This window comes from Tasmannia lanceolata, unplaced genomic scaffold (assembly GCF_043159265.1).
Source record: "Tasmannia lanceolata isolate RefF3 unplaced genomic scaffold, GAP_Taslan_0.1 ptg000002l, whole genome shotgun sequence".
Lineage (NCBI taxonomy): Eukaryota > Viridiplantae > Streptophyta > Magnoliopsida > Canellales > Winteraceae > Tasmannia > Tasmannia lanceolata.
In genome coordinates, this window is record NW_027518679.1 from 33077273 (window position 1) to 33149361 (window position 72089).

General features: G+C 42.4%; 1 protein-coding gene across 5 annotated transcripts; it reads right to left on the reverse strand.

The window, feature by feature from the left end:
• Positions 1–13803: 13803 nt before the first annotated feature.
• On the reverse strand, positions 13804–39763 carry AS1 (myb-like HTH transcriptional regulator family protein). 5 transcript variants are annotated; one of them, XM_077376599.1, is made up of 4 exons: positions 39536–39763; positions 36641–36715; positions 31146–32236; positions 13804–13843 (listed from the first exon to the last, which is right to left on the reverse strand). In XM_077376599.1, the coding sequence occupies exons 2-4, from the start codon at positions 36677–36679 to the stop codon at positions 13819–13821; spliced, it is 1155 nt and encodes a 384-aa protein (XP_077232714.1). In that variant the 5' UTR covers positions 36680–36715; positions 39536–39763; the 3' UTR covers positions 13804–13818. The 5 variants fall into 5 exon arrangements, with proteins under 5 accessions (XP_077232714.1, XP_077232718.1, XP_077232717.1 ...); XM_077376603.1 differs by lacking the exon at positions 36641–36715 and adding an exon at positions 39363–39393; XM_077376602.1 differs by lacking the exon at positions 36641–36715 and adding an exon at positions 39363–39396.
• Between the last annotated feature and the right edge of the window lie 32326 nt (positions 39764–72089).

Sequence of the window (72089 nt, forward strand, 5' to 3'; positions counted from 1 at the left end):
CAACTTGAGAAGAGTGGAGTAGGTCTTGGATTAAGACCGAACCACTATAAAAATTCTTGTGTCTTCCATCTTGTGTCTTCTCTTCTTCTCTTGTGGTAAGCTTTTTACTTTTGCATTTGAATCTTAATTTTAGTTTTCTAAACAAACTAAAACTAGTGCAAACCAAAGTTTTTAAATCCGTAAAATTTGATATGAAACCCAATTCACCCCCCTCTTGGGTTGCTAAGTAGAATTTCACTTGGTATCAAAGCTTAGGCTCTTATATAGGATTTCTCTTGAAAATCTACAAGGAAAAATCCAAATGGCAACTTATTCTCAAAGTAGTGAGGGACAATCCACTACTAGACCTCCCTTCTTCAATGGCTTGAATTATCCCTATTGGAAAGCTAGAATGAAAGTCTTTTTTAAATTCTTAGATTTTGAAGTATGGAGAAGTATTCAAAATGGATATCAGAACCCACCATTGACATGAAACTATGGAATGAAAATGAAAAGAAAGAATCCACCATAAATGCTAAAGCCATGAATGCCTTATCTCCCGAGGAGTTCAACCGAGTTTCGACTCTTGAATCCGCTAAGGAGATTTAGGATATGCTTGAAGTAGCACATGAAAGAACAAATCAAGTCAAGGAGTCTAAGATGAATCTTCTCTTTAGAGAATATGAGCTCTTCATGCTGGACCCAAATGAAACAATAGCCGAAATGCACACTAGGTTTACAAATATAACAAATGGCTTAAAATCTTTAGGTAAACAATTGTCCAACAAGGAATTAGTCACTAAAATTCTTAGATCGTTACCTAAAGAATGGGACTCGAAAGTCACCCCCATTGAAGAAGCAAAAGATGTGTCTAAAATGGGACTAGAAGACTTGCTAGGATCATTAATCACTTTTGAAATGGCTCAAAAAGGAAGAGACACATTAACCAAACATAAAGAAGATATTAAAAAGAAAAGTATAGCTTTCAAAGCAAGAGTTGAAAGTGAAGAGGAAAGTGAAGAAGACATAAAAGATAATGATCTTGCTCTCTTCACTAAGAGGTTCACAAAATTTCTCAAGTTCAAGAGAGGAGGAAGCACAAGCCAAGGTAGAAATCGACCTACAATCAAAGAAGAGATGCGTTGCTACAATTGTAGGAAGATTTGGCATGTTAGGCCAAATTGTTCACTCAACCAAAATGATGACAAAAACAAAAAGAAGAAAAGAGTTGGCAAGAAGGCTCTATGTGCGGCTTGGGATGAAGGGAGTGCCTCATCCGGAAATGAATCTAACGGAAAGGATGAAGATGACCTTTGCTTCATGGGACTAGCCGAAGTGACACAAGACATCTCCATTTTCGAGGTAAATGATCTTGATAATATTTCTTATGAATTTTCTAATGATGAATTATTGATTGCTTGTAAAAAATTTTATGAAAATTTGGATTTCCAACTTGCCAAAAATAAAACCATAAAAAAATATGAAATACAGGTGTGACAATCCAAGAGGGGGGGGGTGAATTGGTCAATTAGAAATTTTAGGCTTAATTAAGGGAGATTAAAAATTAATCTTTTAATTAGGCACTAATTAGTCTAACCATTGTTCAAATATGTATATCAATAAAAGCTAGGATTTAGACTTTCTAATCATGCACATTTACTAACCCTTGTTCAAATAGATATCATAATGCAATTAGGGTTTATAACATTTAACGCAAGTGCATTTACTAACCCTTGTTCAATTAAGGCATAAACACAAGTAAGTTTAGAGATTATCAATCACCACACATGCAAGAGAAGAAAAAGAAGAGAGAGAGAGAGACAATGCACATCACAATGAGGACACCAAGATTTTATAGTGGTTCGGTCACAACTTGACCTACTCCACTCTTCCAAGTTTGGCTCCTTGGGTACTCCACTATGGTGAGATTTCAAGCCTAATCTCAAAGCTCTTACAATAAGCTTTTCCATTCTCAAGGGCCAAAGCGAAGCCCGTCGCACGAAGCCTTGGCAAGTGAATCAAACCCTCACACATGATTCACCTTTCTTCACGGGCCGAATCGGAGACCCTTTTCTTTATGGGCCGAAGAGAAGACCCTCACATGAAGAAAAAATAAAATGTAAAACTCTCAATGCCTCTTAATAGGCGGATTACAACTTTGTAAGCTCACATTCACTCCAAGAAATAAACAAATAAAAGCCCTATGGAGTGCCTCTTGATAACATGTAGAAATGGAAGATTAAAGAGGTTTTTAGCTTTTGAAATAAAAAGGTTGAAGCTCAAAGAGAAATGGAATTTGATCTTTATCTAATGTTCAAAAGCTTGTAGAGATAGGTTTTAATGATATATATATATATATATATATATATAGTATTTGAAAATATGACCGTTTGGGGTAAAACTTTAAATTATTGGCTTGAAAAAGTCAAGTAGAAAACGCTCCAACGGCTAGTTTGCTCGACCGCGGCGGTCGACCGGGCTACGATGGTCATCCGCCCCTATCGGGCGCCCTATTCTATTTTCAAATTTTTTACCATAGCGGTCGACCTACCACATGGTGGTCGCCCAGCGAGGGCTAACTGTTTGCTCAAAAATTTGGCTCATAAAACTTATCCCAGTCGACCGACCCACGGCGATCGCCCGCCCTAGACCCAAATTGGATTGCTTCTGTAGAAAGAGAAGCACATCCGCGGTCGCCCGGCTTGACCAGGTCAACTGGCCCGATAAAATTCGAGATGGCCTGGATTTCCAAGTTCCATCCCGTGGTCGCTCGGCCTAGCCCGGTCGATCGGCCCTGGTAAAAAATCCATTTAACTACATTACTTAAGCCAAATTTGACCAATACTCGTTCGGATTTGAAATCTCGAACGTCAAACCTTTCCTTTCCTACTTCTATACCCCTACCGACAACGTCGTTGAAAACCAACTGACTCAATGTTTCTAAAGAAAACTTCAGCCCCATCTTCTCCTCGTTGGGCTCTCTCCAATCAAAGGGGAATCGCCACCCAGCTATTTGAGGCGGCTTCACGAAGAAAAATTCATTCTTCCACTGCTTGATGGAAGACGGGGATCCACCCAGGATCATCATCGTTCAACGCTGAGCCACATCTACCCAATCCCCTTTCATCTTCATAAAAAAGCACTTCCGAATTACATCCAAGGATAGTGGGGCCCTCACCATCTTACTTTTTACTGTATACGCCAGAAGACCCCTCCACCCATTGGAAAAAATCTGGGATGGTGCCAGGCCCAAGAAATCGAAAAAATCTATCAGAATCGGATGACAGGGGAAAACGAATGCTCGCCTTAATAACCTCCTTGTAAAAGGCCGTCTCCCCCACCACGCTGCTGCCGCATACCCGCTCGTTGGAAGTAGGGAGTCGAACCTCATAATCATCCGGAATGTGATACTTCTCCCGCAATTGCCTAAGATTTGAAGGTTGAAGGATACCTATTGAACTCATAGCAACTTCAGGATGATATGCCCCACCATGAGGCACGTGAGGCCTGTGAAGCTCCACAGACTCCCTAGCAAGACACCTAATCTGAACATCCATCGATGCCGAGCATGAATCACTCCTATCCTCGGTCAACGCAGCAATCACGGGGGCATCACTCGGCACCGACTCTGTCGTGCCTGGGGCTCAAGGGGAAGAATCAGATCCACCTCTTTCCTCAAACGTGGTGCTATCCTTTTTGTGACACTCTGATTTTTTCAACCACCATGCCTTCACCAACTTTCTTGGCCCTAATTTTACGCCTCTTCGCCGACGATTGCTCCGGCAGACTCCCTACCTCTATTTCCGACTGGATTCGAGGAGAGGAGGAAGATTCCTCCGTTACCACAGGTTCGATATTTTGGTTTTGAGAATCCGTGTTTTCCAACATAATTATTCTAAAGAAAATGAAATGCGAGGACGGGTTGAGAAACGCACCGGTGAGATCAAAGGGAGGACGTCGAAAAGCTCACCGGAGAAGACGAACCAGTGTTGGAAATACCGTCGAAAAAGGGAGAAACCCGATCGAAAAATTTGGAGTTTCTACGAAAAGTTGGATAGGACGGAAAGTCCCACCAAGAAAAGGAAGATGATTCACCAACAAAAAAAAAAGGATTTCACGCCGGAAAATCCAAAGGAATCCCATCGGAATAAAAGAAAGAGGCAAAGGGAGAGAAAAAGAAATAAAGGTGAAAATAAAATGTAAATGGGCGGTCTTTTATAAGACCCGAAGGCGGGAAACTCAAAAGTCGCGTCCCTCTGACATAAGGCGCCACGTGGCATCCTGTAATCCACGCATGACTTTTGGAGCGTTAAATACGCCGTTTTATCATCATTACTTGAAGCGCAAAACTAAAAAGTCACAACCGTTACACGTGTCTCTCCAAAGCACCCCTCAAAACACGACAATAGACAATCCCGAAACAAAGTTTCCCCCGGTGCTGAATATCCTTTGGAGAACTCAATCCCACAATACACTCAAGCTATGTGATATCCACATCAAGGTCAGAATACACTCGGAACCGAATATACGCACTTGCGCCATGAGCGTAGTTCCAACTAAACAATGCACTCTCGCATGGTGACGCATGATTCATGACATTTGGCTCCGACTGTTACCAAACAACGTACCTGTCATACATCTACGAGCATCGGCCGCGCATTACCATCGGTATTAAATAAAACTGAAAGTTACAAGAAAAATGATAGAAATGACAAATATTCTTTTATTCACAAGTAAGAGAACCTCTACAAAAGGAGGGCTTCTAGGCCATTTGCAAAAAAGAAATAACATCTAAAACTCCATCAAACTACTAAAGACAAAAGGAGCTTAGTCTAACAGTGCCAAGGTCGCGGCCAAAGGCGTAGGTCATTCAACTGGATCGTCCTCCGGCTCCTCTTCGGGGTCCTCCTCAGGATCCTCCTCTGGCGAATCCTCCTCCAGATGAGGTTCGTGACCGGGTGACATCGATCCAACCCTCTTGTCACCTTCCATTACTCCTTGTAACATCGCTTTCAGGGCCTCGTTCTCCATTCCAACTTCTCGACCCTGGCTCTCAATTGAAGAACCTCTGAGCCCTGCTGGAGAAGCTGATCCGCCACCCCGCATCCTCTCTCCATGGTATGCTTCAAGGACCGCTTATAATTGGCAATGAAGTGGGGGATATCACCAGGAGCAAGGCAATCCCCGGAAACGAGGGAACCTGAATGTTCCTTGTGTTCCGCTTTCCGCTTCTTCTTACTCTGGGAGCCGCGATCCACTCTCTCATCCCCAGCCGAGGGGGAAACCACCGCCACCGGAGTCACCATTTCCGGCGATTCAGCCTCCGCCACCGGTGGGTTTTTTGCCCTTTGCGACCTCCTAGTTCTCCGAGATACCGGTTCTTCGACAAAAACTTGAGGCTCCTCATCCCCATCTGAGGGCGAATTCACCTCCACAACCGGAATTATCGTTCCCGGTTGATCATCATCGACTAGCTCCTGAGACATTTTCTACAAAGAGAAAGAAAAAAGGAAGAAGAGATGGCAAATAATCATTTTCCTCACTCCTATTTTATAGGCTCTACTGGGCGGGAAAATTGGGCGGGATTTGAGGTCCCGTCGATTTTTGAAACCTCATATGAAGCAGGAAAAATAAAAATCTCTCTCATTTTCAAAAAAAATCATTGGGCGGGATTCAATGCCTCCGCCGCCCATAATGATGAAAACAATCAACACCCAGTGAAAAGACGTGTCCCTTTATGAGCTGTTCCCTCAAGAATCTACGTCTATCAAACAACATGACCCACCGACCCCTGATAGAAACTCTTCAACTCCATCATCTTCAGAGAGTCGGGACCGGTCCACCGCTTAAAAAATTTAGCTACTTCCCTGACCCTTATAAAGGGATAAGAAAGTAGGGGGCAGTATGTTAGGGGTAAAATCGGTATACATGGTACCGACCCTCAAATCCATCCTTCGTCATTCGACTAGATCTCATTGACCTCCACAAGCAGCACTCCTTAACGAACCACACCCATAAGACTACACCTTCATACGGTAACGAACCTCAAAAGAAGTCAAACACAATCACGGGAATCTCGCCATTGTGCGACCAATCCGAACTACCGTTGCACGCTAGGCGCGATATTCAAAATTCAAACATCCCGCCCAGGCCACCATCCAAGATCTCCACCCAGAATCATCGGAAATCATATCCCATGATTTTATTTTACATCCATCACGCTCCACGTGAGCTAAATTAAAGGCCTAATTGATATCTCCAAGATCGTGGATCTCCCTCCCTATAAAAAGGGGTCTACACACTCAAGCGAGGGGATTCAGTCACTTCTCCTTCTCTCCCTTTGGTCTGGTAACTTGATTTGGCTTTCCTCCATTCATCGTCCATTATCTGTGATTGCCTATTTCTGACTTGAATGTCGAAGTGGCCGTTCGGAGCCACAACTCCGGGCCCACTGACGCTTTTTCTGTGAGCGCAGGATTCCAGGTTCCGCCAAGCTAGTTCGCACAGTCAGATTTTGGGCGTCATCAGAAACCATTAGTCATGCAAACGCCGCTGAGAAAACTTTGATGGGATGATCCTAGCCACTTATTCTGTCAAGGCTCGTATAAGGTTGCCTAAGAAAATCTAAACTGTTGATTTTTTCATGCATAGGATGTCAGCTCAGGATAGACCGTGTGGGTCAGATAAGATGTTCTCTAATCACAAATCTTGATTTGCCACCGACGCCTCCAGTGGGACCCACAAATTGCCTTTTACATTTGATTATCAAAGTGAGTTTCTTCGTGTAATCTTTGCTTTAAGGATCAATTAAAGCAGATAATTCCACGTATTGATCTCATTGGATTGTCCATTTTCGTGGAAATACAACTGAATTTATTTACAACTTCTCCCCCATTTTAAACAGCTCCTAAAGTTTCTCTCTATAGTATCCTTTATCAGAAATGGAAGTTAGAAACAATGAAAGAATATGAAGTTAGAAACAGACACTACATGATACATTATAATAGAATGTGTCCAATAAGAGACCCTAAATGTTCTACTTAAAATAGAATTCGATAGCTAATTTAAATCGAGTTTCCTTTTAACAAACACTAGGTCTTCTTTACAGAAATTGCCTCCCAGTAAGGGTGTCAATTTTGGCTCGGGCTCGGAAGCTCGCTCGAGCTCGGCTCGAATCCTTAACGAGCCGAGCCCGAGTTAGGCCAGGCTCGGCTCGCCTCGCCTCGCCTCGTTAAGGCTCGTTAAGAATTTAATATGTTTAAATATATATATATATATATATATACACTAAAAGGGTTGTCTAGGGAGTGACAGGGGGAGGCAAAATATGTCACTTGTTTTTTGGAACCCCATTTGTTACTTGGACCACCCCCTAGTGTAAAAAGAGTAGTAAAAAAACCTAGATAGGGCTGTCCAGGGAAAATGAGGGGTGTAAAATTAATATAATTCGAGCTCGATAAGGCTCTCGAGCCTGACCGAGCCGAGCCGAGCCGAGCCTGGCTTTTGAGCTTAACGAGCCGAGCCGAGCCTGGCCAAGCTCGGCTCGGCTCGTTTACACCCCAACCTCCCAGATAAATTACTTCCCAAAAACTTGAGGTAAACACACAAAAAATTGCAATAACCACACGACTTTTCCCACGCTATAAAGTCTCTAACAAGTTTCTTTAGATACGCATTTAAGACTTTGAATAAAATCAAAGTCTTTTTACGTAGGCTATTAGAAGTCCTAGATATACACAACTTTTACCTAATAGCTATCCGGAGTCTAGTACGGTGGGGATGTTCACAGAAACAAGAAGGGTTATGGAAAGAACAAAGATGGTTGGAGGGAAAAAAAGGAGCTGCACCCAAATCAACGATTTACCGGAAGAAATTCTTGTCCAAATCCTCTCTCTCTTGTCAATGAAGGATGCAACAAGAACTAGTATCATGGGAAGAAGATGGAAATATCTATGGACTTGTATTCCCAAATTGGAATTTGATGACTCATTGTTTCATGAAAGACGGGGCGAATTCACCTCCTTAGTAGAAAAAGTGTTGTCTCGTCGCCAAGAAGCAACTATACAGAGTTTCAGGCTTAATTTATGCGGCACTTTCAGGCTCGGTCTTTATCAACTTAGATGGATAGAATTCGCCATCAAGAGTAAAGTGGAAGAACTGGATCTTTCCTCTACGCGTGGAGATTTGTATTTGCCAGATAGTCTCTATAAGTATGGATCACTTAAAGTTTTAAAGTTAAGGGGTTGTACATTCAAACCCCCTGGTGATATGAATTTTAGCTCTCTGAAAATTCTGTCTCTAGTTAATGTGAGATGTAGATTCAATCCCTCTGGTGATATGAATTTTAGTTCTCTGAAAATTCTGTCTCTAGTGAGTGTGAGAATGCCAGACAAAATATTATTTGATATTCTAATTCCTAAGTGTGTTCTCCTTGAAGAATTGATTATAAAGCAGTGTTCGGGAGGCAGATTTGTCTCGTTTCCTTATTCGATTCAGAAATTGATGAAGAATTTCCTCAATGAATGGGAGATGAAGATGTACGCTCCCAGGTTTGTTAAATTCATTTCTAGCGTTAGGAGACCGAGCTTGACTGGTTGTATACTCAATTGAAAAGGCCTCATGGTGCCAAAGTTGAGGTAATTTTATCCTCTCAAGTTCACTTATTCACTTTTGTTCATACTCCGGATGTTTGATATTGAAAACTACTAAATTTTTAAAATTTCAAATTTTGAATGTTTGAATTAATAAGCTGACCCAACTAGTTTGGGACAAAGGCTTAGTTGAGTTGTAATGTTTGAATTAATAACAGAAAGATTTTGAGATTCGAATTAGAATCTACTAGTTGGAATTAAATGGGTGAGGATCAAAATAACTTGGGTTCTTGCTAATCTTAGCTTAGTTAATGTGAAGGGTTTTGTTAACGAGTGCCCCCGGGGCACTCGTTATGGTGCATTGGGAAGGGAATTTTACACATGTTTTGATAAAAATGACTCAAAACATTTGTAAAATTCTCAAACAATGTGAAAAATGATTGGAAAATTCCTTTCCCAATGCACCTTAATAAGTACCCTTAGGGCACCCGTTAACAAAACCCTAATGTGAATAGGTGGTAATTCTATTTGTGTAGTAAAGCCATCTGATTATCAATGATAAAGTATACAGTATGGGTATGTTTGGTCTAAAATAGCTTCAAGAAATGTCTAAAATTCTGAATGTTTGTTGTAGTTTCAAATTGTAAGGAACTATATTTGCTAAAGCCAATCAGTCAGGTCGAACTTATCAGACACTGATCTGTAATATGCAAACGCATAGTCAGCGGCTATGAATATCTGGTTTTGACAAAGATTAATTCTACTTAAAGACAGTTATGATTATGTGGAATGTCTGTGGGTGAGTGAGAGGCTGATATATAGTTCGTGCTTATAATGGGATTTATTTGGGCTGTTAAATATAAAAGTGTGTGTGAAGAGTTTGATACCTATCAGGCATATGATATGTAATGAGTTATCAAAGCAATGCGTAATATACAACAATTAGAGGGAATTAAATAAGGCAGTTATCAATGGATATAAATAATTAATCAGTTGATATGTATTATAGGACTAGAAATCAGCTATCAACAGGAGGGTGACTCAAGTTTGCAGACAAGTCAAGAGAGTGGACCTCTACTGCTAATAAATAGAGGGAATTAAATGAATAGAGGGAATGAAATAAGGAGTTAGCAATAGATATGAATAATGGATCAGTTGATAGGTATTATAGGACTAGAAATCAACTATCAACAAGAGGGTGACTCAAGTTTGCAGACAAGTCAAGAGAGTGTACCTCTACTGTTAATAAAAATAAAGACAACAAGTTTGACATGGATATTAAATATATCTAAAGGATTTAATCTTAAAGTGAGATGGTGGGTTTCACTTATTAGCATTGAGTTGGAGTTTAGTGGTGTAAAATAACAAAGGATCTGAAATCTGATGAATTTTTACTTGCAAAAATGTATGTAAACAATTAATCAACTGATATGTATTATATGAATTAATATTGAGTATAGTTCAACTTCAATAGCTTTAAAATGGTTATCAATGAGAAGGTAAATCCAAAGATATATTACTTGACTGTAAGTATTTAGTAACAAAATAATTGGGAAAGATACAGTTACACCCCCTCAACTTTTTGACACATTCAACGATAACCCTGGAGAGAAAAAAAGAATAGGGAAAAATACAATTACACCCCCTCAACTTTAAAATGTGTAACTGATATTGTGCTTGAGCTTTGAAACTAGGAAGACTTGAATCTATTGATTATATTCCTTAAACTGCCAGAGATAGTTTGCTTTGTATTGTGTTGTGTATTTCTTTTGCACCCAATTCTAAGAGGAAATGGAAGCAATAACAGTTATTTTCCACCAAGTATTACACATTACTTCTCTTCAGTTTAATCTTATACTTGAGCTTTGAAACTAGGAAGACTTGAATCTATTGATTATATTCCTTAAACTGCCAGAGATAGTTTGCTTTGTATTGTGTTGTGTATTTCTTTTGCACCCAATTCTAAGAGGAAATGGAAGCAATAACAGTTATTTTCCACCAAGTATTACACATTACTTCTCTTCAGTTTTGTCTTATTTTTCATCACATTTTTTAAAGCCTTGGGCCTTTTTGATGATTTCTTGCTTAATAGGTCCCTTCTATGTACTTTTCTATTGAGCCAAAGTGTCCAAATTCAATCCCGATGTTTGTTTCATTTCCCATTTACCATGTGAATCTGTAGTTTGATTTATACAATCTCTTCTTATTTTTTGCATTCTTTCCTATCTTTTTACAATAATGAAATAAATTATTTCCTTTTCAGATTACTCCGTCTTATTTTGAAATGTTTGATGTTTATAATATTTTGTTTCTTCAGGCGAATTGGCATTGGATCAATCTGAAGAATGCCCCACTTGGGACCATAAAGAATAAGATATATCGGTAATTTGAGGTTGAATTTTAGTGAACTTATCTGAAAATTTTGCTGTAATTTTCTGATTTATATTTGGACAAGCCCAAGAACTTGCCTAAAAAATTATGTGTAATTTACTGACATTGCTGAATTTTAAACTGGGATACTGTTATGAAAATGAATATAAACCTAAATAGATTAGGGAAATGATTTCTGTGCTCCAGTGTTTTGATAAACATGCACTCCACTTGTCTGTCGTGTAGTATTTAGAGGGATGTCAGAGGATATTACGGTTCTCAAAAGGCTCTATGCTACAAGACAAACAAGTGAGCGCATGTTTATCAAAACATTGGAGTGCTGAAATCATTTCCCATAGATTACTGTGTAAACTCTTCAATCGGCAAAGGGTGAATTTGGTTCTGAACCAACTTAAATGAATATACATCTAAATAGATTGTTGTATAAACTTTTCAATTGATAAAGGATGAATTTGATTCTGAACCAACTTGATATTTATTCCTTTATGGAAACGGATTTGCTAGCCAATTTCGTGGAAAGCCATTTCACGGCTGGCTGTTCACACATACAAAAGCCATCTGTGGAATGGCTTTCCGCAAACATGATGGTTTTGGTTGAGATGTTGGGGGGATTGCTAGAGATTTCTTTGTAGGATGTCATTAATAAAAACCAATGTGGTTTGTGATCCTGCATATTTGTATAGTGTTAGTCTGTTCATCAAATATTGTTGTAAGCTTCATTTATTTATTGGGATTTGCTAGCGTCCATCGCAAAAGGCATTTCGCAAAGCGTCCTTTGCATGAGAGAGCAGCCACATAGGCTCAGATTTTGTCTCTTTAATTTGATTCATCTGAGGTGTCTGCTCCCTCACGCAACAGACGCTCTGAGAAATGCCTTATGCGATAGACGCTAGCAAATCCCTTATTTACTTGTTATTTCATGTTATTCAAATAGGAAGCATCCTTTGATAGTTTACTGTTTTTATTTTTTGTAATTTTCAGTTTGCATGTACCATTGCTTCCCTATTGTTGCTGGAATCCGGGTATTTTTTTTTCTTGTATCAGTTTTCCTCAGATTTTGTCTCATTCATTTGATTCATCTGAGGTGACTGCTCCCTTTTTTTTTCACTAATCTATTTTCACTATCTACATTTTCACCACTCATTCTCAATATTATAATGAATTTATCTTTAAGATGAATGTATCCTCTTCCTTTTTTCAGAAAAAACTTTTTTTCGTTCCACTTCCTTGTCTTTTAGTATTTTAAGGGCTTGTGAGAGCTTTTTGGGAACTATAATAACCTCTTGACAGCCTTTTAAATACTAAAAGACAAGAAAGTGGAGCGGAAAAATCAAAACATGGGAGCACTGATATCATTTCCCAAATTTTATGCTGGCTTTTCTACTTAAAAATGGGATTAAATTTTGTTTTTGGCCCATTTAACTTTCAATGAAACGAGGCTAAATGGTCCATGTTGATGGAAATATAATTGAATTTAGGCCTTCATTGGCCAGCATAAATTTTAAGATCGGAAAAAGGAAAAACTTTTCCACAATATCATGCTTATTCATTGTTCGATTACACATGAAAATTTGTAATTTGAAGTACGGCGTTTTAAATTTTATTTAGAAGGAACATCAATGTATAATGCTATCCTTTTAAAATAGACCATAGCGATATCATTTCCTTCTGAATCATAGGAACAAAAGAAAATCCAAAGACAAATGTTTTTCCTGCAATCCAAACAATGCCTTAGGCCATGATTGGATTGTAAGAAATTATTTCTTTCCACGATTGATCAAGTGGGAAATGATATAATTGAGGGTGTTTGGATACATGGATTTTATAAACATAGGATTCTAAAATCCTGAATTTTATAAGCTGAAACCTAGATCTTATTAACTAAAATCTGGATTTAACATTAAGTGGATTATAAAATCGAGGTTTTAGCATATAAAATCCAGGATTGTACAATCCTAGATTATAAAATTTATGTATCTAGACCGCTTGCTAAGATGTGAAATTGAACGTGTTTCTCAACAAAAATTGAATAGAGTTGGTTCAAGATTTTTTTTTGGTGCCTAGAAAAAAAGTAGGAAATTTAAGAAATTTTTTTTCCTTTCCAATCTTTTATAGGAAATTCCGGATTTCAGGAGCTTAGTAAAATCGGCAATCAAGTCCGGGCCTTAGTATTTCCGGGCATCCTAAAATCTCTCTAGCAACGTGCCATTTTAGAATACAAGAAAGTTCCCTAATTACAATAGAATTATGTAAGGCCACATTTGAATACTAACAAGATTTAGATTTGGATTTAGTTGATATTTTGAACTGGATCAGATCCTCAGATTTCCAAATCAGCTACAATAGTGCAAAAAAAAAAATCAATTTTCAAATTTGTTCTGCGAGACATTATTTGGAAATCAATATTTGTGGCAACTTACTTCACCATCTCCGCTCCTCGACGTTGCTCCGGCAGCAGCGAGACATCCCTCCATCCTCTCTCTCTCTCTCTCTCTCTCTCTCTAAACATGATCATGAAGATGATTGATGTGTTTTGTATCCAAAGCTCAAATCCAAATCAAAATGCAAATGCATGAGGTATCCAATCGAGTATCCATTTAACAAACACTATGTCTTCAATAAATCAGAAGGGTTTTGTAAAAACAAACATATATGGGTGGAGGAAAAATGTGTAGCTGTCTGCAAATCAGCGTTTTCCCTGACGACATTCTTCTCCACATCCTCTCTTTCTTGTCCAAGAGAGATGCTATAAGAACTAGTATTTTGGGAAGAAGATGGAGATATCTATGGACTTGCATTCCCAAATTGGCCTTTGATTAGTCTCAGTTTCAGGGAAGATGGAGCACATTCATCAATTTCATAGGAACGGCTTTGTCCCATCGCTAAGAAGCAACAATAAAGAGTTTTAGGCATCATGTATCCTTCCCATCCTATTTAGCTATTCACATAGATCGATGGTTAGAATTGGCCATCAAGAGCAAAGTGGAAGAACTCTCTCAATATCGTATTCTTCTAGAAGAAAAACAAAAATTGTGTTTTCATTATGGTCTGACAAGCAACAATTACTTAGATATGTTCGTATTGCTGGGAAAGTCAAAGGGTCAACAGGTCATTAGAACTATATTGATTGTTCCCCAATAACCGAATACTTTTTTCTGTAAAGACTGCATATTTGATTCCGTCCATAAATCCATTTTCTTCCCTATGAGTTCCAGTATCGATAAGAATTATAGTTCTTACTCTTCATATGTTATGGTATGAATATACCATACCAATTCGTTATGTATGGATGATGAGATTCCATTCATACAGAGCCAATTCCAATAGACTTATTGAAGTCTTTCGTATGAGGGTGTACCTTTGTGTTTGCCTCAATCTCCATGAGTATGGATCACTAAAAGTTTTAAAGTTAAGGGGTTGTAGAATCAATCCCTGTGGTGCAATTAATTTTAGCTCTCTCAAAATTCTCTCTCTAGAGAATGTGATTATTGCTGACATCATATATATTTGATATTCTAATTGGTCAATGTGTTCACCTTGAGCATTTGAGTCTAGAGAACTATTCTGGAGGCATATATCTCTGGTGTAAAGGTGAGATCAAGATTTGCACAGCCCAATACTTTAAACACAGTTCTCACCCAAAGAGACCGAGCTTCACTGGTTGTATACGCGATTGAGAAGGCCTCCAGGGAGCTTCATTGTGCCTTAGTAAGGTAATTTCATCCTCTCAAATTCACTCATTCACATCTTTGGTACACCCATATTTGACATAGGGGTACAACTTGGGCCGGGCTCAACCCGAACCGGATCAGTCCAACCCGAATTGGGGTCGGATAGGCTTCAGATTTTCATCAAGTTGCCTTGGCCCTATTTGATTTCGGTTTCAGTTAGGGTTGAGACTAAGACAAGCAAACCCAAACCGAACTCCACCCCAATCCCCGAATTTCAAAATCTTTAGATTACCCCAAGTCAACCCGATCCAAACCGACTCAATTATAAAAACTGAGTTGGGTTGGGGATGAAATATTTAGAGGTGGGTTGGGTTAAGGTCGACCTTCATTGACCTGAGGCTCAGGCCAGGTCGGGTTAGGGTTGATGTAATGCTACCTCGAATTGGGCTAGGGTTAGCCTCCCTACCGGAGCTGCACCCCTAGTTTGACTGTCAAGTTACAAAGTTTGAAGTCGATAATTATTTGAGAAAACTTGCGTATTTGAGAAAACTTATAGGGAAGGATAGATAGTGAAGTGCATGTCTTTGTTATATTAAGGTGCGAGTTCAATTTTCACTAGCTATAATGTCATTTTCAATAAGTTTGAATTGGATGAGCTATTTATTAGATTTGGCACTTTGTTGGAAAGTTGCCTTGTTTCATGCATTGTGTAAGTGCCGTGGGAACAAAATAGGAAAGTAGATGTTTTTTAGGTTTTACAAAAACCTATGTATAAAAAGAGAATCAGTTCTCCTTGGTGGGTTGTGGCGGGAGGTGTGTTGGCTACCTCTTAGGCTAAAGAAAGAGAGAGAAAGAGAAGGAGAGAGGAGGAGGAAGAATGAGATTTGTTGTTGGGTTTTTTCTTAGATTACTCTCTTGTATGATCTTAGGTGAGAGAAGCAATGAAAGAGTTGCGGAATTTTTGGTTTTGAATTTAATCTATTACTTTTTACATAACTTCCCGATTCGTACGACAATCTGGTGACTACGTTATTAATACTGTGAAGATGGAAGATGTCACGACGAGACTAGGAGGTGGCCTAATCAAGATGTTGGTCATGGGTTGATTGTTCATGGTGGGAATCAAAGAGGAAAGCCGTTTTTCCAGGGATTAGGAAAAGGCAAAGTCAAGGTCCAAAGTCAGTGGAAAGGATGTGCAATGTTACAGTTGCAAGAAATATTGCCACATCAAGCAGGATTATTCAAAGCGAGTTGACTACATGGACAATGGTGCTACGAATGCGGTGCTGGTGGTAACAGATGAATAGAGCGAAGAGTTTGGAGACGTTCTCGCAGTCTCTGTAGGTAATCACACCTCTCCTCATGATGAGTTGATTCTAGATAAAATGTGCTCTGTTCATGTATTCTCCAAGAGGAAATATTTTGATACATTCAAGGAGACAAGGGCTGGTATAATGTCCTTAGGTGACGTGTCTGCTTTTGACGTCATGGAATTTGGAACGGTGAAGATCAAGATATTCGATGGAGTGGTTCATACTTTGGGTGGTGTGTCATATGTCCCAAAGATACAGAAGAATCTAGGGTCGCTTAGCCGGTTTGACTACAGTGGCTATAGGTATTCAGCTGTGGAGCCATGAAAATCACATATAGCTCTGTGTCTCTAATGAAAGGAGAGAAGTGTGTTGGATTATATCATCTGTTTGCGGACACAGTGACTAGTGTTGCTAAGATCTTGATGGCTAGTTGGAAACATGGTAATGACGTGCACACACACGTAGAGTCTCTTTCGCAGTTGGCATAGAGGCATGTTTCCAGGTTGCAGACAATGGTGAGAAGCTTATAATTGTACCTGTGTTCGAGAGGACGGATTAAGATCCCTCTCCATGGTGACTAGGTGAGTCAACGGGTTGGCAACTATTGGCCATGTTGATCGAATCGGGAAATAGTTCTATTTTGAATTGAAGCTAGAATAGCCAGGGTAGTGAGTGGGGGTAGAAAAGCAATCTTTTTGTCATGTGGGGGAAGGTCGTCTTTCTAGTGGTACGATATTTGCTTTGTTCGTTTCTCGTCCTCTATTGTCCATGGCCATTAATTAAAGTATTTCCATTCATACTTCCGAGCCAGGTGCCCCATTACGTAAGGGGGACGAAGTCATTCAGAAGCGAAAGCCGACTCTTCCAAAGGAATCAGAAGCTCAAGAAGAGAGAGAAAACTAAATTACATTTACCGGATTCGATCCAACCACAATTTGCCTAGCAAGAACCCTCCTCAAAGCTAGTCGAAAGCAGGATCATTCAATGGTGTGTAGCTGGTATTTCAGAAGGCCAGTGGTGGTTTGCAGCGACAACAGACTAGTGGCTGTATTAATGGAAAATCTTCAGGTGATTGGGAAACAAGTCAAGGTGGAGATTGTTGGAAAGTTGTCTTATTTCCTGCATTATGTAAGTGCGGTGGAAAGAAAATAGGAAAGTAGATCTTTTTTAGGTTTTACAAAAAACAATGTATAAAAAGAGAATTGGTTCTCTTTGGTGGGTTGCAACAAGAGGTGTATCGGCTACCTCCTGGGCTAGAGAGAGAGAGAGAGAGGGCAGGGGGGTGGGGGGAAGAAGAAAAGGATTTCTTCTTGGGTCATTTATCGGGTTCCACTTGGATATTTTCTCTTGGGATTTTTCTCATAATACTCCCTTGTATGATCTTGGGTAAGAGAAATAAGTGTTGCGGGTTTGTGGGTTTTGGATTTAATCCATTGTAATCGTTGTTTATTGTTTTTCTCACAGTGGAAGATCGTGTTTCTCGCCCGTGGATGTAGGCTTGGCCGAACCACGTAAATTTTGGTGTTAATCTTTTGGCTTGTGCTTACTTTACTTTCCATTTATTTGTGAATGATTGAATCGGATTTGCCCAGCGAATTTTTTTGACAAACTTAATTTGGAAAATTTGTGAAAACAGAAAAATAAGCAATTAATTTGAAAATTTGGAGAAATACGACATATTTGGAAACTTATGAAGTTTAAATTTTTGGAATCATAAATTCAGGACTATTTTTTTTTAATTTTAAATTAATCATGAATTATGTAACTATGCTTGAGAGAAATACAAAAAATATGATTGGATCACATTATATGATAAAATATACCTTTCTTGTTTTTTCTTGTACCATAATCTCAAACATTTAAAGCTTAATATTTGAAGACTTTTTAGTTATAGGCAGGTAGCATGTTCTTGCTCGAAGTGCTATTGTTGATAAGACTCTATTCTTAGATTTGGGTGGCCATACTCTATGGATTGGTATTTGAAAATCACCTTCAAAGTGACTCCTCTTGCACTATAGTCATTCCTCAGGAATTGAGAGAAATGAAAAACAGTGACGAAAGATTTGCATTTGGAAAATTTGTAGCCCAACAAAATTTGTGATGTGAATTCTAATTGACAACCAAATAATGCCATGAAAAGGGAAATCTGTCTTTTTACTTCAGTTTTCTCAATTTTTGGTCCAACCAAATGGACCCATAAGGTCTGTGATGAGTACATACATTTATCCAATATATTGTTTCTTAACAGGCTTATCAATGATTGACTAGGCAAGTTTCTTAAATGAGTGATTATGGAGATTTTCACACCTTTCAGCATATTCATGTGAGGATTTTACTATTTTTAATTTATCATGCCAATTTGATTTTGTAGGTTCAAGAAATGATTGAAGTAGATCAAGAATTGAAGTAGACCAAGGAGATCATTGAGAGTCCAAGAGGTTTCCAGTTGATTGTTCATGACATCACTTGGACAAAGTGTTGGGATTTTCTGACCATCTATGCAGCCTTGCAAATAAATTTACTTTTTATGTTGTACTTTGCTCTTATATACTCTTGGGGTTTGATGAAATTGTTTAAAATCCTTTAAGATTGGAACTTATATCCATAATGAGTAAGCTGGACTGCCTATTGACATAATTAGGCTGCCACAAGTCCAAAAAGAAATAATTTGCAGTGGTTAGAGGACCATATGAGCTGCCAATGAATTATTTATCCCCGATATGTGGTACTTGGAATGTTTCATTAGGGTTTCTACGAAAGGATCAACTTTAGAAGAGTATTAACGTGCTAGGTGTATTTTGCTTTGGTTCGAAAGAAGGCCTAAGACCTAGAAAATTCGTTCCCAAAAATATTTCCTTTGAATCTCCGACTAAAAAATGAAGAATTTTAGAGAATTTCTATTATTCTTGAATTTCTTGGATGAGTTACAAAGAGAATTGATGGTGCTTATAAAGAGCACCTACATGATAAACATAGAAATAAATTACGATAACTATGGAAGGAGATATGTGTAGAATATTCTAACCTAATTACTGATCAAACCTAGTTTCCTAATCTATCTAGGTTACCTCTACGAGCCAACTTGCCTAGTATAATAAGATGATCCAACGGTGAGATCTCCACATAATCCACCAATGAGATCTTATGAGATCTCACATATTCTAACATGCCCCCTCAAACGTATGTGGATTGAAAAATCAACATATGTTTGATTACAATGAAATTCCCCAATAAGAAAATAAAATTTTCTCCCCCTAAGAAAATATATAGAATCTTTTGATTTGAAGAGCACTGCTGAAGATTGATGATAAATATCCCCTGATGTTATTGCTGATGATAACCGATATTGAATGCAGAAGAAGACGCCGCTTGCTCATGTGTCGCGAAGAGGGCTTATAAGCCAATAGATCATAGCCTCAAAGGAGCTAGATGATACTCAAGCCTCGATGGGCGAGTAGAAATGGGTCACTATGGACTAATGCCGGAATGGACAAGAAATTGGTCAAAATAGACCAATGCCGGAATGGGCAAGAATGACCACGATGGGCGAGAAATCATGGGTCAGTAAATACCGATCACCATGGAATTTGACTCTCTCAGGCACGAACCTCAAAGAATGGAGGCCCCTCAACTGAGTAAAGTAATCAATTTCAGGCACACACCTCAAAGAGGTACCTCAACTGAAATAGGACAAAAAAATGAATGGAGAAGGAAAAAAACGACAACAAGCGGCTCAGATGACAAATATCGCGACAATGCGTGAAAAACAATGCGTATATCAAATATGGGGTCTTGAAAGAAAATGAGTGCAGTAAAAATACATGGGGAAATATAGAAAACGAAATCATGGGATGCATGAATAAAAAGACTAGATTTTGAAATACAAAAGAAGGCGTGCAATTATGAAGATGGAGAATGGCAGATCAAGGAAAACAAAATGAACGAAAACCTAGGGCAGAGACTGCAACTAAAGAGTAAGAAAAGAAAACCTAAGGAAGAAGATGTAGAATTGGCGCAACTAGTAGAAGTGTTGATGATGGGTGCAATGCCCGGCGGACGGCTAGATCTGCCGTCCACCAGAGGACGCACTCACGGAAGTTGTGATCAACAGGTCAGTCGGATCGACCGCTCTGATACCATGAAGAATTTTAGAGAATTTCTATTATTCTTGAATTTCTTGGATGAATTACAAAGAGAATTGATGGTGCTTATAAAGAGCACTTACATGATAAACATAGAAATAAATTACGATAAATATGGAAGGAGATATGTGTAGAATATTCTAACCTAATTACTAATCAAACCTAGTTTCCTAATCTATCTAGGTTACCTCTACTAGCCAACTTGCTTAGTATAATAAGATGATCCAAAGGTGAGATCTCCACATAATCCACCAATGAGATCTTATGAGATCTCACATATTCTAACAAAAAAAGTGATAGAAAGTTTTGAAGAGAACAATGGAATTAGAGCTGAAATTTCTACTTAAGAATGGCGAAATGCATTTGGTGTTTTTTTTCCCTTTTTTTTTAATCTTTGGCTGTTCATGCCAAGTCAGAAAGTGGCTTTAAATCTCCCTACTGCAACATTGACTATAAATAGAATTTAAAGATCAATTTAAGCTTAAATTCATGTTTCTTTTTTTCCACCTCAGTTTGCTTAGGTTTTTGTACCCGAGGAACACAACTGAACAAAGCCTAAACAGGAGAGACTAGGAATCTAGGTACGTCGTTCTCTTTGAATTTTGACCAAGACTAGTGCAGTCTTGGCTGCTTGAACCGAAACCCTTACGCCATTAATTTTTTTTATTTAGATGTATTTATTTTGATACAGTGCCAACATGACAGCATGTCATGCCTAGGTGGTTTTATTGGAGTTCCAAGGTGCATTCACGAAATTATGTTCCTGCCCGTTTTTAAGCCTGACTTTTGGACTACGCATAAATTTTCTAGAGAAGTTTGGAAAAGAGAAACCTTTCTGGAATTTGACATTTTTACATTGTTTGATTAGACATGGAAATAGGTAATTTGAATTTTGAAGTTTAAATTTTGGGCAGTGATAAATCGACTCCCTAATATCTTAAATTGAATCCCATCTCTCTCTCAGCACTGCCCTATTTGGGGTCAGTTTAAGATATATGGGGTCGATCTATCACTGCCCAAAATTTTATTTAGAAGGAACTTCAATATGTGATGATGAGTTTTTTATATGATGGAAGGCCATATGTCCATTATGTACAGACCACACCATAGTATGATCCAAACCGTCCATAAGATGGGACACAACCTAAATAGGTTGTGCCCCAAAAATCATTCCCATAGGTTGATCCTAACCAACCGATCTTGTCGCGCATTAGAGGGTTAATTCTAACCCATCTATAGATCGGATGGTTAGGATCAACCTGTGCGAATGATTTTTGGGGCACAACCTATTTAGGTTGTGTCCCATCTTATGGACGGTTTCGATCATCCAATGGTGAATTGTGTCCCATCTTATAGACGGTTTGGATCATCCTATGGTGTTGGCCGTAGAGTATGGTGCTTTTTGAAAAATAATGGACCATAAGGCCTTTCATCATGTAAAAACTCTGTAATGATATCCCACTAAATAGGCCATAGCCGTATATCATTTTCTGAACGGCAGGAGAATAAAAATTCCTACAATTGAAACCATGCCTTAGGCTATATTCGGATTGCCAGAAATTTTTTTAGGCAAAACTTCTTCTTTCTATGATTGAGAGGAAAATTATATAATTATGGTTAAACTAGTCGATCAATTAATTGAAAGGAGTTGGTTCAAGAAATCTTTCTTTTTTTCCCTAGAAAACAAAAGTAGGAAATTTTAAGAAAGAGTTTTCCGTTCTAATCTTTTACAAAAAATTCAGGTAATCAAGTTGGAGCTTAAGAGAAAATCTCGAGGCATCCTAAAATCTGTGTCATGACGTGCTATTTTAGAATAGAAGAAAGTTTCCTAATTAGAATAGAATTCAATACGTAGTGATAGTCAAATCGAGTTTCCTTTTAACAAACAGTGCGTCTTCTTCTATATTAAGAGTCCATGTGTAGGTGGGACTGTAGGAGTAAAAAGAGATGAAACATGTGGTTTTTTTTTTTGACCGACACCAACATCTGTATTAAGATGTCTCTGTTAGTTATTGCATATGAATGAGATTAATGAAGGTATGAAGAATTAAGGAAAAAAGAAACGTACATTATTCTTTTGTTTGTTCATTCAAGAAAAGCCTCTTCTATACTTCTTGTTTTTTTTTTTTTTTTTTGCTACCAAATTCAACAGTAAAGGAACAAAGATGGGTGGAGGGGAAAAGAGAATATGTGCCCAAATCAGCGATTTCTCTGATGACATCCTCTCTTTCTTGCCAATGAGAGATGCAACAAGAACCAGTATATTGGCGCAAAGATGGAGATATCTATGGACCTCTATTCCCAAATTGGACTTTGATGAGTCTAATTTTAAGGGAAGAGGAAGACAGCTAGAATTCAGCAAGTTCGTAGATTTGGCTTTGTCCCATCGCCAAGATGCAACAGTAAATAGTTTCAGGATTCATGTCTGCTTCCCATTCACGCTCGCTACTCATTTAGATCGATGGATAGAATTTGCCATCAAGAGTAAAGTGGAAGAACTCGATCTTTCCTCTGACGGTGAATGTTTGTGTTTGCCTCAGAGACTATGAGTATGGATCCCTGAAAGTTTTAAAGTTAAGGCGTTGTAGTTTCAATCCCACTTGTGGTATGAATTTAAGCTCTCTGAAAATTTTATCGCAAGCAGATTTGATTACGACAGACAAAACATTTGATCTTTTAATTCAGAGGTGTGTTCTCCTTGAGGAGTTCGAGTATAGAGAAGTATGGTGGAGGCAAATATCTCTGGTTTCCTTGGCGGCACGAGAGTTTGATGGCGAGTTTCACTTACATTCCCTCATTCAATTCTTTTAAACGTGTTTCTCACCTTGAGAGACTATACGTGATCGAGAAGGCCTACATAGACCTTCAAGGTGCCAAAGTTGATGTAATTTAATTCACTCCTTCACTTCCTAAGTATTCCCATGTTTAACATAGTGGGCAACTTTGGGCCGAGCTCAACCCGAACCTAATTGATTGTATTTACAGACTGAGTATGTGTGTATTTTGCTTTGGGTCTATTTTGCTTTGGCTGGAAAGAAGGCCTAACACAGAGAAAAGTCTCTACCAAAATTTTCCTTTGCATATAATCATACCGCTTGTAATTATCAGTTTGATGATGGCTATTTTCATAATTACAATATTGGTAATGAGAGGACTAAATTAGCTTTACAAAATCATGAACAATGAAACATAACCCCATAGGTAAAGCTTGTAAAATCTTTAATATTACACTACTTGAAACTCTGAAAAAAGCACAATTTCTAAAATTTGGAGAACCAGAAGTGTGCATCATCGAATCTTGAGATTGAACAAGAAGTAGATCTAAGTGGTCAGACATTTAAATTATCAAATCAATTTCCGTTCAGCAGAGATCGTTAGATCTCCCATTCCTTTTGAATCTCCAACAAAAAAAAGTGTTGGAAAGTTTTGAAGAGAACAGCGACAATAGAGCTAAAATTTCTACTTAAGAATGGTGAAATGCATTTGGTGCTTTTTTAAAAATTTTTATCTTCGGTTGTTCATGCCAAGTTAGAAGTGGTTTTAAATCTCCCTGCGGCAACATTGACAATAAATATTAATTCATGATCAATTTGAGCTTAATTCATGCAGTTTTGATCCGATAAACTCATCTAACATATGTTAGGCTAATAGGGTTATCACTCTTATATCTTTTGGCTGAAGAAAATCTAAGGGTCAGTTCAGTCGTGCTACTTTCCTACAGAATTCCACCTAGGTATATAGTTCGGTTGTGCTTCTGTTACAACTACTTTCTGACAAAATTCCGCCTAGCATCAGTTCGGTTGTGCTTCTGTGCTACTTTCCCTCTTTTATTTTCGTTTCTTTTTCCCACCTCAGTTTGCTTAGGTTTTTGCACAGAGGAACACAACCGAACTCAGCCTAAAAGGGAGTGAATAGAAATCTAGGCATGTAGCTCTGTTTTAATTTTGACCAAGACTAGTGTGGCCTCAGCTGCTTGAACCGAAACCCTTTTGCCATTATTATTATTTTTTTAGATGTATCAATTTGTAAGCTACTGATGAGAGAGTTTATGATTGCATCGGTGATTTCAGAATCACGAAACGAAAGCGAGATGTACAGTGGTAATCATAGCAGATTACTGACTCCGAAGGAAGAGCCACCAATTTAATTTCTAAACAGAGCCCCTCCATCATAACTGGAAAATATTTGGCGGAACAGAGAAAAGAGAATCATGCAGAGTGACTCAGCTTCCTTCAGAAAAAAGCAGCATCATAAACTACTTTTCGGAGGGGATTCGGATCGATGGGCGGAACTGGACCGGCCTGGCCCGGGGGAAGCCCTTGGGATTTGGAGCAATGGGCGGAACTGGCCCGCATTTGGAGCAATAGGCGGAACTGACAAGGAACCAAAACCCTCTTCTTCTGCTCCTATGCTCAATATAATCAATTCATTTGGTATCTCTAAGCATAAATTGAGGGGGAGGATATATTATTTTTATTCAATCCCAAGGGGGAGCTCCTACCTATAATCAATTTAGGTTTATCATCATAAAAAAGGAGGAGAATGTTAGTCCAAGGGTTCAGCGCTACCTAAGTTTTGATGATCTTCAAACCCAAATTAATTAAGTTGATGACTAATGGCTTTGCAAGATGTCGTGTATCATACAGGTACATTTGGTTTCCACAACTTGCACAAGTGTCAAAAGTCAAAGCTTGGAGATGAACCAATGTTAGTGACCCACTCATGGACCCAAAGTCAAAGTAATCAAGACTTAAAGGAGTCACACGCTCAAGTATAGCAAAAGGTTCACAAGCACAAGCAAGAGCCCAAGGGAAGATCACTCAAGCCAAGACAAACAAGAAGACAAATATATTTTTCACTTTTTCGATAGTATTGGAGATTAACTCAAGTGGTTTTGCATCTTCCAAAGTGTTTTCAAAGTGTATTTTTCACGTTTGCCCAGATGTCTGCCGTGACGGGAATATAGCTGTTGGGCTCCAACGGCTAGTTGAGTTTTAGGGTAAAAAATGACCCCTTTGCCCTCAAACGGCTACATCTCTTACTTGGCTATAAATTCAACATTGAATGGACTTTAATTCTTCTTCCTAACACTTGGAAATCAATTTTGAACTTCAATTTTCAAACTTACAAAAGATCTCTTGAAAATCCTCAATATACTTTGAACTTGTGAATCCACTTGAGGAAAATCTCCATAGGCACTAATTGTATTCTTGTGGGAGAGTTATTTGTGAGATATTATTGGCATGTCAAGCCTAGGTGAAGTGAGTTCTCTTTTTTTTTTGTTCAAGCTTTGTAAGAGTTTAAAGACTCAGATTGAAAGAGTCTCTGATTAGGCTCGTCAAAGAAAGATGAATCTTGTAAGTGGTTTCTTTGATCCGGCCTCATTTTTCAAAAGAGAATCAACATAGTGGAAGTCCCCGAGGAGCCAAACTTGGGAAGAGTGGACGTAGTCCTTAGTGTTGGATCTAAGGACCGAACCACTTAAAAAATCTCAGCGGTCATTGTCTCTTGTCTCTTTTCCTTCTTTCCCTTTGGTGATTGGTAATATCTCATCCTTACCTTTTTAATTTCATAACTTAAAAAGGGTTAGTTGTTTTCATATTTCAAAAAGAATTTGATAAAAACAAATCTTATGAACCCAATTCACCCTCCCCCACCCCTCTTGGATTGCCTAGTGGAATTTTAGAAGCACTTCGGGTCAGTTTGGATGTACCTTAAAGGCTCTGTTTAGTAATCTACAGATTAGTGATGTAACTAGTCAATAGGGAGAAGACAAGCATTGGATTTACCTAAAACTTAACTCGTAGAATATCATCCTCATAGAGTAGTGGTATGAGGTATATTACTGGAGAGACGAGAGAAAGGAAAAGAAGTAAAAGAGAGAAAGAGCATCATTTACAAGAAATCCATGAAAAATTTCACCGTTTTGTTAATTTTGGATTTCATGGGGAGGAGGCTAGGGTGACACATAGGCAAACAAGCAATGATTAGCCAAGAGGTATCTTGGTATGTCAATGTATATTGGCAATATTGGAAATGCTATATTGGGGAAAATATAAGGAAGGGACAATATTGACATCCCAGTCTCATGAGATGGCAATGTGAAATTGGCAACCAAACAAGGGTTTTGCTGACATGGCAACCAAATGCCAAGCAAAACCCTAAGCTACACATGCTTTTGTGTAACCAAACACACCCTAATATAGAAGTCCAAAGAAAGGAAAATAGATTCCCATTTCTTTACTTCCCTTTTTTCCCTTGATCTAGGAGGATTTAGGAGGAAAGTCACAGTAAAAGAAGAGTGGATGTACAAAGGAAAATAAATACCCACTTCTTTCCTTTCCTTTTTGTCCCTTGATTGAGAAGAAAGTCAAACAACATAAAAAAAGGTAGGGCAACCAAATAACACTAGAAAAAGGAAAATATGTTCTGTTACTTTGATTTTCCTATAAAATCCTAACTTTTTTGCAACATATCCTCGAGAATTTTACCATTATGATTCCTAAAAATACATCCAATCGCGACTAGTTCGGCTCGGGATTACCTAATGAACTCCCATCAAATTTGAATTTGATCAAATTATCCAACCATCATGGCGTCGCCTTAGGCAGAAGCTTATTTTTATTCATTTTCTTCCCAATCGTATCTCATGAAAAGTACAATTATTGCATATTTACAGTAAAAGGTAATGATTTCCGTTATGAAGTTGTTGCTGTGAAGCAATCATGGTTGTTACTACATATTCCCGATGGTTTTGTCACCATAAGCCAAGTTACAAGCAGTTTGTTGAATGAAGTGAGAAGAAAATCTTCAGATTCATCCCACTCCCAGGCATTAGTCACTGAAGAACGGGGGAGATCAAAGGACAGGAAAAATTACAGCAGCACCAAATCAAGAAGAAGATCCAAATCAAGAAGTGGATTGGTCCGTATTCATTGTAGGAAGCCTTAACATATGAAGGATTGCAGAAAATTCAAAAGCGAGCAAAAGGAAGGAAAAAATGGTCAAGGAAGCAGTGAAACTCAAGAAACCACCGCAGTGGCATCAAGCGAAGTTGTGGTCTTCTCGATATATGAAGGTTGTGTTAGCACAATGTCTGATGGGTCGAATTGGGTAATTGACTCAGGAGCCTCCTTCCATGCCACATCACACAAAGATTTTTTTACCACGTATCAGTTGAGCAACTTTAGTTCGGTAAAGATGGGAAATGATGGTATCAAAAATTATTGGCATTGGTGATGTGGGCATTACCAGCAATGTTGGTTGCAAATTGATACTTAAAGATGTGAGGCATGTTCTTAACCTCAGATTGAATCTCATCTCAACGGGAAAGCTTGATGATGAAGGGTATGTATCACAGTTTGGCAATGGAATGTGGAAGTTCAGAAAAGGCTCTCATGTTGTGGAAAGAGGCAAGAAGTGTTGCTTCCTCAACAAGACAGAGGGTCAGTTATCTAAGGGCAAGATAAATGCCATTGAAGAATCTCAACCAAATTTATGACATCGGCAACTTGGGCAATTGAGTGAGAAAGGTTTGGAGGTTTTGGTGAAGAACAATTCCCTTCAAAAACTCAAAGGTGTGTCCTTAACCCCTTGTGATCATTGTTTAGTTGGAAAACAGTACAAGGTTTCTTTCTTGCATTCTAAAGCTAACAAAAAAACTAACATCTTTGATTTAGTTTATTCGGATGTATGTGACCCTATGACTGTGAAAACTCTTGGTGGTGAATTATATTTTGTTTCTTTTATTGATTATGCATCCAGGAAAGTTTGGACCTATGCTATGAAGAGCAAAGATGAAGTGTTTGAAATCTTTCAAAGGTTTCAAGTTATGGTTGAGAGGTAAACGTCTAAGGCATTGAAATGTCTCTGCTCGGATAATGGTGGAGAGTACACCTCAAGAAAGTTCACGAATTATCTTGCGAAGCATAGCATTAAACACAAGAAGACTGTCCCTTACACGCCATAGCACAATGGTGTTGCAGAAAGAATGAACCTCACATTAGTTGCAAGGATTCGAAGCAAGCTTTCATCGGCAAAGTTACCTAAGGAGTTTTAGGGTGAAGCCATTTGTACAGCGTGCTACCTGATAAATAGATCTCCTTCATCACCATTAGAAAGAGAGGTTCCAGAAAGAGTATGGACAGGCAAAGATGTGTCATACTCACACTTACGAGTGTTCGGATGCAAGGCATTTATGCATGTACCTAAGGAGAATCGAAGCAAGCTTGATAACACGGCAACCTAATATGTATTTTTGGGTTATGGTAATGATGAATTAGGGTACATGTTGTGGGATCCCAAGGCTAAGAATTGCATAGAAGCCGCGATGTAGTTTTTCCATGAAGACCAGATAATTTCTGATCTTGGCAAGGAAAAAACACTAAAAGAGGTTATAATTGAGCTGCCAGAAGCTCAATGAGAGGTTTCAAGTGAATTGTCCATGGAAATCACTTGAACAAAGTGTTGAGTTTTCTAACATTTTCTTTAACCTTGGAAAAAAGTTTATTTTTTATCTTGTACTTAACTATTATATACTCTTGGATATGATGAAATTGTTTAAAATCCTATAAAGATTGGACTTAAATATTGATAATGAGTGAGCTGGAATGGAAAATGATTAGGCTGCAACAAGTTCACAAAAATACTTGGCAGCGGTAATAGGACAATATTTGCCCTTCAAAAACAAAATGATGGACAATATGAGGTACAAGTGAAATATTTACCCCAGATATGTGGTCCCTGGAATGTTTCATTAGATTTTGCACGAAGGGATCAACTTTTTAAGACTATTAACCTTTTGGGTCTATTTTGCTTTGGTTGGAAATAAGGGACTAACACCCAGAATAGTCTTTCCCAAAAAAACATTTTCCTTTGCACATAATGATATTGATTGTATTATTAATTTGACGTTGGTTATTTTGATAATTACAGTAACGATAATGAGAAGACAAAATTAGCCTTTCAAAATCAAGAACAATAACACATAACCCTATAGGGAAGCTTATACAATGTTTAATGTTATACTATTTGACAACTTTGCAATTGCACGATTTCTAAAATTTGGATAATCAGGAGTACATCATCGATCTTGAGATTGAACAAGGAGTGGATTGAAGTGGTCGGCAATTTGAAATCATCAAATCAATTTCCATTGGGCGGAGATCATTATATCTCCCATTCATTTTGAACCTCGAACAAAGAAAAGTGTAAGAAAGTTTTGAAGAGAACAACGAAAATAGAACTGAAATTTCTACTTAAGAATGGTGAAATGCATTTAGGAATTTTACCCTCTTTTTTTATCTTTAATTGTTCAACCCAAGTTAGAAATGATTTTAAACCTCCATGCGGCAACATTAACTATAAATATAACTTAAAGCTCAATTTACGCTGAAAATCATGTAGTTTGGATCTGATCAATGCATCCAACATGTGGTAGGCTAATTGGGTTATCATTCTTATATCTTTCAGCTGAAGAAAACCTTAAGGGTCAGTTGGGCTGTGCTACTTTTCGATAGAATTCTACTTATTTTCCATCAAAACAGCATTGAGTGGGTGTTTTACGGCATCTCATCCTTTAAAAAAAAATGTTTTTTAAAAAAATTTCTTTTATTTGGCTGCAAGTATTTAACTTGTAGATTAGTGGGGTAACTAGTCGACAGGCATGAGACAAGGATTGGATTTACCTAGAACTTACATGGCAGAATATCAAACTCATAGAGTAGTTGTATGGGGTGTCATTATCAATATAGTGTGAGAGAGAGAGAGCATCATTTCCAAGAAATCCAAGCAAAATTTCACTCATTTGTGGATAATGGCATGGATATCGGAGGGAGGGGACGAGGGTGACACATTAGAAAACATGAAATGATTAACCAAGAGGCATTTCAAAACGTCGATGCGGGTCAAAAACGGCTAAAGCAAATCTGTGTGACGCGGTCAAGTACTAGAGAGGGCAAACTGCGCACTCGTACAAAATAGTAAGTATTGATCTTTTTGGCTACCATTGTCCATACAAAATCTACAATTCTTGGGAGAAGCACAGAAAACAAAATCCATGCCTTAGAAAATCAGGGCGAATTACATTCACAAGGCAAATAAAGAAAGACCCAACCATAACATCCAAATCCTTCCATCACAGAACTGATGGCCTATATAAACCCTAGGACTGAAGTGGTATATAAACCCTATCAAACTATAAATTTCACAAGATGTTGATGGATGAATGTCCATTCAGCATAGGGCTAGAACCATATCAGTTGATCATGGGGTACAAGAAAGATGCCTTGATTAGGGATATAATTTGGGTCGGGTCGGGTTGAGCTTACACTAAAAGATGAATTGGAACTAACACGAACCCAACCTGAATTTACGGCAAAAGTTCCACCCAAAATCCAAAACATCGACCTGATTATGCATACCTGTCCCCATGCCAGACACATGTTGATACTTAGAATCCATCCTTGATGCATGGTAATTATAGTCAGACTCTTAATCAAAACCTAAATTTATCTAGTTAAACTATGTTAAAGTATGAAAGATTAAATAACGCCTTATCCAACGGCTTAAGCTTTTGGACTAACTGGTTGTTTCACATGGTATCAGAGCAAATGCATGGGTTCAAACCTCCTTGATAGCAAAAATCCACATGCAATGGCCAAACCCAAAAGAGGAGCCACATGTAGGCCAAACCTAAAAAGAGGGGCCACACGTGAGGGAAGTATTAAAGTATGAAAGATTAAATAACGCCTTCTCCAACGGCTTAAGCTTTTGGAGTAACTGGTTGTTTCACAAACTAAGAGAAGTGAGTAAACTTTTAGCGGGGTAGGATCCAGTAAGCATTTTTTTTCCAGTACTCTCAATCTTAAATGCATGCAACTGCTAAATTCAAGCATGTTTGAATAATGCAGCAAATGTATACATGAATCCAAGTTCTCCTTGTGTCCCTCATATTCATTCACCTAAACTTGATGGAGATTAAAACCCAAAGCAGAAACAAGGGAATGCACACATGATCAACCAAAGACTAGAAATAAGGTGTGAGAATGGAAAGCTCACCTTCCATTGGGCTCGGCTGCCCGTTGCCGACACCCCAATTGCTCGAGAAACTTAGCTAACCGGAGGTGTTTAGCAGTCCACTGCTCAGCCAGCTTTTGCTCCTTTGCGTCCGCGTCCCTCCTCAGGCCCGATATCTGTTCCTTGTACTCTGCTTCAATCCTCTCCAGTGTTACTTTCTGTTCTTCCCTGAGTGCCCTCACCTTAGATTCAATCTCCTCCATCTTCTCCCTCCTCCGGCAAGCCTTCTCGGACTCCAACTGCATTTCGACCCTCCTCAGCCTCCACGCTGCTTCCTTCTTATGCGCCACCCAAGCCCGATGACCCTCTTCCAACTCTCTGCAGCATTCAACCAGCTCTGAAACCATAAGCCCATCTGGAGTAACAGTACCATGTTGTAAACTACCCAACACCAAGCCATTATTATCTGCTGGTCTTTCCTGCTGCATCCATGGCATAGGAGCTGCGGGAAGGGTTGATGGTGAGAGAGTTAGCGTGACTGAAGGAGGTGGCTCAACGGTGGATGGGGCATTGGAATTTGATAACCAAGCAGGAAGTAAAGGTGATGGAGGTGGGGGTGGGTCGGAGTGAAGGAACCCATTGGAAGTGGTCATGAGAAATGGAGTTGGCCGAACTTTCACCAGCTTTTCAGCAAAGGTCTCAAGAATGCTATCGTACTTGCCTTCCTCTATCGGGGCAACGGCTTTGCTCTCTTTCAGCTCTCTTTGTTGCTTCTCTTTGAACACTTCCCACCACTTACCTAGCCTCTTGGCTGTGCGACCAGGGACCTCAGCTGCAATCTTCTTCCACTTGTTTCCGTGTTTGGCCTGCAGGCGGATGACAAGCTGCTGCTCCTCGTCGGTGAGGGAGCCTTTCTTGATACCGGGCTTCAGGTAGTTCTTCCACCTCTCAAGGCAAGATTTGGCGTCCCTGTCAAGGGGAGTGTTCATGCGCTGGGAAACAAGGTTCCAGTCCCGTGGGCCATACTGCTTCACATATGCACGTAAGAGAGCATCCTCTTCAGATTTCCAGCGCTGCCTCTCCTTCATTTCCAGGAATGAACACCCATTGCCTCTGACTGTTTCATAATGTACCTGCACAAGGTGTAATTAATATTATCAGATTCTGCTTATTGAAGAGGGAAATGTTACAGGTTCAATACCTATCTTTGAGTATCAAAGTATTTTTAGAAAGAAGGCCAAAGATAGTGTACCAGTAAGTAGTTATCACATTGAGACATTCACATGGAAGTTTGGAAAACAGTACAAAACATAAAGAACATTTTTCAGTTGGGCTAAATGCCAAGAAAGTAACAATTTTAAAGTATTTCTTGAAAGAAGGTCACAGATATGTGTACCAGTAAGTAGTTTATCACATTGCGACATTCACATGGAAGTTTCGAAAACAGTACAAAACATAAAGAACATTTTTCAGTTAGGCTAAATGCAAATAAAGTAATGACATTCAACAAATCATATCAGGCTGTAACTGTTTTCTTAGTGTCTATTAAGGATTAATGCGAATAAATTATATTAAATCCTTAAAAATTAAGGTTTTTACATTTTATCTTGACCAAAAGAGAAATAGAAAGTGAAACAAAGTGATGAAAATAAATAGGGTGAAGGTTTTTAAAGGTGTGAGGGCCCTTCATACTGCGCATATGTTCAACATCACAACAATAACAATCTTTTCATGAAAATAATGTCTGTCTTCTGAAAATGTGACACACATTCCCCTATTCTGATACAAGTGGAATCATTAGGGTGGGATGTTTGGGACAAGCTTGAAAATAGTTGTCTTCATATTGCTTGCCTAAGTTTTACATCCACAAGTTCTACTTTTTGTGCCTCGAACCTTTTCAAATGTGTAGTAGTGATGTCGATGCAACTGAATGTGAGTGTAAGTGCAACAGTACAGATCATGTGCACTGGACTATCAGCAGGTCACAATCAAATGTCTACTGCACTATCAAGAGTGCAAAGTGATTTGAACAAAAACAAGCAAAGAGTGGAAATATTTACGTCCAAAGATTATTATTTTTTTTTTTGAAATGGCAATATAATTATATATAGGAGGACCGAGAAGGGCCTCAAAGGAACAATAGAGAGAAAAAACCAAAGACAAAAATAAGAAAACCATCCAAGGTGTCACGGAGGAAGTCAAACCACTCCAAGTCCTCCCTCGACACCCCAAACCTAGCTAGAGAGTCTGCTTCCGAATTAGCAGACCTCCTTACACGATTAAAGATAATAGAAGCACCAATAGTCAAGTCGGCAATCTCCTCAAAATAAGACCAACACCTCCATTGGGGGCGGGGGGCACCGAATCCGACAACCATCTAATCACATTTTTTGAGTCCCCCTCCACTATAGTCTTGTTATAGATATCCTTATCAATTCTTTTTATCCCTATATGCATGGCCCTTACTTCCGCCTCATTTGAGTCACAAACCCCAATTGGCCGAGAAAAGGACCACAAAACCTCTCCAATAGAATCCCAGCAAAGACCTCTAATACTAGCCGGCCCCGAATTCCCCAAGCTAGATCCGTCAAAATTGACTGTGAAAAGATCCAAAGGGGGAGGCTCCCACCTCTGAATAATCTTAGGACGCACTTCCTTCTCCATGCACACTATTTGCCACCCCTCCCATAAGTCAAAAGCCGATACAAATCTAAACATAGTAAGACAGTTTACCCAAGCTATGATTAAAGAAACTACTTTAATATAGAGCCAATATGGAGATTTAGACTGACCATCAAAGACTCTTGAGTTTCTCTCATTCCATATAACCCACCATGTAGCTAGCAAACACATACCCCATAACACCTTTTCTTTCTTTTTCCAAGGCACTAGCTCCCAACTAGAGATTAAATTCCGAATTGACCGCGGAAACACCCAACAAATCCCAAATCGCACAAGATTAAGGCTCCAAATTTCTCTAGAAAACTTGCAATGAATGAAGAGATGGTTGATGGATTCCCCATCTTCCAAGCACAAGGAAAAATGGTCCACTATCAAAAGTCTGGATCTGACCATGACGTACCTGACATACCGACCAACCAAAAAAGCTAACCCTTGGAGGACAATGAAAGTTCCATACCTTAGCTGAGATGGAAGTTACACCGCAGGGCACTAAATGACGATAGAAGGATTTAACATAAAAGAAGCCTAATGAATCCCGAATCCATACTCTTTTATCTGACCCGGATCTTTTAACGTAGCATCCCTCAAGCAACTTCGGAAACTAAGCCAACGAATCCAATTCTCTATCGAAGAAATTTCTTCTAAACCTCATAATCCATGACACCTTGAGGCCCTCTCTTTCAAAACATTCACCTACTAACACTTTCTTTTGGGAGGCTACCACAAACAAATCAGAGATGCTCGCTCAAACACCATGCATCAACCCAAAATCTGATCCGATCACCAGAATAGACTTTATAACTTATGCCACCATCAAAGAGTGAGACACCCTTCTGATATCCCGCCACACAGTCAAAGATTTTTTAACATGCAAGTCCTCTGAGCCCCACTTTCCCGCCGAGAAACCATACGTCCCAAAAGATTATCCGACCCAATGCAATTGGTTTTTCAACTCTGTGAGTAACCCCAATTGGAGTGCTGAATATCCAGATGTTTACAGCCATTTGGCAGAAATCATGTGCACGTCAAATTGCCAAGTACCGCTTTCTAGCAGCATAGGTGTCACCTGAGTCACATGTGCGATTTCGGTTTCAAAAAAGAAGCCATTGCTCCCACCTGATAGCATATAATTTTCTTTTAAGAAAATAAATTATTGGGTCTTTCATGTCTATAAAAAATAAAGAGGAAACTCTAATCCCATCATGTAAAGTCGGACGCTGCATCATCCGATATGGACACTGTCTCAGACAAAACAGCTTAAGTAAATGATATGGTAGCGTGTACGATACACCCCGTCTAATGTGTCTAGGTAGTAGGAAATCCAAGACAGATCGCCTGACAAGTTTCAAAATCTGAAGGCACATCACACATTGCCTTGGTGATGGTAGTGGTGGTGGTGGCTGAGGTTATCCGTGTTATGTTGACGCCTCACATAAATATGGTGTTTGGGGAATACCATTGATTATGAATGATAATAATGAATTCAGAAGTGGAGAAGTTTGTGGTGAAAATGCTAAAAATGAGAAAATAATTTGGTTAGGAGACTATGAAACAAAGCTGGAAGGGTAAGGGGCAATGCGAGGAGGGTTCCAAGGGGTCTAAAAATTATGCAGGAAGAAGAAAAACACAAACAAGCAATGGGAAAAGTGAGGGGGAAATATGTGGGAAGCATCATGAGAAGTGAACAAGAAGAGTGTAGATGCCTCAGTAGTAGTGAACAAGATATGCATAGAAATAGATAGGGTTTTAGATGGTTAGGGATAAGGGTTTATTGTAACTTTTACAAGTAAAGAGGACTTCAAGGATGATTGGAGTTTCAAGTTGTAGGGATTTAGAGTTTACGGGCATAAAGCTTTATTCATTTTGCTAAGCTTTTTAAAAACAGAAATCACATAATTTTTATTTGAATCTTAAGATGAGTTCTAAAATTTTAAATAGTACTTTCGAGTATATTTAAAAGAGTGTTTCAAGTTTTAAATGCACTCATTTGGCATCACCAAAAGGGGACAACCCACTTATAGAAAAAAACAGGCACCTAAATAAGAAGTGCGAGGGAAGCACGCCTTGCTAAATATGGGAAGCGTGAGGAATTTAGCTTCTAAAGTGAGCTTCCCCCAACTATAGAGCTTCCGATAGTATTGTGGGAATTGGCAAAACTATTGTTAAGACATACTAGAAGCCTACAAGGCTACAAGTGATGACATAGGTTTTATATAATATTTCCTTGCAGCCACTGATCCAAAGAAGGACAAAGATGATCATGAGCTGCATTGCTCGCTTATGTGACTTTTGAGGTACATGATCATGCAGTTGGTACTTGCAGATGGTACTTCGAGGATACTATTTGGTCATATTTAGAGTTAGACTTTCACTGCATGATTAAGTATTCAATTAAATCTTCAGTTAATAATTTGGAATCGGGAACCAGTTTAATGATTGAATAATCATGATGTGATAATCATTAACTAGTGAATTACCTAATTAGGCATAAATGGTTAATGATTACCTAATTACACATCAATGGTTTATGGTATTTTTCTTACTTGTGAAATTATCATTGTCAACTCACAACTGAATTACTCAAATTGCATAGTGCAACCTTGTTAAATTATTGGTTATAATTTCTAACAGGACACGGAGTTAATACACACACATAAGGTACAACATGCGGCATTCCATATAATTTTCCAATGTCCATAGCATTATTCATTTACTAAATTATGATTTCTTAATGTACTTTGTAAACAGAATGAAATAGATTAAGTACCAATGTACCTTGATTGTGTGATATCAGTTGAGTTATTATTAAAAATTTCATAATTTTTATCATACAGGAGTGGTTTGACGATTCTAACATGATTGCCGTAGAATGATTGCCGTAGCATAATAGCCATGAGATCAAGGTAGAACTTTGATGGAGCCAACGGTTCCTAGCCAAGATTATCTCAAACCAGTCAAGAGTTACAAAATAATTTCATCAGTTTATCCAAGCAGTCATTATATATGAGCATTTGAAATATGCGATTAACATCCTCCAATTGTGCTTTTCCTGACCAAAAGAAAAAAGATGACAATAGGATTTAGACTAATTAGTTCATGAAGCAGCTCAGAACTTTTTACCTTTGGAATAATGGTGACCAAATAAAATGTAATAATGTTACCACTACCATTTGTGATGACTTCCAATTACTTCCTCTCATTAAACATGCTTCATTTCAGGCACTATTATCATTGTTTTCAACTAATAGTTTAGCAACAAAAAGGCGATCTTCAGAAATTTGGAATTGTTTTGAATTTTAAGGGGACAGGCAAACTTCAAACATTGAATGGTGTTGCTTCACATTTGGAAACACTGTTTTTTTTGGCAGTTGAGTATTTCTTGCATATTTCTAACCCAAAATGCTGGCAACAACCTTCAAACTGTAGGTACAAACTATCATTTTTCATTTTTCATTTTTAAAGCGCCCTATAAGGGATTCAAGTCCCATATATCCAAACTAAATATCTAAGTGAGGTCAAGCCACAAAGTTGAGAGAGTGTCATCTTTGGTGGAACAATCATTGAGTAGTTATAAAGAATGACCCTGATTTTCAGTCCTTGTACCACGACCAAGATGTTGGATCTCTCGCCAATCCTTCAAAATCCTGAAAGATTCTATATCTAGGAGAAGCATGATGTTCTACACAAATAGCAAACATTTTAGCAGGCAAGACAGATCATTACATCAGTTTTACAATTTTAATTGGCAAGCTGCACCCATATGATAAATGATAAGCAATGAATGGTAGATTTTAGAACAGAATAACTGGCGTTGCTTTCGGATGATTAACTGCAGGCTGCTCCTAGCTCAGTGAAGTCTCAGAAGAAGTTACTTATGTATCCAATCTACCTTACAACCATATAATTAATTGCAAGCATAGAACAGAGTACTACCAAAAGTCAAAGAACAAGATTTGTTTGTAAGAAATACAAAGACAATCATTGAAAGTGAGTAAACCCATTGACAATTTATCTGATTGTTGATCATCAAGAAGTTAGTGCAATGAACAAGGGGAAAGAGGTAGTTCCAAATTTTCAATTCCATGAAAATAATGGACTTAGTCTAAAGAAACATTATATCCCCAATAACTGGTAGAAAAGAAGTTTGATGCCTCAACAGATTTTGAGACTTCTACTATTCGTAGCATGGGGGAGCCTCATGCACTGGGCCGTCCTTTGTTTTACTATTCTATGGAATGATCTTTTCAACCTCGACTTCACAAACTGAGGGCTGCGAGAACAGGTATTAGCTAACCATTATTTGACTAATCTACTAAATAAGGTACCTATTATTGTGACTAAGACTTGGTTCAGCTCGAAACATCAGTTCATGGAGTTCGAGAAGCCAAAATTAATGAAGTAATTAGGGACATTGCATCCTGTGATAATGTAATGGCTGAAGTGCAACTCTGAGAATGGACTTTCTGATGACAAGTTTTCTAATCTATGGATTGTCATACACAAGCAATTTCAATCAAATGACCAACCATGTCTTAATGCCTTCCATTTTTGAGGAGATAGCTATAGGTCAGCTGCATTCCTGAGTCATTTATGGAAAAAAGTAAGGAAGTTTGCGATTTATATCAAATAAGCCTCAGTGGATCCACTCGATGACCAGATTGAGCAGAGAATAGTTTCAAAGATTTGGATCTAAAATTTCGGATTACGTTGAATCTGACTGGCTACAACCGCTGTGATGCATGCGGTTTCCAAAGATCTACAGATCTCAGACTTGTTAGAATACAATAGATCTGACCGTTGGATCGTTAGAGTGGTAGATTAGCAATTAGTTTTCAGTCATTTATACTTTGTATATGTTGAATTTTAAATACAGACAGAAAAAACCCTACAACCCAAAATTTTAAATCTGACTGGCTACAACCGCTGTTATGCACATGTTTCTTACAATTTGAGAATCAATCAACACTCTATAACATCCAAATTTCGGGAGGTCATAAAACCCTAGACAGAAATCTGCTACAAGCAAGCAAAAGAACAACTTCACTTAAAACACATTTGAGAGGTTTACAATCGATCAAACAAAGAGAAACTAAAAAGATAAAACAATCCTTCACAGAAACCATCTCTCTTTCTGCAATCATGAAATAGACCGATTCAAGCAACCAAAACCCTAGCTACTTCAAAAGGACGACAAATTTATCATCTTTATCAAATTCAAAGAATCAAAAAGTGCCAAAACTAAAAACTCAGAATAAATAACCAAAATCATCAGAAAAAAAGGAGGAGAAATCGAGAAAGAAACTCTGAGAACCCACTCACAGTGTTCTAAATCTTCATCCAAAACCCTAACTACTTCAAAAGGACGACAAATTCATCATATTTATTAGATTCACAGAATATAAAAAAATTGCACTCACAGTGTTCTAAATCTTCATCCAAAACCCTAGCTAAATCAAAAGGACAACAAATTAATCATCATTATCAAATCCACAGTATAAAAAAGTACAAAAATCAAAAGCAAAAATCATCAAAAAAGGAGGAGAAGAAAAAAAAAAGAATCTCAGAGAAATCTCTCACAGTGTTCTTAAATCTTCATCCAAGACCCTAGCTACTTCAAAAGGATGACAAATTAATCATCATTATCAAATCCACAGTATCGAAAAGTGCAAAATTCTAAAAGCTCAAAATAAAAAACGAAGATCCTCAAAAAAAGAGGAGAAAAAAGAAAGAATCTCTGAGAAATCACTCACAATGTTCTAAATCTTCAGGATGATCAGGTTTATTTCCAATTCAAATTCATGAAATTAAAATCGCACAGAGAGAGAGAGGTCTTTGGGGATTTGGGTTTATAAAGGAGAGAGAAAGGGCTCTGACAGTAGCGAAAAAGAAGGGCACGCGAGAGAGAGGGGACTGGAAGGGAAGAAAAACAAGGGGCAATGATATTTTCACACCCCCTGCATTACGCATGCGCCCCCCTTACAACGTGATTTGAGTCTGTGGAGATTCATTCAATCTCTCTCTCTCTCTCTCTCTCTCTGCTGACGTAGGCAGGGAAGTGTGCTATCGTAAGCGTGGGGTAGGGGTCTGATAAGCCTACAGGGACAGAGAGTGGCGTACGTTAGATATCGGAGCTTAAAATGCGCACCATTTGGGGTGTTTTTTTTGTTTTTGTTCTTGGGCAGTGGTAGTCGTACCATGGAAGAGACGAGACGAGATACGGACCGTTGAAACGGAGAGAAGATGCTGAGAAGACGCGCTCCTGTCAGAGACGTATCTGGCACTGCCCTCTATTCATCAATCATTTCAAGGTTACATTTTATAATGACGAAATTACCTCTTTATCTAATAGAATGACATTTTTATTAGATTAAAAAATAAAAATGACAGTTCATATCCCTCAGATGCGTGCGTTTGGGTTGTAGGAATCAAGAATCGGAATCCACGTAGCATTCCGATCCTATTCCGATTCTATTTGTAAATGGTTATAGGATATCTGATTGCAGTGTTTGGGCAAGAACCGAATATTAAATGTAAATGATGATATCAAAAGAAGAATATTAAATGAAAAAATACAGATACACCCCCTCTAGTTTCTAACACATTCAACTCTAACCCTGAGGTTTTAATGGAAAAATACACCCCTTCTAGTTTCTGACACATTCAACTCTAACCCTGAGGTTTCAATGGAAAAATACAGATACACCCCCTCTAGTTTCTGACACATTCAACTCTAGCCCTGAGATTTCAAAACGTGACAAGTACACCCCCTCCGTCAACGGTCCTTCAGTTTAACCTGACGGAAAGATTAAAACTAACAATGGTTAATATTTTGAGGACAGAAATACCCTCATTTATAGAGGGATTAGGGTTACGCCTTTTCCCACGGCCGTCGTCGCCCCTCCGGCCACCGTCGCCGTCTCCATCTCCGGCTGCCGCCGTCTCCACCTACCGCCCCACCATCACCTTCACCACTGACAATGAAAACCCCACCCCATGCCTAAATCAAACCCACATTTCAAGAAAAAAAACATTGATAAAAACAAAAAAAAAGCCCTAAAATATTAGGGTTTATGTGCAAATTATGATAATGGTGTGAATGAAGACAAATAAAACTCCTAAATCACGGGTTTATGACGATAAATAAACCCAAATTTTCAATTGGGGAAGACAAGGGCATTTTGGCTATTTCTGCCTCGCCGTCTACTCCGTCACGTTAAAAAAACTTCAAGGGGTGTACTTGTCATGTTTTGAAAGTCATGGTTAGAGTTGAATGTGTCAGAAACTAGAGGGGGTGTATCTGTATTTTTCTCCCACAAAAAAAAGGTGGGGGGGAAATGACAAGCATGTGCTGTGTTCCACCTTTGGCAACCTGATTCTAGTGCTTAGAGGGAGAAGTTTTCATGAGAGGATGAAAATCTACCCTAGTTTTTATGGATTAAAGAGAAAGACGATAAAAATATGCTCTAAATTCTTGCATTGAAGAGAGAGAGAGAGAGAGAGAGAGAGAATGAGAGAGAGAGAGAGAAAGAAAGACAATAATGTATAACTATTATCAAAGAATATGATGTATAACTATTATCAAAGAATATGATGTATGAGAATTTATATGGTGGCCGACCTTGACATGTAAAGGTCGGAGAGAGAAAACGTCCCTCCCTTGATTTTTTATCCAACAAAAGCCCCATTTTTTTACTTTTCCTTGGATAAAAAATCAAGGGCGACAGGTTTTCTCTCTTTGCCCTTATTACCACACGGTCGGCCACCATATAATTTCTCATGATGTATAACAATAACAATAAGTAATAACAAAATGATGAACTAATAGTATATTCGTGATAGCATATATGTTCAATAGACTAGCATAATGAAAGCATAATGGTGGTGCTGTGATTTTGAGGTGATTATGGAGCGGCGGCCGGGACTTAGAAGAGGTGGTGGAAGTGGGTGGGGGGAGATGGAGGGGATCGGTGGCCGGAGGAGGAGCTTGAAATTTCTGAGCACTAGCTTCTGAGCACTATTCTCAATAATTAAAGTTATAAAAAAAATGGTATTTTGTTAAAGGGCGATGATATTTTCACTCCCCCTGCATTACGCATGCGCTCCCCTTATAACCGATTTGACGTCAAAATGCGTTAAAGTTGCCCACTGTACACATCAAATCACGTTATAAGGGGGGTGCATGTGTAATGCAGGGGGAGTGAAAATATCATCTCCCATTGTTAAATAGTATAATAAAATCGGATTTGGTGCTGTCCTGCAAACATTTTTTGGTCATTTGGATCAAATCGATAGAAATTCTGGATCCTATGATAAGGTCCTGAATAGGGGTGCAACTTAGGTCAGGCTCAATCCGATTCTGGCTTGGATCGGTTTGGCATTTCCTCGGATTGGGTTTGGTTAGCATTTCGGTTAGGGTTGAGGCTTTGGCAACCCGACCTCCGTCCTCTAATTTTATCTTGATTTTTTTTGGGTTATTGTATATTTTTGTTTGGCCCAAGGTGAACCCAAACCCACACGACTCAACCCAATCTGATTTCGGGTTAGATGGATTGGGTTAAGTTTGAGAGATTTAGAGGCAGGTTGGGTTAGGGTTGACCATCCTCAACCTGAGGCTCGGGTTGGGTTGTAAGTTTTGATACGGATGGTCCATTGGACCGTCTTGGGTCCATAGACATCTCTTGTCACATTTCATTCGGACCGTGTAGGAAAATCAGAACCCAATGGGGCGCCTTTCTTTCTTATTCGTTAGTAAAGAACGGGATCTTCGCTAAATGAGTAAATGGTAGGTTAGTCAACAGAAACGGAATACCAAATAACGGGAGTACGGTCAAATGGGATTAAAATAGAGGGCAGCAATAACATATTCGTCCCCTTTTCTTTCCCAGCCCATCCCCTACTAGTGTATAAAATAGTAAACTGGGTGACCCGAGAAAGGAAGGGCAATTATATCAGTCGAATAAAATAAAATATAAGAAGTAAAAAGGGAAATCGAATCTCTAGGGCGCATCATTAGAGCGGGGATTCCAAAGCGAGAGGTGGAAACAAAGAGTGACAGGAAGGAGATGGAGACTTGACCTCTGTACCTTTTGCAGATGTCAGCGAGACGTAACGTCTCTTTCCTAATCGGTCCCCCCACCCGCTCTCTCTTCCTTTATTTCTGGGGCGCTAAAAGTACAGAAACCCCCCGTTCCCTCCTTACTCTTCGTGCCCCCCTCTTATTGACCCAAACATACCCTAAAATTTCGAAATTACCTCTACTCTAAGACGAAGTAAAATATCGAACCTTTTTGGAGATTTTATATAGTGTAAGTCCCTTATTTTTCAAGAAGTACGGTACGGACCGCACTTTAGGATGATCCAAACCGTCCATATGATGGGAAATAACGTAAATAGATTGTGCCCAAAAAATCATTTCCACAGGATGATCCTAGCCCTCCGATCTCTAGAGGTATTAGTAATATGCAGGCACAACCTATTTACGTTACGGCCCATCATATGGATGGTTTGGATTGTGCGGTCCGTACAGTACTTCTTGAAAAATAAGGGACTATAAGGGCTTACACCATATAAAATCTCTCATTTTTGACGTGTAGATATAGTACGGAGTTTTTCAAAAAGTACTGTATGGTCCACACTAAGATGATCCAAACCGTCCATGTGATGGCCCACAACCTAAATAGGTTGTGCTCAAGAAATCATTTCAATGGGATGATCCCAACCCTCGATCTAGAGAGAAACTGCATATTATGCAAACCTCTATAGATCGGAGGGCTAGGATCATCCTATGGAAATGATTTTTGGGGCACAACCTATTTACGTTGGGTTCCACCACATGGACGGTTTGGATCATCCTATGATATGGTCGATATGTTACTTTTTGAAAAAACACGGGACTATAAGGGTTACACTATATAAAATCTCAGATATCACATTGTAAAAATTTTGGAAAGGAAAAATTTTTAGGGTTATAAAGAAAAAAAGAAAAACTTGAGTGCATGACAAAAAATTTGAGTTCGTTAAGAAAGGAAATTTTTTTGGATTATACATTGTTCAATTTATGATAATATAACTCTAAATTAATCGTAATTATATCATCTCTGTCATGAGTTTTTATATGGTGTAAGTGTCAGATATTTTATTAAAAAAAGTACAGTACGCCTTACTGATGGTGTCAGAATCCAAGTTTGCGATCGCGCGGTGGGTAGAGAGCCTCCGCGGGGTCTGCAATCACAAACAAAGGGGTCAGGGGGGTCTGGGGTGGGTCCCGGACGACCACTTCGACACCTAAGTCAGATTCTGGATCAACAATATAAAGAACAACAAGAAAAGGCGGAGGTTTGATCAGGTTTAGCAAGGCCAAGGCGCAGGTTCTTCTTTTGGTATGTGGGTGGATGGGTCGGAGGGGATGAACATGGAGAGTGGGACCAAGTGGGACCAAGCTCCCGGCCTCCTCTGTTGTTGCCTCGCCTCTCTCTTTAGAGGGTTGTCTTGAGGGAGATAAGATCTGGGTTTTTTCTCCTCCCCTTCTCCTCCTTTTAAGGGGAGGCGTGCGGGCCTTTTCATCATTACAGAAGAAAACCTTCCTTCGCAGGATTGGGCTCTTCTCCTGGTTTTATGGCGCGCATGGTTTCGCTGCGTAATCTCTTCCATAATTTGTGATGATGAGGCTTGGACGGCGAGAAGGTGACAGTGGCGTAACCGTATGGTCTTGCCGCTCATCAACACCTTTCTTGATGATGATTAGGCTCCATTGGTGCATGGACGACACGTGGTGAGATTTGAGAGTCACGCTGTATTTATGTCCTATCATAATACCCCCTTACTCCTTTGGTCTATTGAATGGGCCAAGGGAGTAATGTCTGGTCAAACGATGCCATGGTGAGGGCATTTATGGGAGCTCCGGAGTACGAGGAGACGTGCCGTTTCGTCTGGCGGTTTTCTCCCGGGGAATGGTAGCATCATTATGTGGCTTCCGGCAGGTCACCCGATAGGGAGGAGACACGTGTCGGGTGGGTTGCCTTGTTTCGAGACCCAAGGGTTTCTCCTTCGGGTTTATAAAAGGAAGACCATCCCGGCATTTTTATTATCGTTTTCTTTCTGAGATATATCGTTTCTCTGCATCTTTTCCCTTTTTTTGGTAACATGTCTGGTTCCCCTTCGTAGGTTAGGGGCAAAGCCCCTCTTTCACAGGAATCTTCAAGTGACCCCGACCTGTACTCTGACTCGGAGGAGGACCTTACGGCCCATCGGAAAAGGGTTAGGAGGGACTCAGGCCCTCCCTCGGGCTTTCCCCCCTTCCTTTCCTCCTTGCCCAGCAAGGACAATTCGTCTCGCTCCTACGTTGCCAAGGAGTGGTCTTTTTTCTCTAGGGCCTATCAGCAGGGGATGGAACTGTGCGACCGGGTCTCGGAAATGGGAAAGGATTGAGGACTTGAAACGGAAAAACGAGGCGTTGCAGAGAAAGGTTCACACCCTCAACGAGCAGCTGCTTGAATATGAGGTGGACCCCTTGCTGGAGAGCTCCTGGAAGGAGGAGGGGGACCCTTCGGGAGAGGAGTCTTCTTCTGGTCGTTCGAGCGATTAGTTTCTGGCTTCCTTCTTTTTTCTGTTTCTTTTTCTTTTCTCCCCCTCTTTGTCGGGGGTTTTGGGGCCTGCGTGCCCTATGTTTGGTTTCTTATCCCCCCCTTTTTGTAGGCCTGCGGGCCAAAATGATGTGAATGGATAGTTTCTTTATGAGTTTGTGCCGTGTTTCTTATGCTGCTTTTCCCATCTGTGTGGTGGCTAGTTTTATTTGAGAGGGAGCGGTGGTAGTGAGGCCGGGTTTTTATAGAACCGGGCCCTTTCCAGTGTGTTTGGTATATGTTTTCCTTATTTCGAGGGATTGCGACGGCTTTGCTCGACCCTGCGCGGGGTTCCGAGCCTTTACCTAGCGCGTTTAGTTTCTTCCGTCTAGTGGATTCATATGTCGAGCTCTTGTGCAGTGGCTTTGGGTCTAGCCGTGTATTTTCCCTCTAGTAGCTTTGAGGTCGGATCTCTTTGCTCGGTTTCCAATCTCCGAATCCTTCATTTCATTAGGTGGGGAGGATTTGAAACTGGGCACGCGCGGGTGATTCGAAATCCGAGCCCTTCCTTTCATTAGGTGGAGAAGATTTGAAACTGGGCACGCGCGGGCGATTTGAAATCCGAGCATTTCCTTTGATTAGGTGGCGAGGATTTGAAACTGGGCACGCGCGGGCGGTTCAAAATCTGAGCCCTTCCTTTCATTAGGTGGGGACGTTGTAGGGATGACTTGCTGGGGGAAGTTTTAGTGTTAGGGGTAGCAACGTCTTTTCAGTCGGGGGGAAATGATGCTTCGATTTCTGGCGGTTTCCTCGAATTCCCCAATCGACGCCACGTGTGCGTGTCCCATCCGATTAGACTGGGAGGGAGGTTAATCGACGCGTGTCAAAACCCTAGCTCCTTGTAAGGCCTTTTTAGGGATTTATTTTCGCCTCATTTCTTCGTCTTCTTTGGGTGAAGTGGGCTTTCTTCTGCGGCGATTTCTTTTGGTGGCTGCTCTTCATCAACTCCTCTCTGGTTTTTGCCCTTCTTCACTATCTGCCTCGGTGAGTTCTGTGCTTTTCGTTTCGTCTGACATTTGATTATTTTATGATGCCTGTCGCAACCGGTTCTCAGAGTCCGTCTATCGAGTCAGTAGAAGTAGTGGAGAGGGCTCCGCCAAGAAAAAGGAGGCGGTTGGTAAAAGGCGGGGGCGGCGGCTCTCGAGATGAACAGCTGCCCAGGGAGTTGGAAGATAGCTCCGGGGCTTCTGGATTGTCGTTGGAGGCCGCTCCCTTTGAATCCCCCACTCGAGTTTCTTCTGCTCGCGAGGCGGAGATTAGGGACATTCGGTCCGGTGCTGTCATCCGCCCCGGTCGGGTGGTGTCCTGTAAGAGTTCTTTGGAAAAAAGGGGCGGCGGAGAGGATTAAAAGGGAGTTTCACATTCCCGAGGATTACGGGATTAGGGTTCCCTCTTTTAGGGATGGGGTGTGCGAGGGCGCTACGGAGGAAGAGGTAGCTTTTTACGTGGAGGCTTTTAGGGCGGGGATTAGGTTTCCTCTTTTGGGTATCATAGTTGAGGCCCTCGAGTTTTACCTGGTGGCCCCCTCCCAACTGGCGCCCAATAGTTGGCGTACTCTCTTGGCTTTCGTGGCCAAGGCGGGTTTTCACAAGATTCAGCCTACCCTCCCTCTACTCAGGAGTTGCGTTGCCCTTAGCCCATTGGTGAAGGGCGAGGACAGCTGGTTGTACCTGACCCAGCGTCCTCAGGTGAAGATCGTGGCGAACTTGCCCTCTTCCATTAAGAAGTGGAAAGAGGAGTATGTGTTTATTATTCCTCCGTCGGATGCTGGTTGGGGCTTCCCTCGTTCTTGGAGGCGCTCCGTTGAGTGGCGAAGGAAATCCCTCCCCAACGAGTCCGACTGTAGCAAGTTTGACCTGGAGAAGCTCGCCTCCGGGGAGGCTATTGATGTTTCTGAGTTTAGATGGGAGAGCGGTTTGAGGAGGTTCGGTCTGCTGGGTGCTGCGGAGAGGAGGGCCCGCTGCACGGGCGAGGAGGTGGGGGAGAGTTCCGCCAGTCATCGTGGTGAGCCTTTTTCCCTGGGTTTGTCCTTTTTTTTTTGGCTGTCATTTTCTTCGTTCTGAGTTGTCGTTGCTCTTCTGTTTTTGGCAGCAGGTATGTCTTCTTCTGGTGATGTTGCTAAGGGAAAGGGGGTTATGGCGGAGGCGGCGAAGGGTCCGACTGGCTGTCAGAGGATTCCCTCTGGCTTTATGGCCGCGGCTAGGAAGGATTGGTCGCAAAGTAGGCTTCCCACGCCCGCGCCATCTAGTTCTTCCGGTCGATCGGTCGGAGTGAAGGATACGGCTAGGTCTCCTCCTCGGGAGTTGGAGCCTTCCGCCAAGAGGGTTGCCCCTTCTCGCACCAAATAGGGGAAAGCCGGTCGTGCGGCCCGTTCTCCTGTCGCCTTTGCGGAGGACATGTCGAGCCGGCTGGAAGGGTCGGTTATGACCAAGCTGCTCCTGGAGAAAATGGAGTTTTCCCCACAGTGCTACTAGGCGCAAGGAGAACTGTTTAAGCCGGACTGGAAGATCGGTGTTGAGGATGGCGTCCTCAGGAATCCTCGGGATGGGTTGGAGCTTGGGTTGATGACCGCCCTTCCTGGCGATGAGGCTGAGTTGGAAAACTTCCCCCGGAGGGCCCTGGGGGCCCGGTACCTTCATTCTATATCTTGTGTAAGTATCGTGTAGTTGGCTTTTCTGTTTGTTTCTTCCCTTTTCTTGTTGTCTTTGAGACTGCATGCGGCGATCCTCTAATGGTTCGCTTGTGGTGGGGGCTCTTGTAGGTTCAAAGTTATGCCAGGAAGATGCTGCAGTACATGGTTGGGGATGAGTCCGAGATCGGTGCTTTTGAGGAACGTGTCCGCAAGCTGAGCGAGGATCTCGAGAAGGCCCAAGCTGAAAAGGCGGCGCTTGACTCCACTGTTTCTCAACTTCGGAGGGAACTCCAGATGTCCGAGGACGGGAGGAACCGTGCGGAAAATAACTTGGTGGTGACCCGACAAACTTATGTTGAGGAGCTAGTGAAAGCGCGGGAGGAATGGCGAGGTTCCGAGGAGCTTTTCAAGGCCGCGGCCTCGTTCAGCGTTGACATCGAGATAGATGCTTTTGTCGGATGCCGGCGGCACGTTCGCGATGTCGATCCTTCTTTCCCTTTGGAGAAGTTGGTGCACGAAGCCGAGGAAGCCATTCCGGAGGACCTTTTGCCGGAGCCAGTGGATATCAAGAGACCGGTCGAGGATCCGGTGGCTGCCCCGGATGCCTCTACCGTTATTGAGACCTCTGCAGGGGGTCGGTGAGGCTCGGACGCCTTGGAATTTTCCCCAGACTTTGCTTCTTTTTATGGTTCTATTAATGTGCTCGGTCTGTAATAGCTATTTGAACTCTCTTTTGTTTTCTTCTTCTCCCCCCCTCTTTTTGTAAGGGCCCTGAAGGGAAGGCTTGCCTGCCTTTCGTATTTTTTTTAATATATAACGCTTCTTGGGCTAGTTGAGCTCTTTGGTAGGTTTCTTTGTGGCGGGTTGCTGTTAAATCCTAATTTGGTTGGCGAGAATACCTCTAGTGCGCCTCTGTAGGGCGTCACCTTAGGGTGTCTTGTTAGTAGAAGGGCCATCTTCCTCTTGAGTGATCAGCTCGGAGTTGATGGGTCCTGCCTGCCCTTTAAAAAGGATATGTCTTTTTTTTCTTCATGGGGAGCGTTTTAGGGTATTTTCGGGGGGATCAGCCTAGATGCTACCTCTGTCCCACTCCCTGTTTTCTTCCAGTCCTTTATATATCATGGTCCGAAAAGTGGAGATGCGCATAGCTCAGCCGGGAATGCTATTTCATTGATTTGTTAAGGGGAATACATAGCTTTGCGCTGGAAATAACAAAAAAGAAGACAAATAAAACATTCGTTATAACTTAAAAGAAAGCACAGCTCTTACCCTTCCTTTTCACTGGTAAAACTTTTGGAGGTTATCCATGTTCCAACTTCAAGGGACTGGGGCCCCGTCGAGGTGCTCAAGCTGGTAGGCTCCGGGGCGGAGCGCTCGAACGACCCTGTAGGGCCCTTCCCATTTTGGTGTGAGTTTTCCGGAGCTTCGGGGGTCGGATACCTCCGCTCGCCGTAGTACTAGGTCTCCGGGCTTTACCCTGCGTTTTTTTACGGGGGCGTTGTAGTATCGCGCCACCTTTTGTTGGTAGGAGGCGGTTCGGAGGAGGGTTGCTCTTTTTTTTCTAGCACGAGATCGAGAGAGTTCCGGAGGAGCTCGGAATTTCCATGTTCGTCGTAGTTCTCCGTGCAGAAGCTGGAGAGGTCGATTTCCAACGGAATGACCGCTTCGGCCCCGAAAGTCAAACTAAAAGGGGACTCCCCGGTTGCGGCCCGGGGCGTTGTCCGGTAGGCCCAGAGGACGCTGGGGAGTGCTTCTACCCAGCACTTTTCGGCTTCTCCCAACCGCTTCTTGAGGCTTTGGAGCAGGATCCTGTTAGTTACCTCCACTTGCCCATTGGCCTGCGGGTGCGCTACGGAGGCAAAACGGTGTTCGATGCTCAGATTATCACAGAACCTGCCGAACTCAGCACTTGCGAACTGGGGCCCGTTGTCTGTTACGAGTATTCTCAGAATGCCGAAACGACAGACCACGTCATGATAAAAAAACTTTTCTGTTGCCTTCGAATTTGGCCTCTCCACGGCTTTAACTTCGACCCACTTGGTGAAGTAATCGATGGCGACGTACAACATCGTGTGCCCCCCGGGGCCTTTGGGAACGGCCCAAGTAGGTCCATGCCCCACATGGCGAAAGGCAGTGGCCCTGCTGCTGAGGTGTATGGGGTGGCCGGTCGACGGGGGGGGGGGGGGGTGGTAGCGAACCTCTGGCACGGGCTGCATTTTTTGACAAATTCCTGGGCGTCTCTGAGGATTGTAGGCCAAAAATAGCCATGCATTACGATCTTCTGGGCTAGGGTCCTCCCGCCTCCGTGGTCTCTACAGATTCCCTTGTGTACCTCTCGTAGTGCGTACTCTGATTCGGAGGGTACCAGGCATCGGAGGTATGGCCATGTGTACGTCCGTTTGTACAGCCTGGGTCCGTGGAGTACGTAGTGGGCGGCCTTTGCGGTTAGGCGTCGGGCTTCCAGCTTATCCTCGGGCAGTATTTCGTCTTTCAGATACCGCATTATGGGGTCCATCCAGTTTGGTCCTGGTGGAATTTCCAAGACTTGTACCTCGTCGATGCTGGGGTGGAGCAGTATCTCTGTGAGCACGGTACCGAAGTCATGGGTTTCTTCAGAGGCCATTTTTGACAGAGCATCCGCTCGATTGTTCATGCCTCGCGGTACCTGGAGAATCTCAACTTCCCCCATTCTTTTCAGCTTCTCTTTTACCTTCTGGAGGTATCTTTTCATCCTGAGTCCCTTGGCCTCGTATGCCCCGTTTACTTGCTCGACGACCAGCTGTGAATCACTATAGACCTTTAACTTTCCTGCGTCGAGCTCCGTGGCTAGACTTAGCCCTGCCAATAAGGCCTCGTACTCAGCCTCGTTGTTGGAAGCTTTGAAGTCTAGCCGGAGGGCGTACTCTGCTATGAATCCGTCGGGGCCATGGAGGACCACTCCTGCCCCGCGTCCTGTTTTACCTGCTGAGCCATCCATATGTAGGGTCCAGTGAATCTCGCCGCTCTGTTCTGACGGGTCGGGCCCTATGTCTTCTTGAGCCGTTTGCCCGGTGGGGGCCCTGGTCTTCTCCATTATTGCTGTTTCTGTGGCAGGGGCTGTGAATTCCACTATAAAGTCGGCGAGGACCTGGGATTTAATGGCTGGCCTTGGTCGGACCTGTATGTCAAATTCTCCTAACTCGATGGCCCAGCTTACCATTCTACCCGAGGTCTCCTGTTTTTGGAGAATCTTCCTGAGGGGTTGGTCAGTCAAAAGTATTATGGGATGGGCCTGGAAGTAGGGGCGGAGCTTCCGGGCAGCGCTGACAACTGCGAGGGCGAATTTTTCTATGTTCAAGTACCGAACCTCCGCACCGTGGATGGTCTTGCTTACATAGTGCACCGGGTGTTCCTTCTTGTCGCTCTGCTTGACCAGTACCGCACTCACCGCCGTAGGGCTGATGGCTAGATACAAAAATAATTCTTCCCCAGGCTCAGGTTTGGCTAGTACGAGCGGTGTTTGGAGGTACTGTTTCAAGGCGTCGAAAGCTTCTTGACAGGCCGGGGTCCATTCGAATTCTCGTATGTTTTTTAGCTGCTTAAAGAAGAGCTGATACTTCTCTGCCGACTTGGGCATGAAACGGCCGAGGGCGATGATCCGTCCCGCGAGCCGCTGCACCTCTACCGCCGTTGCCGGGGGCTCCATGTCCAGGATGGCCTGGATTTTTTTGGGGTTGGCCTCGATGCCTCTCTGGCTAACCATGAATCCTAAGAACTTCCCGGAAGTTACCCCAAAGGCGCATTTTGCGGGATTCAGTTTCATCCGGGCTCGTCGTAGGGTTTCAAAGGTTTCTTGAAGGTCGGAGATGTGTTTGGAGGCTTCTAAGCTCTTTACCAGCATGTCATTTACATATACCTCCACATTTCTACCTATCTGCTTCCAGAATAGTTTGTTTACGAGCCGCTGGTATGTGGCCCCCGCGTTTTTCAACCCGAAGGGCATGACAATATAGCAGTTGACGCCCTGATCGGTGATGAATGCAGTTTTCGGGATGTCCGGTTCGTGCATCTTTATCTGATTGTAACCGGAGAAGGCATCTAGGAAGGTGAGGAGCTCGTGCTCGGATGTGGCATCGATGAGCTGGTCTATACGCGGGAGGGGGTAAGGGTCTTTTGGGCAGGCTCAGTTTAGGTCTGTAAAGTCTATACAGCCCGCCAACCCCCACTGGTCTTTTTGACCATAACCATATTGGACAGCCACTCGGGATACCGGATCTCTCTGATAAATCCGGCTTGTAGCAGTTTCTCCACTTCAGCTTTTATGTGAGTTTGGCGTTCTACTGCGAAGTTCCTCTTTTTTTGTCGGACGGTTTGAGGGTCGAATTTACGTTCAACCTGTGAACGACCATTTCCGAGGGTATACCGGGCAGGTCCTGAGCGGACCATGCGAACATGTCTTTGTTGGCTCTGAGGAAACTGATCATTTGGTCTCGCAAGGTGCCTTTTAGCAAGGAACTAATCCGGACTTGCTTCTCTAGTTGGTCTTCGGCTATAGGGATGGAGTTTAGCTCTTCGGTGGGCTCCCCTCTAATCGTACGGGCCCGCTCTCGGGGGTCTTCACTCCCGATCGTGAAGTTTTTGGTGGGGGCATTGCTCCCTCTTAAGCTTGCCGAGTAGCATTGGCGTGCCATCATCTGCTGCCCCGAACTTCTCCTATCCCAGTTCGAGTGGGGAACTTCATTTTGAGGTGGGGGGTGGAGACTACTGCTCCCAAGTCTCTCAGAGCAGGGCGCCCTATGATGGCGCTGTAGGTGAAAGGTATGTCCACGACCATAAAGGTGGTCAAAATGGTCTTTTGGAGGGGGTACGTTCCAAAGGTTACGGGTAAGTCAATTTTGCCACTGACCCGCACCGATGCCCCGGAGAATCGGTAGATGGAGTACTCCGCGGGTCCTAGTCTTCCCTCGCCCAGCTTCATCTCTTCAAAGGTTCCGAGGTGCAGCACATTGACGGAGCTCCCTGTGTCCACCAAAATTTTTCCTATGTCGAAGTTGGCGATGATTAGCCTGACTACCATTGCGTCGTCGTGTGGAACTTGTAGCCCGTTGAGGTCTTCGGAGGAGAAAGTGATGATCTGATCCTCATGGGGAGGATTCGTTCGGGGGGCTCTCCTTTCTTGAGGCGCTAGTGGGGGCGCGTGTCGTGTCTGCTGCGGGATCGATGTCTACTCTGGGAGCGATACCTGCTGGGGGATCGGCGTCGGCTACGGGACCGGTGCTTGCTACGAGACCGGCGCCTGCTTCTTAGTCCGTCGGCGGGGTGATGGGCTTCATGCGAGTTTTCGACGGGGCTCCTGAGGTACTGATCTAGATGTCCCTCCTTGGCCAAATTTTCTAACTGGAGCCTGAGGTGGAAACAATGGTCGGTTTCGTGGCCGTGATCCCCGTGAAAATCGCAGAACTTCCCGGTGGAGCGCTTCTTCGGGTCCGTGCTCATTTTCCTGGGAGGGGTCAGGAGACCCTGATCTCTGATAGCGAACATGACATGGGAGAGGGGAACCTTCAGGGGGGCGCTTCCTAGCCTTTTGAAGACGGGGACGGGGTTCCGGCTTGCCTGTCTTTCTTCGGCCCGTTGCCTCATGGCCCCTCGGCCATCTTCCCTTTTTCTTTCCTTGGGGCTGGGTTGACTCCGCTCTCTTGCACATGCTTCTTCCGCTCGTACGAACTTGTTAGCCTTGGATTCAAGTTCCTGCAGGTCCCGTGGTGGCTTGAGGGTGAGGTGCAATTTGAGATTCGGGTCGGTGGTAGCATGCTTCAGTGCCGCGACCGCTATTTGGACGTCGATGTTGGAAAGTTGGGCTAGCTCGGCGTTGAATTTCAACATGAAGTCTCTTAGGGTCTCGTTTCTTCCTTGCCGGAGAGCTAAGAGGACATCCGCCGGATCATGGCAGAGGCGGTTGTTGGCGAACCTTGCGCTGAAGTTCCTCCCAAATTCGTGGAAGGATGCGATGGAGTCGGGCTCCAGCCGCATGTACCAGTTGTTGGTGGTCTTTCTTAACAGGGAGGCAAAGGCTCTGCACATAAATCCGTCCGACGCGCCCCGGAGCGCCATTACCCTTTTGAAAGTTTGGAGGAACTTAAGAGGGTCTGTGCTCCCATCGTAAAAATCGAAACGAGAGAGGTCTACTCCTACTTCCACGGGGGTTTTTAAGATTTTCGAGGTGAATGGGGATGCCATTTCCCTTTCCCATTCGTCGAGGATGTCGTGGGCGTAAGGTTTTTCATTTCCCGTTTTACTTCTCGGATTTGCCTTTGCAGGTCGGCTAGCGGGTCCAGCCCGGGGGGCTGTGCTGAGGTCGCTACCTCTTCTGTCCGAGCTGGAGGTAGTTCTTGGAATCGAGCCGTCCGGGTAGGGGGAGAGCGGCTTAGCGTAGGTTGCTTTTGGTTGTTTTGCTGGTGCCCCCTAGCTGTGGGAGGCAAAGGGCTATTTGTCGAAAGGGAGGGCGTCCGTCGGGCCGGTACTCGCCTTCGCAGGGGATGACACTCCCCCGGCGGTTCATCGTCGCCTTCGTCACAGGCTTTCGTCTGATCATGCGTTACCAGGGGCCTCCCCGGGGCCGGAGGTTCCTGCAGAGGCAAACGTTGGAGTAGCTCTTGGCGGAGTTCATTAAACATTTCCGTGGTTGGGACCATTTGCGGTGTGCTGGAGGCGGGCTGATGCTGGCCCGAGAGCGGCGAGTTTGGCTCCCAGGAATTTGAGGCATGGGTTTGTGCGTGCTGGGCCTGGCTCCTGGTCATTACCCCTGTTTCTTGCTGTTGGGTGTGGTTTCTCATTATTATAAGGCATTCAATACTCAACGAATCCCACGGATGGCTCCAATATGATGGTGTCGGAATCCGGGTCTGCGATCGCGTACTGGGTAGAGAGCCTCCGCGGGGTCTGCAATCACAAACAAAGGGGTCAGGGGAGTCCGGGGTGGGTCCCGGACGACCACTTCGACACCCAAGTCAGATTCTGGACCAACAATATAAAGAACAGCAAGAAAAGGCGGAGGTTTGATCAGGTTTACCAAGGCCAAGGCGCAAGTTCTTCTTTTGGTATGTGGGTGGATGGGTCGGAGGGGATGAACAGGGAGAGTGGGACCAAGCTCCCGGCCACCTCTGTTGTTGCCTCGCCTCTCTCTTTAGAGGGTTGTCTTGAGGGAGATAAGATCTGGGCTTTTTCTCCTCCCCTTCTCCTCCTTTTAAGGGGTGGCGTGCGGGCCTTTTCATCATTACGGAAGAAAACCTTCCTTCGCAGGATTGGGCTGTTCTCCTGGTTTGACGGCGCGCGTGGTTTCACTGCGTAATCTCTTCGATAATTTGTGATGATGAGGCTTGGACGGCGAGAAGGTGACACGTGGCGTAACCGTATGGTCTTGCCGCTCATCAACACCTTTCTTAATGATGATTAGGCTCCATTGGTGCATGGACGACACATGGCGAGATTTGAGAGTCACACCGTATTTATGTCCCATCACTTACACCATAGGATGATCCAAATCGTCCATATGATGGGAAATAAGGTAACTAGATTGTGCCCAAAAAATCATTTCCATAGGATGATCCTAGCCCTCCGATCTCTAGAGATATCCATAATATGCATTCCTCTACAGATCTGAGGCTTGGGGTCATCCTATGGAAATGATATTTTTGGGCACAACCTATTTAAGTTATGGCCCATCATATGGACGGTTTGAATCGTGCGGTCCATACAGTACTTCTTGAAAATAAGGGACTATAAGGGCTTACACCATATAAAATCTCTCATTTTTGACATGTGTAGATAGTACAGAGTTTTTCAAAAAGTACTGTATGGCCCACACTAAGATGATCCAAACCATCCATGTGATGGCGCACAACCTAAATAGGTTGTGCTCAAGAAATCATTTCAATGGGATGATCCCAACCCTCGATCTTGAGAGAAACTACATATTATGCAAACCTCTATAGATCGGAGGGCTACGATCATCCTATGGAAATGATTTTTGGGGCACAACCTATTTACTTTGGGTTCCATCTCATGGACGGTTTGGATCATCCTATGATATGGTCGGTACGGTACTTTTTGAAAAATACGGGACTATAAGGGTTACACCATATAAAGTCTTGGATAGTACATGAAAGTTTTTTGGATTTGATGATGCCCAATATCTGCACGAACTAGCTTTGCAGAACCTGTAATCCTGCGCTCACAGAAAAAGCGTCAGTGGGCCTGGAGTTGTGGCTCCGGACGGCCACTTCGACACTCAAGTCAGAGACGGGCAATCACAGACAATGGACGAGAAATGGGAGAGGGCTAAGTCAAGTTACCAGACCAAGAAAAAAGAGAGGGAGAGTTGGATCCCTTTGCTTGAGTGTGCAGTCCCCTTTTTATAGGGGTGGAGATCTACGATCTTGGAGATATCAATCATGCCTTTGATTTCGCCCACGTGGAGCGTGATGGCGGGAGAATAAGATCGTGGAGAAATCAATCATACCCTAGATTTAACCCACGTGGAGCTTGATAGCTGGCGAATAAACACGTGGAGATGTGATTTCCGATGATTCTGGGCGAAGATCGTGGATGGTGATTTAGGCGGGATGTTTTGAATTAAAAAACCGCACCTTACGTGTAACGGCCGTCCGGATTTCCCGTTTGGGGGTGTGATCCCCGTGATTGTGTTTGATTTCCTTGGTGGCTCGGTACCGTTCAAGGGAGAAGTATCAAGGAGGTTTGATTAATGTTCGTTATCGAGTGTTGCTGAGGGGACTGCGTCGATCCAGCTGAATACTGGAGAAGGGGCTTGAGGTTCGGTGCCGGATATTCCGATTTTACCCCTAACATACTGCCCCCCTACTTTCTTGTCCTTTTGTAAGGGTCAAGGAAGTAGCTAAATCTTCAAGTAGTGAGCCGGTGCCGATCCTCTGGAGGTGATGGAGTCGAAGCGCCTTTATAGGGAATCGGCAGGCGGATTCAATGCCACATCATTTAATAGGCGCGTTATTCTATCCTTAGGGTTTTTTGGGAAACGACGAAAATATTTAATTCCCGCATATTTTTCACATGTTTTTTCAAAAAACGGGTCGGGCTATTTGTAGACACCCCATTTTGACCGGACCATTTTCCCCAAAATCGAATAAATTCTCGAAATCAAATAAAATCCCATTCCCGAAGTTGAGTCGAGGTCCCGAACCGAATCCCGAAATTCCTGAAGAGATGTGCCTGTACCAGTTGGGTAACCACCAAGGCCTCCTCTATTTGCCCTTCGTTTTCACCAGGGACCACCCTGTTGTGCGTAAGGATTGGTAATAAGTGTACTAAGAAGGGCTGTCCTGTACAAAGAAAGAGGGGCGAGAATATCATTTTCTTTATCATCCTGTTTTTGCCCAAGCCACCCCTGTAGAAAAAATATGGTAGTCATAAATATGCCATATAGGGGTGTCCATGGAGCAAGGAGGGGGCTAATTTTATCATTTTGCTTGTTCTTTAAGAAACCGAATTAGGGCAGAATATACCATTTCTTGTTGGCAGGAGGGCATTTTTGGAACCTTCTGTTGCTTCCTCTACAAGTAATAAGCAAGGGCCATAGGATCAAGAAAGGAATGAAATGAATGGCTAAGATTAGATGAGGGTTTCAACCCTATCTATATAACCACAAAGAGTCCCATGGGTAGAGGGGAGGGAGCCCCATTTTCTGGAAAAAAGGGGAGACGACCAGCCGCAAGAACAACACCAGGGAGGAGAATTTTCTAAAAAAAAAAAGAGAAAGGAGTAGCAGAGAAGAGAGAGGGAGAAAAGCAGAGAGTTGGGCTGCCATCTTCTCCGGCCTCATTCTCCACCCATTCCACGGCCACCACCGTCATCCACCACCGCCATCCTCAACTCCACCATCAAAACCCATTTATTTTATTTTTTTCCATTTGCAGCAACCACCATCCCCATTGATTCCGGCAAGCTTGCCGGAATCCGACCACCCTTCACAAACCCATCTTCGACCAACCCCTCTTCTCCGGCAGAAACCCATCTCCAACCATCTCTGTCACCGCTACCGACCACCATCCTCCACCATTTTCCTACCCCAAATCCCACAAATCCCACCACCCAAACCTCCGTTGGAATCTCCTACCACCAACCCTACTTTGAGCTCCACCACCACATCCCACAGGAGCCGTCCATTTTTATTTTTATTTTTTTTCCCATCACCATTACCCGCCACCTTCAACCCGTAATCCGACCAACCTTGCCGGAGATCCAATCCAACCCTCCACCACCTCTGCACCTCCATAGCCGCCACCGTCAAACCCATTTTTTCTTTTTTCTTATTTTCACAAAACCCTCCACCATCCTCCACCTCCATCTCCACCCCAACACCACCCTTCGAAAACCCTCTTCCATCCTCCACCTTCACCTTCCTCAACCCCCAAAACCGAAACCCCTTTTTCTGCACCTCCAAAAACCAAAACCCATCTCCAACCTCTTCTTCCACCGAACCACTACCACCACCCTTCACCAACCATACCTCCACCTCCACCTCCACCTCCACCAAGAACAGCCACCAAGAGAGAGAGAGGGAGAGACCATCGTCTCCATTGATTCCGGCAAGCTTGCCGGAATCCAACCCACCAAACCCATTTCCATTTCTTTCTTTTACCCATCGAACCCACTTGGGTTTTCTTCCATTTGCAGCCATCATCTCCTCCGGCCCTCCTAGCCGGAATCCGACGAGAATCCGGCCAAGCCATCTTCATCATCACCATCCCCAACCTCTTAAACCCACCTTCATTTGCAAGAGATTAGCAGAGAAAGAAAAAAAGAAAAGAAAAAAGAAAACAGAGAGAGAGAGAGAGAGAGAGAGAGAGAGAGAGAGAGAGAGAGAGAGAGAGAGAGAGAGAGAGAGAGAGAGAGAGAGATCTGAGAACCCTCTGGTTTAGTGGGAAAAAAAGAGAAGAGTTTACTTGGGTGGAAGAAAGATTTTTCTTGGGCATTTTGGGCAAAAAGGAGAAGACGTGGCCAAGAGGTAATATAATTTCTATATTCCCCTTGCAATTTCATTTCTTGTTTTATCTTGTGTGGGTAATCTTGGCTTTGATGTTTGCTATGTTTAGCAATTTGCTGCTTTACGGCTTCTTTGACTTCTGTCCCATGAATCTTGCGTGATTGTCGCTTGGATTTTGGGAGGTATCTGTATGAAACCCATTTTTCTCTTGATTGTCGTCTTTTTACTACTTCCTTTTGATGAATCCTTTAAGTTAGTCCTAGCAATTAGAGTCGTTTTCTATATGTCCTCGTATACATTTCACTCCCTGTTTTGTCAAATTTAGATAGATTTCATGAAAGGACTGCGTGCATATGCTCTCTCTGTTGTGTCTAGTATTCTATTGGGCCACAATTGGACATCAGAACCCGTGCAAGGCATCAAAGTTTTCATCCAAAAGACATGCGTATGTTCGGATAGAAATGTCATAGGCTTTGCCCTTTATTCTAATTTCTCGTTCCGGACTTTAAGGGTAACTTGCACATTTTACCTTCCAGTTTCAATTTGATTTGAGCTTCAATGTCCCATTTCCATTGTCTCATTCTCTCACTCTACTGGTTCTTCTTCTGGTTTTGGGATCTTCCTCGGTGTCAGAAAATTCTTTGGTCTTCAGGACTTTGACCAGTTTATGGACGATATATCAATTTTGGGAATATCTTGTTGGGCTTAAGGCGATGACTGACGATGACCTCTTGAGCCAAAACCCCCTTTCGATCAAAAGGGTTAAAAATACATAAAAATCAAATAACAAAAATCCCAAAAAACATAAAAAAACACTCAAAACGTATTTCGAAACACCATTCGAACTACGTTGGCTTGATCCCTTTCCACAGGGTACGTAGGCAGCTTGGGATTCTCATCACAAGTTCAGTCAAACTTTCAATAAAATCATTTAAACCCTTCAAAAAAATCATTTCAGCATCTAAAAATATCTTTCAAGCTTTTCCCAAAAATACAAAAATCAAAATGGGCAAGGATGATGATTGTCAGGTCACTCGGAGCCTTCCTTTCATTTCATTTCCGATTTTGATCGTGGTTTTCCGGTTTTATCGGTTTTCTGACGTTTTATCGGGCTTTGGGACGGGCGACGACGTAGCGTGGCCCCTTCACAGGGATTGTCCTCGCTGAGCCCAACGATAGGCTATGACGATCGTGAGACTTGTCCAATCTTTAGCAGATCAGGATCACTGAGCTCGATTCTCTTAGAATCGCTCCCCGAGTCTATCGTATGTCCCATTTTCTTTTCCCTGGCATTTTGGGTTTGTGCATACCGTCTATTTTCTGATTCCTTTCTTCCCTCGCATCTTTTAGTTTATCGTGTGTTTGTCTTTGGGTCCTTGTGTGTTTACTTTCAGCTTGCTTATTCCTTGTGCGTTTAGTTTCACATGCTTAGCTGTAGATATTTACTGCTTTTCTGCTTATCATATCTGCTATTACTTGCTTAGCTGTAACTGTGCCTGCAGATGTTATTGCTTTCCTAGATGTGATGGGTTAGGAGTAGATGCGGTGAGTTAGGATTTGGATGCTTATTTTCTTTTGCCCATCCCCGAGTCATGCATGCTTAGATAGACGTTTATTCGGGGGTGCTCGTTCCCATTTCACATGATTTTAGCCCAAAACTCTTCAAAATTAATTAAAAATGGCATAAGAGACCATGTGCTTGCAGTTGGGCGAATTGGGGGCGCTTAACACCTTCCCCATTCGTCATCAGGCACGAACTTTTGTATCTCTGGTTATCCGTTGCAACAGAGTATTTCATAGGATCCAGGGCCTACTTCTTTGGATGGCGACTCTTCTTTGTTATAGGTACATCTTGGTTCCGGGCTATTCCTTGAATCGAGAGGTATCTCATTTATATCGCCACCCATGCTTTGAGTGGCACCATTTCGAGAGTTCCTTGGTAGAGCTCTCCTTCACATTGTGGAGATCTTAGAGGACAGGCGTGGGGATCTCGTGTCCCTCGCCCATTCGTCCTCGGGATCGGGGTCCACACTATTATTTCCCGCTTTATGGGAGATTTCAAAAATCTGCGGGATATTAAATCCAGCTCGATATTTTCGCCAGTGACCCTTATAAAAGGGAGGTGTGGGAGAGAGATATCCGTCATCTTTTTTTTCTTTTCCCCCTTTTATCGTTTTTTCTTTTGAAAATGTCTCAAGAGGCCGCCGGTGATGATCAACTAGGGGCGATAGTCCCGGTGGTGGAAGTGGAGTCGCTTTCAGATGGAGATGGCGGAAACCCTCCCGTCGCTAGGGAGCCGGTGGCCCGTAGAACAAGGAGGTCGCAAAGGCTGAAAGGAACGCCGGCGGTGGAGCCTAGTCCACCGGAAACGGTAACTCCAGTGGCAGTGGTTTCTTCATCGGTTGGAGCTGAGGGGGTGAATCGCGGCTCCTAAAGTAAGAAGAAACGGAAGGCGGAGACTCCAGAACATTGGGGTTCCACCGCTCCTAGGGATTTCCTTGCTCCTGGTGACGTTCCCAGCTTCGTCAAAAATTATAAGCGGTCCATGAAGCATACCATGGAGTGGGGATATGGGGTGGCAGATCAACTTCTCCAGCAAGGCTTGGAGGTTCTCCTGTTGAGGGCCAAAGTCGAGAAGTTGGAGATGGAGAACAAGGCCTAAATGTGATGCTGCAAGAAGTGACCGAAGGTGGCACGCAGGCTGGCTCCGCGTCACCCGGTCTCGAGCCTCATCTGGAGGCGAATTCGCCGGAGGATGTAGACACCCCATTTTGACCGAACCCTAATAGGTTCAGTTAGGATAGAATTCCCATCAAATTAGTGTTTTAGCGTCCCCAATTTGTTCATAGAGTAGGTTAGGGTTTCATTTAGGTCCTCGTGAAATTTCATCCGAATCTGTCGAGGTTTGCCTAGTGAACGATTGGAGTTTGTACTGTAGAGTAGTGTAGGAATAAGGGTGGCGATTTAGGCAGAAAAAGGGGTGCGCTTGAACCTGGAAACCTAATTCAAGTTTACTACAGAGGGCTTTCTAGAAAGATATGCAGGCGTGCAGATTAATGTGTAACATAATGGGGGGTGCATTATCCGGAAGCACGACAGTTTCATAAATAAGAAAGATTCCTTTCTTCCTTTCCAAGTAACAATTAGAGCCTAATCTAGATTAATGGAGGTTTTGGGTTAGGATTAGTTGGGAAGGAATATTATGAAGCTTCATTGGAAGCTTCCTAAGTGGTTAAAAAGCGTTCAATCCCCACCATTGAACATAAAGGGGATTTGGAGGGTTGAGATCAAACTTTTAAAGAGATATTTTCCATAATATTCCCCCTCTTGCTATTACCCAAGACCACATTTGTTTTGGAAAATGGTAGTGACCAACACTCCGTAGGGGCTGTCCAAGGCAACGCAAGGGGGGCTGAATATGTCATTTCCCTAATCAAACGAAGTAGAAGGGGGGTTGAATTAGAAATGGAGAGGGTTGTCCAAGTAAAGAGCAGGGAGGAGCAAATATATCATTTTCTTTTATTATCCCTTCACTTACCTGGGGCACACCCTTTTGCAGCAAGGTGTGTTTGAAAGCATATTAAGAGGGTTGCCCATGAGTCTAAGAGGGGGGTCGAATTTCTCATTTCCCCATATAAACCCAATCGGTTAGGGTTTTTAGGGGAGGGGAAAAAAACAGAGAAGACAAGGGAGAGAGAGAGAGAGAGAGAGAGAGAGAGAGAGAGAGAGAGTAGAGAAGGAGGAAAAGAGCAAGCCACCATCTCCATCTTCTACGGGCATCTCGCCGGAATCCGTCCAAGAATCCACTGAATCCGACCCCCACCAGCATTTTCCCCAAACCCATTTTCTTCCCTTCCCACCATCAGCCGAGCCACTCACCTCCATCTTATTCTTCTTCTTTTATCTTCTTCTCCACAAACCCAATTTCCCTATTAAACCCCTACTCAAACCCTTTTCTTCCTCTTCCTCTAATTTTTATCGTTACACCCACTGCTATGCATTCTTCACCGGCTCCACCATCTTCTTCGGCCGGATTGCCGGAATCCGGCTAAGCCACCATCAATAGCCACCTCTTCCCCCATCAAACCCCATCCAAACCCTCCCCCCACTTCCTACCTTAAACCCATCTCATCTCTTCACCCGAACCCCTTTCTTCCACCATAACCACCTCTGCAAATCCAATCCCCCTCTATTTCATCCATCTACACCTCCACCCATGCATTTCCGCCATTGTTAAACCCGCGGCCACCATCTCTTTTGCATCTCAAATTTTGGGGCCTCTTCCTTTGCTACAAAAAAAACCAAAACAGAGAGAGAGAGAGAGAGAGAGAGAGAGAGAGAGAGAGAGAGAGAGAGAGAGAGAGAGAGAGAGAGAGAGAGAAGGCCTGCTAGGGTTTTCCTCGGTTCCAAATGAGTCATCTTCTCCGGCGAACATTGCCAGAATCTTTACCGGAATTCTTGCCAGATCTCGTTGTTTAAAGCCATTTTTTTAATCGGTTCTCTTAGATCCACATTCTAATTTCAGTTTTCTCTCATTTGATTCATCATTCTTTTTTAGAGAACCCTAACGTTTTCTCTTCTTTCCCTTCATCTTCTTCGACTCAACTCCGACCGGATTCCGGCCATTTCCTACGGGCGGCGAACCTTGTTTACAGGGATGCTTCACCTTGCAGAGCTGTTATTTAGTTAGGAAGCATTGATTCAAGAGGCTTGAGAAGAGAAGGAAGAGAGTGAGGGATTGAGAGAGGGACATTGGATTTGAAGAGGAATTATAGAGAGTTGAGGACAGAGAAAGGTTTGAAGAAGATTGTAGAAATAGATCGAGAGATTAGGAGCAAAAAGGAGAGTTTGTAAGTAAATTTTTATAACGGAAAAAGCTTGTGAAAGAAGGTAAGATACCTTTTTCATCTGGAGATTATTGTTTTCAGATCTTTAGTTGCATGCTATACCTTGTTTTTTTTTTGTTATTACTCTGTTTATTGAATTTAGCTTGATCTCTGTTATTCTTGTTTGTAGATTTTATTTGTCTGTTTATATTACTATCTATTATATTTATAAAATTTTTATGATTTGTAAGAAGAATGACAAAGAGAAAATTGATGCTAGAGAAGGAATGGAATAATGCTATCTTGCTTTAAGGTTTGAATTAATTTTTTTTAGGAAGGAATAGAGGCATAGGTATTGGTGATAGCTTCTTCTTTTGGAATTCTGGTTCAAGTGTATGGTTAGTTTGATCATGTTCATTTTTTTAAGTTGTGTAATTGTTGTAGTTTATTTACACCATAGGATTTTATCTTCGGAGTAAATTTATCAAGACATGCATTCAATTCTAAAGAGAATTGTCTAGCATATTCCTTGGTTGCTAAAATAGATACACATCATCTTGGTAGAAACATATATAATGGTAGGTCATTGGAAAATTAGAAAATTCTGGTTGTGTAGAGATTACACAAAAATCCATTGTTCACAATCTTTACAATATGCAGTCTATGTCTGACTTCCTGTTTCTTTCCCTAGAATTGTACTTCCCCAATTGATTTCATAGTTTAAATTTTAGAAAATTTTAACTCCAATATGCTGTGCTGCTATTGTCATTGTAAGTTTTTTTTTGTATATTCCCTGATCATAATCCCTATTGGCTTGGAGGTTTGCTTGTTAAAAGTATCCAAGCACTTAACTGGATGCGATTGTCATTAAACCATACATGTGAGTTTTCATTTTATTTATTTATTTTGTGTATAGTTGAATTGTCACTTGTTATGTGTGTTGAGTGGTATCTGTTTGTGCGGTCGGAGTGCTATTAGATCATACATTTTTGGTGTTTTTATATGTTATATGCGCTCTTGGACCGCAAATAAAACTTTTTGGTACTATAGTACACCACTGTGTAAAAGAATTTCCTAGTCTTTTAGATACTTTTGGACATTTGATTTCCCTTCTTATTGCAAGGGCAATGAAAGAGTCATCTAGAGCCCCCACTAGGAGACGCACTATGTCTCATTAAGGTGATTCTCCTTTGGAGACACGCCTTGTCGATTAGAGCCCACCATAGGAAGGTTACCTTGGTTTTGTAGAGAGGCATGCCTTGCCTCATTTGTAGAGCTCCTATTTAGAGACAAGCCTTGTCTTATTTAGAGAGTTTTCCCTTTAAGAGGCTTAGCTAGCCTCATATTAAAACAACCCCCTTTCTTCTAGCAAGTCTTTGACTCATTTTTTACCCCATTGCGTTATTAGCGGTCTTTGACTTATTCGCCCCCTCTTATAGAGTTGTTAGACACCATTTGTCTTATCAGTCTCATTTTTAGCTTCATTGATTAGAAGTCTGCCCTTAGGGTTAGAAGCTTGTCATCTGTCATTTGTTTAGGGGTTTTACTCCATAGGTCAGATCCTCTCCTTTGGAGACTGGCTAAGTCTCGTCGGCTTTTGGTCGTCTCTTTGAGATTGTTTTACTCATATCGAAATTTTAGATCCTTCGTTTGTTTTCTTTCCCCCTAGGCTTTAGTGATCATATTTCCCTCTTTAATACCCTACCGTGATATGGTGGGTATAGAGGCTCTTTTATCGGATTCCCTTTAGCTGAAGGGTGTTAACACGCTTTTAAACACCAAAAATATAAAAACACTTCAAAACAACAATAAAACATCAAAAGCATCAGAAAACTTCAAAAAGATATCAGTCATTAGGAGAGTGGTTCGGAAAGTTCGTATTCGAACTACGTTGGCTTGATCCTCTTCCACGAGGTACGTAGTGCAGCTTGGGATCCTCATCCCAAGTCCAGCCAAACTTTTGTAAATAGCATTTTAAATCTTTTTTTGAATAAACAACTTTAAAACCTTGTTTTCAAAAAGCTTTTTCTCTAGAGTTAGAAGTTTGTTTTAGATAGAAAGTTTTAGGCTAGGATTGTGTTAGAGTTAGGAGTTTGTTGCGCCTCCGTCCGGTCAGTTGGCGATTCACATCACCGACTGATGACTAGGTCTAGGATGCGTAAGTGATCCTATTATTTTCCTTAGGACACACAGCCTAGTTACGCATAGGTTGTAGGAACCACCTGCATTAGCTTAGGGCTAACCTGCATTTAGTTAGGGCACATAGGGTGTCCTAAAATTCACAATCCACTAAAATTTAATTAATCGCACAAGAAGCTTTAATAACTAGTCCGGTCTTTTAGGTTGAGTCTAGGATAGAGGTCTAGACGTCTTGGGCATCATAGCTTAGAATAGGTGCGAAGAACTACGTTGTCTTGATTCTCGTGGAGGCGGGGATACGTAGGCTTCTTTGGATGAACATCAAATCATCTAAAGACTCGGGCTTAATCATTAGAGTCTTAGGGTATGTTGTTAGCACTTTAGGGCTTTATGTTTGTATATTGATGATGATTTTTGCATAAGATCATGATAGTGTGTGTTCATTTCTTGGCTTTCTCACGTGCTTATTTTTTATCTGCCTGTATTTCTGTTTACTCTTTATTTCGTTTATTGTATCTTGATTTTTTTCACGATTAACTGGTAGTTTTAGATTTCTCATCTTGTGCAGACCTTATACCTTTAGCTGTAGCATGCATTTGTTCTTCCACCAGAATTTAGACACCTGTTAGGCATGTCACTCATAACCTAGCTATTCTTAGGTGACATTTCTTTCGGTTCTTTTGTGTGTGCTTATTTTCATCTCCGAGACATGCATGACTAGATAGACGTTTTTCTCGGAGATGCGTGTTCCCATTTCACATGATTTTCGCCCAAAACTCTTCGACGTTAATAAATAAATGGCATAAGAGACCAAGTGTTTGCACTCGGGCGAATTGGGGGTGCTCTTCGGACCTTCTCCATTCGTCACCAGGCACGGACCTTCTGTATCTCTGGTTATCCGTTACAAGCAGAGCATTTGTTTTGGCTCCATGGCGTATCCATGGATGGCGACTCTGAGTTATTTCAGGTGCGTCTTGGTTTCGAGCCCTGGCTCCGGATCGAGACGTATCTCTTTCATTCATTTTGAATCGCCACTCGTGCTATGCTGTGAGGGTGGCATCATTTCGAGAGTTCCTTAGTAGAGCTCTCCTTCACGTTGTGGAAATCTCAGAGGATTACAGGGGGATCTCGCATCCCTCGGCACCTGTTTCTCTCAGATCGGGGTCCACAGGCTGGTGACTCTGCTGGGGAGTTCTTGAAACATTGCCTAACTCTGTATAAATGCCATTTTTATTAACTCTAAAGAGATTTGGGCCAAAATTATTTCAAATGGAAACTTTATAGTTAGAATCTAGGGGTACAAGATAGGTGCGTAATTAAAACGAGGGATTCACACACTGCACATCATGTATTATCATATTCTTTATTTCTTTTATTATTTTTCATTATCATTGGTTCCATGGGATAGATACAATGCGTGCCAGGTGGGATGTCATTACCTTAATGGTGCTGTTGAATCTATTTCCAAGCTATGCGCCGGTTCTGCGCCATAATCACTAGGTGTACTTGTGTTTACAGCAGCCGATGAGCAATGAAGCATACTATGTATAACACTAGGTGTACTTGTGTTATACATTTTAAGTATGGTTAATACGCATAGTACCCGATAGATTGAGTCCGGAGCCTTACTTTGTTTTATATATTATGTATATACTTACTGACTTAGTAAAATCCAACTAGGAAGTACCCGTGTTTATATATGTATATATTACATTCATATAGTGACGAACATGTGTTGCTTACACATGTGAAGCCTAGAGTTAGGAGCTTTGTCCCGCTTGTAGACTATGATAGCTTATTTTATATGGCTATAACACGGTCCTAGTACACTCATAAGTCTGTCTTGAGTCAAGACTTCATTGACTCCGCTAGATTAGACTTAGGGCTGGTGCCCCTAGTTAGGATATATGTATCTGTGTATATATATGTACTGATTATATATTTTAAGGTTCACCTCTTAGTTAGAGTTCCTTATTCAGTGCAATCAGTTGTATTCATTCATTATTAAGATTTAGATCTAGTCAGTGGCTTTTGCTTATCGTTACCTTGGCCATGATTTGTCCTTCGGTCTATTGTTCATAGGATTTGACCCGTTGTCATATGTTCTCACCTTTGGTAAGTCCTTCATTTGATTACCTTTCTCTGGTAACCATATTTCGTTTACCGATTATGAGCTTAACTTACCACCATTATTCATATACCTTTGGTAGAGCTGTGGGGATCCCTTGTGTAGCCGTCATGTTGCCGGATTTTACCCAAAATATTTTGAGCATAACCGCTATCTTTTAGAGTTAGTTAAACCATGAGTTTACCTTACCTCGACTTTCTTGTCTAGCCGTTATGCTGCTGAATTTTTCGCAGAATATTTTGAGCAGGATCGTTGTTCTTTGGAGTTAGGTAAACCATGAGCTTATCTTGTTACTACCCTTTGTAGCACTAGCGCCATTATGCTGTCGGATTTTATCCAAAATATTTTGAGCATGACTGCTACTCTTTAGAGTCAGTTTACCTTGTCTTGACTGACCGTCTTGTATAGTCGTTATGCTGCTGATGGCGTCTGAATCCGGGTCTGCGATCGCGCGGTCGGTAGAGGGCCTCCGCGGGGTCTGCAATCACAAACAAAGGGGGTCAGGGGGTCCGGGGTGGGTCCCGGACGACCACTTCGACACCCAAGTCAGATCCTTCGACCAATCAATATAAAGAACAGCGAGAGAGGGAAGGGAGTTTCGATCAGGGTTACCAGGGGCATCACGCGGGCTCTTTTCTGGGTGTGTGAGTGAGTGGGTCGGAGGGGACTAGCAGGGAGAGTAGGATTGGGTTCCTAGCCTCCTCTGTTGTTGCCTCGTCTCTTTTTCCGGTGTCCGGAGTGGAGAATGGGTAAAGTCCTCTTTTCAGCGAAAGGGCCTCTCTCTGTTCTTCCTTTTCCTCCCTTTTAAAGGGAGGCGCGCGGCCCCTTTCATCATTATGGAGAGAAAACCTTCTTTCGCAGGATTGGGCTGTTCTCCTGCTTTGCTGGCGCGCATGGCTTTGGCGGTCATTTCCTTCCATAATTTGTGATGATGAGGCTTGGGCGGTGAGAGGGCGACACGTGTCGTGAATGTGTGGTCTTTGCCGTTTTCCAAAGCCATTCTTCATGATGGTTGGACTCTGCTCGTGCATGGATGACACGTGACGATACCTGGGAGCGTAGCCGTATTTGTGCCCCATCATAGCTCCCCCTTACTCCTTTGGTCCATTGAATGTGCCAAGGGAGTAACGTTTTGTTTGAGCAAAGTCATGATGAGGATATTAACGAGGGCTCTGGGGTACGAGGAGACGTGCCGTTTTCTCCGGCGGCTGTCCTCTAGAAGCGGCAGCGTCGTTAGGGAGGTTGCGTTGTCTCGAGGCACCAGGATTTCGTTCCCGAGTTTTTAAAAGAAGGGAATTATCCTGGTGCCTTTTTTTGTGGCTCTGCGTCGTTCTTCTTCTCTCCTTCTCAGTAGGGGTTCTTTTTGTATCTTCTTTAGCAACATGTCCGATTCTTCTTCACGAGTTAGGGGCAAGGCCCGTTTCCTCCAGGAGTCGTCGAGTGACCCTGACTTGTCCTCCGATCCGGGGGAGGATCTCGTGGGTCGTCGGAAGAAGGCTAGGAGGGGCCCAGGTCCTTCCTCGGGCTTCCCCCCCTTCGTCTTTCCGCCTTGCCTAGGGAGGACAGATTGTCTCGGTCTCGCGTCGCTAGGGAGTGGTCGTTTTTCTCTCGAGTCTATCATCAGGGAACGGAACTGCGCGGCCGTGTTTCGAAGATGGGCAAGGAGATCGAGGACTTGAAGCGGGAGAACGAGGTATTACAGAAAAAGGTTCACCTTCTCAACGAGCAGCTGTTGGAATATGAGGTGGACCCCCTGCTGGAGACCTCTTGGGAGGAGGAGGGGAACCCTTCGGGAGAGGAGTCATTCTCCGATTAAGCTTTGGGCTTCCTTGTTTGTCTGCGTGCCTATCCCTTTCTTTGTCGGGGATTTCTGAGGCCTGCGTGCCTTGTGCTGTGTTTTCTTGTTTCCCTTTATTTTTTGTAGGCCTGTGGGCCAGGAGGATGTGAATGGCTGATCTTTATGAATTGGTGCCGTGTCCCTTTATGCTTTTTTTTTTTTTTTTTTTTTTTTTTGCATTTGTTTGATAGGGATTATCTTTGTTGTAAGGAATTGAGACGTTCTGACGGAGCTTGCGAGGGGTTCCGAGCCTTTCTCTGGCGCTTTTAATCTCGTTTGCTCATTGTGCTTGCGTACCATGGCCTTCGCATCTGGGCTCCGGGCCTCGTCCTTTTCTCCCTTTTTCTGTGTAGGTCTGCGCTCCGGGCCCCGAACCTGCATGGGGTCGGGATAGCGGTGCTTGTCGACTTCGTATGGTCTTGTCGTTTCCCCTCGCCTTTCTTTATGGGGTTTAAGCTTTATATAGGTGTGGGGGGCGACACGCGGCGTGTTCTGGGAATAGCGCCGCTTTTATATCTCTTCATGATACTACTTTTAGTTGATTGATTGGCCTCGAGGAGCGGGCTTGCTTGCCTGGCCAGAGAACATTGTGTCTAGGGCATTTATGGGAGCTTTGGGGTTCGAGAGGACGTGCTGTCTCGTCCGGCGGTTCTTTCCCAAGGAGTTGCCATTTAGCGGCGCCGCTGGATCATTCAATAGGAAACGAGCACGCGGATGGCTACCGCTTCATTTTCCTACCCCAGGGTTCCCCCTAGGGTTTTATAAGGGGTGAGCTCTCCTGTAGATTGTCTTTGTCCTCCCTTTTTTTTGCTTTCTTCCGGCCTTTCTTTGCCAGAGATGTCGTCGTCTTTCCAAGGTCTATCCATCAGTGGTGGGAGGAGAGTCGCTACCGAGGGGAGTCCTCCCAGCAGTCCCGAGGGTAACCCCGACGGGTTGGGGCCCCTGCAAGCGTTTCCTGAGAGGAATCCGCCTCCAGGGTTTTCCCCGCGTTCTCCTCTTCTTCCGTTTCACGTGGGGGAGTCCCATGAAGCTTTTGTCCATCGCCACCGGTCATTTTTCTCCCGTGTCTATCGTAGGGAGATGGAGGTTTGCAGTCGGATGATTGACATGGAGCGGGAGATTGCGGCCTTGCGGGCAGAGAATGAGCTGTTGAGGAATCGGGTGCGCTGGTTAAATGACCAGGCCCGGTTCGCTGAGAATCGCCGCTGGGGGAGCTCTTCGGAGGGGAGCAGAGTGATAGGGAGCTCTCTAATGCGGAGAACTCTTTTAGCCACCAATCGCTCTGAGTAGGAGGTGGCGGGAGGAGTAGGGTTTCGGAGGGAGTTTCTTCCCTTTTTTTTTTGTTAGGGGCCTTGGGAGTTCAGGCCTGCGTGCCTTATGTCTTTATTCCCCCTCTCTTGTAGGCCCATGGGCCAGAAGGAAGTAGTTTATGAATGGCTCTCTTTATTTTTGTTTCCTTTGTCCTTCTTCTTGTGTGTTTTAATCATCGAACGTGGTTTTTTCCATCTTGTGGAGATGTATGCCGGACCCTTGTGACGAGATCCGAGCCCTTTCCTTATGAACGTGGTTTTTTCCATCTTGTGGAGATGTATGCCGGACCCTTGTGACGGGTTCCGAGCCCTTTCCTTATGAACGTGGTTTTTTCCATCTTGTGGAGATGTATGCCGGACCCTTGTGACGGGTTCCGAGCCCTTTCCTTATGAACGTGGTTTTTTCCATCTTGTGGAGATGTATGCCGGACCCTTGTGACGGGTTCCGAGCCATTTCCTTATGAACGTGGTTTTTTCCATCTAGTGGAGATGTATGCCGGACCCTTGTGACGGGTTCCGAGCCATTTCCTTATGAACGTGGTTTTTTCCATCTTGTGGAGATGTATACCGGACCCTTGTGACGGGTTCCGAGCCATTTCCTTATGAACGTGGTTTTTTCCATCTTGTGGAGATGTATGCCGGACCCTTGTGACGGGTTCCGAGCCTTTTGCCATCGAACGTGGCGAGGGTCTATGGATGGCTTGCTGGGGAAGTTACTTCGTGGGTAGGGGTAGAGACGTCCTTTCTGTATGGCGCTTCGACTTATGGCGGTTCCCTTGGGTTTCCCAATCGGCGCCACGTGTTCGTGTCCCATC

Coding starts and splice junctions, on each gene's coding strand:
- AS1 (XM_077376599.1), bottom strand. CDS start 36,679: ATGGCTATTATGCTACGGCAATCATTCTACGGCAATCAT. Junction 32,237..36,640: donor AATCATTCTACGGCAATCAT/GTTAGAATCGTC, acceptor CACCTTGTGCAG/GTACATTATGAAACAGTCAG. Junction 13,844..31,145: donor GCAGCCGAGCCCAATGGAAG/GTGAGCTTTCCA, acceptor GTTGCTTCTTAG/CGATGGGACAAAGCCGTTCC.